General features: G+C 44.6%; 1 pseudogene; it reads left to right on the top strand.

The window, feature by feature from the left end:
* The first annotated feature begins 14,960 nt into the window (after positions 1-14,960).
* On the top strand, positions 14,961-69,209 carry LOC139256387 (probable G-protein coupled receptor 139; annotated as a pseudogene).
* Positions 69,210-72,089: the final 2,880 nt, after the last annotated feature.

The following is a 72,089-nucleotide window of genomic DNA, read 5'->3' as shown; positions in this document are numbered from 1 at the left end:
GTAAGGGCCATATCTAACTCCCTCTTGAATATATCCAATGAACCGGCATCAACAACTCTCTGCGGTAGGGAATTCTACAGGTTAACAACTCTCTGAGTGAAGAGGTTTCTCCTCATCTGATTCCTAAATCGCTTACCCCTTATCCTTAGACTATGTGCCCTGGTACTGGACTTCCCAACATGGGGAACATTCTTCCTGCATCCAACCTATCCAGTCCCGTCAGAATTTTATATATTTATTTGAGATCCCCTCTCATCCTTCTAAACTCCACTGAATACAGGCCCAGTCGATCCAGTCTCTCCTCATGTGTCAGTCCTGCGATTCCGGGAATCAGTCTGGTGAACCTTCGCTGCACTCCCTCAGGAGCAAGAACGTCCTTCCTCAGATTAGGAGATCAAAACTGAACATAGTATTCCAGGTGAGGCCTCACTAAGGCTCTGTACAACTGCAGTAAGACCTCGCTGCTCCTAGACTCAAATCCCCTAGCTATGAAGGCCAACATACCATTTGCCTATTTCACTGCCTGCTGTACCTGCATGCCAACTTTCAATGACTGATGGACCATGACACCCAGGTCTCGTTGCACCTCCCCTTTTCCTAATCTGCCGCCATTGAGATAATATTCTGCCTTCGTGTCTTTGCCACCAAAGCGGATAACCTCACATTTATCTACAATATACTGCACCTGCCATGCGTTTGCCCACTCACATAACCTGTCCAAGGCACCCTGCAGCCTCTTAACGTCCTCCTCACAGCTCACACTGCCACCCGACTTAGTGTCATCTGCAAACTTGGAGATATTACACTCAATTCCTTCTCCAAATCATTAATGTATATTGTAAAGAGCTGGGGTCCCAGCACTGAGCCCTGCGGTATCCCACTTGTCACTGCCTGCCATTCTGAAAAGGACCCGTTTTTCCTGACTCTCTGATTCCTGTCTGCCAACCAGTTCTCTATCCATTTCAGTACATTACCCCCAATACCATGTACTTTAAATTTGCACACCAATCTCTTGTGTGGAAGCTTGTCAAAAGCCTTTTGAAAGTCCAAATACACCACATCCACTGGTTCTCCCTTGTCCACTCTACTAGTTACATCCTCAAAAAATTGCAGAAGATTTGTCAATAATGATTCCCCTTTCATAAATCCATGCTGAATTGGACTGATCCGGTAACTGCTTTCCTAATTCGCTGCTATTTCATCTTTAATAGTTGATTCCAACATTTTCCCCATTACCGATGTCAGGCTAACTGGTCTATAATTACCCGCTTTCTCTCCCCCTCCTTTCTTATAAAGTGGTGTGAGATTAGCTACCCTCCAGCCCATAGGAACTGATCCAGAGTCGATAGACTGTTGGAAAATGATCACCAATGTATCCACTATTTCTAGGGCCACTTCCTTAAGTACTCTGGGATGCAGACTATCAGGCCCCGGGGATTTATCAGCCTTCAATCCCATCAATTTCCCTGACACAACTTCCCACCGAATAAGGATTTCCTTCAGTTCCTTCTTCTCACTAGACCCTCGGTCCCCTAGTATTTCCGGAGGGTTATTTTTGTCCTCCTTCGTGAAGCCAGAACCAAAGTATTTGTTTAACTCGTCTGCCATTTTGTTCTTCCCATTATAAATTCACCTGAATCTGACTGCAAGAGACCTACGTTTGCCTTCACTAATCTTTTTCTCTTCACATGTCTATAGAAGCATTTGCAGTCAGTTTTTATGTTCCCAGCAAACTTGCTTTCATACTCTATTTCCCCCTCCTAATTAAACCCGTTGTGCTCCTCTGTTGAATTATAAAATTCTCCCTGTCTTCAGGTTTGCTGCTTTCTCTGGCCGATTTATATGCCTCTTCCTTAGATTTAACACTATCCTTAATTTCCCTTGTTAGCCACGGTTGAGCCACCTTCCCTGTTTTATTTTGACTCCAGACAGGAATGTACAATTGTTGAAGTTCATCCATGTGATCTTTAAAAGTTTGCCATTGCCCATCCACCTATTGGACTGTTTAGCGCATGTGAGCATTACAGTCTGATAACACTGGCGGGTACAGAGAGCAGATTTTCAGAGAGATTTGGGGGTCTTTCGGTAATCAATTGTAATCCTGCCATTTCAGCAACTGTCCATCCAATTTACCTAGGTCGGTCCCTGAACCATGGAGCTCGTCAGTTCCCAACTAACGTGATCTGGTACAGAACGTCACAATGATCAGTTTACACTCATACACTCTTCTTGAACCATGGTGCAAGTCAGTTCATAACTAACATTAACTGGTGCAGTACGTCATAATGATCAATTTACACTCATTCACTGTTCTTGAACCATGCTGCAAGTCTGTTCATAACTAACATTCACTGGAACCGTACGTCATAATGATCAGTTTACACTCAAGACGGTCGATGATCCATGGTGCAATTCAGATCACAACTAACATTATCTGTTACAGTACAATTTGACGATCATACTATGTTAGCAAATGTTGTGTTTTCAGAAACTGATCTTTGAGTGAATTGAAATATCCTGAATGCCCCTGCTCGATATCTGTACTTAAATAAATTCAGTTATTTAATAAACATGATTGGGAATAATTTCTTATGCTGCTGTGTGCAACCGACTGCCACTAATATGGTGATATAATCTGAAAGACTCACTGGAATTTGCATCACGAACAACAGAAATTATGCTTCTCACAGAAGATGCGGTAAGATTTGGTAGTTATTTGAATATATGACTGACATAATATCAACAATTACACACCATCCAATGTTCATCGTTGCTCTCAAAACACATCCAGTTACATCACTGACATCACTCATACTGTCACTGCCCATCCCGTTACCTCACTGAGCTCACTCAAACTGTCACTACCTATCCAGGTACGTCACTGACCTCACTCATACTGTCACTACCCATTCAGATACATCACTGACCTCATTCATACTGTCATTACCCATGCCGTTACATCACTGAGCTCACTCATACTGTCACTACCCATCCAGGTACATCACTGACTCACTTATATTTTCACTACCCATCCATTTACATCACTGACCTCACTCCTACTCTCACTACCCATCTAGATACATCACTGACATCACTCATACTCTCACTACCCATCCTGATACAACACTGACCTCATTCATACTATCACTACCCATCCAGATACACCACGGGCATCACTTATACTGTCACTACACATCCAGACACATCACTGACCTCAGTCATACTTTCACTACCCACCCACATACATCTCTGACCTCACTAATACTGGCATTACCCATCCTGATACATCACTAACCACACCAATACTATCACTGCACATCAAGGTACATCACTGACCTCACTCATACTGTCACTAGCCATCCAGATACAACACTAATGTCACTCATATTTTCTCTACCCATGCAGGTACATCACTTAGCAAACTCATACTATCACTAGTCATCCAGATACAACACTGTCCGATCTCATAATTTCAATACCCATCTAGATACAACACTGACCTCACTGATACTGTCACTGCCCATCCAGATACATCACTGACCTCACTCATAATGTCACTGCCCATCCAGATACAGCAATGCTCTCACTCATACTGTCATTACACTCAAAGTACATCACTGACTCACCCATGCCTGAAGGCTTTGTGTCTCAATGCAAGAAGTATCCGCAATAAGGTGGATGAATTAACTGTGCAAATGGATGTTAACAAATATGATGTGATTGGGATTACGGAGACGTGGCTCCAGGATGATCAGGGCTGGGAACTCAACATCCAGGGGTATTCAACATTCAGGAAGGATAGAATAAAAGGAAAAGGAGGTGGGGTAGCATTGCTGGTTAAAGAGGAGATTAATGCAATAGTTAGGAAAGACATTAGCTTGGATGGTGTGGAATCTATATGTGTAGAGCTGCAGAACACTAAAGGGCAAAAATCGTTAGTGGGAGTTGTGTACAGACCTCCAAACAGTAGTAGTGATGTTGGGGAGGGCATCAAACAGGAAATTAGGCGTGCATGCAATAAAGATGCAGCAGTTATAATGGGTGACTTTAATATGCACATAGATTGGGCTAGCCAAACTGGAAGCAATGCGGTGCAGGAGGATTTCCTGGAGTGCATAAGGGATGGTTTTCTAGACCAATATTTCGAGGAACCAACTAGGGGGGAGGCCATCTTAGACTGGGTGTTGTGTAATGAGAGAGGATTAATTAGCAATCTCATTGTGCGAGGCCCCTTGGGGAAGAGTGACCATAATATGGTGGAATTCTACATTAGGGTGGAGAATGAAACAGTTAATTCAGAGACCATGGTCCAGAACTTAAAGAAGGGTAACTTTGAAGGTATGAGGCATGAATTGGCTAATGATACTTAAGGGGTTGACTGTGGATGGGCAAAGGCAGACATTTAGAGACCGCATGGATGAATTACAACAATTGTACATTCCTGTCTGGCGTAAAAATAAAAAAGGGAAGGTGGCTCAACCATGGCTATCTAGGGAAATCAGAGATAGTATTAAAGCCAAGGAAATGGCATACAAATTGGCCAAAAATAGCAGCGAACCCGGGGACTGGGAGAAATTTAGAACTCAGCAGAGGAGGACAAAGGGTTTGATTAGGGCAGGGAAAATGGAGTACGAGAAGAAGCTTGCAGGGAACATTAAGGCGGATTGCAAAAGTTTCTATAGGTATGTAAAGAGAAAAAGGTTAGTAAAGACAAATGTAGGTCCCCTGCAGTCAGAATCAGGGGAAGTCATAACGGGGAACAAAGAAATGGCAGACCAATTGAACAAGTACTTTGGTTCAATGTTCACTAAGGAGGACACAAACAACCTTCCGGATATAAAAGTGGTCAGAGGGTCTAGTAAAGAGGAGGAACTGAGGGAAATCTTTATTAGTCGGGAAATTGTGTTGGGGAAATTGATGGGATTGAAGGCCGATAAATCCCCAGGGCCTGATGGACTGGATCCCAGAGTACTTAAGGAGGTGGCCTTGGAAATAGCGGATGCATTGACAGTCATTTTCCAACATTCCATTGACTCTGGATCAGTTCCTATGGAGTGGAGGGTAGCCAATGTAACCCCACTTTTTAAAAAAGGAGGGAGAGAGAAAGCAGGGAATTATAGACCTGTCAGCCTGCCCTCAGTAGTGGGTAAAATGATGGAATCAATTATTAAGGATGTCATAGCAGCGCATTTGGAAAGAGGTGACATGATAGGTCCAAGTCAGCATGGATTTGTGAAAGGGAGATCATGCTTGACAAATCTTCTAGAATTTTATGAGGATGTTTCCAATAAAGTGGACAAAGGAGTACCAGTTGATGTGGTATATTTGGACTTTCAGAAGGCTTTCGACAAGGTGCCACACAGGAGATTAATGTGCAAAGTTAAAGCACATGGGATTGGGAGTAGTGTGCTGACGTGGATTGAGAACTGGTTGTCAGACAGGAAGCAAAGAGTAGGAGTAAATGGGTACTTTTCGGAATGGCAGGCAGTGACTAGTGGGGTACCGCAGGGTTCTGTGCTAGGGCCCCAGCTGTTCACATTGTACATTAATGATTTAGACGAGGGGATTAAATGTAGTATCTCCAAATTTGCGGATGACACTAAGTTGGGTGGCAGTGTGAGCTGCGAGGAGGATGCTATGAGGCTGCAGAGTGACTTGGATAGGTTAGGTGAGTGGGCAAATGCGTGGCAGATGAAGTATAATGTGGATAAATGTGAGGTTATCCACTTTGGTGGTAAAAACAGAGAGACAGACTATTATCTGAATGGTGACAGATTAGGAAAAGGGAAGGTGCAACGAGACCTGGGTGTCATGGTACATCAGTCATTGAAGGTTGGCATGCAGGTACAGCAGGCGGTTAAGAAAGCAAATGGCATGTTGGCCTTCATAGCGAGGGGATTTGAGTACAGGGGCAGGGAGGTGTTGCTACAGTTGTACAGGGCCTTGGTGAGGCCACACCTGGAGTATTGTGTACAGTTTTGGTCTCCTAACTTGAGGAAGGACATTCTTGCTATTGAGGGAGTGCGGCGAAGATTCACCAGACTGATTCCCGGGATGGTGGGACTGACCTATCAAGAAAGACTGGATCAACTGGGCTTGTATTCACTGTAGTTCAGAAGAGTGAGAGGGGACCTCATAGAAACGTTTAAAATTCTGACAGGTTTGGACAGGTTGGATGCAGGAAGAATGTTCCCAATGTTGGGGAAGTCCAGAACCAGGGGTCACAGTCTAAGGATAAGGGGTAAGCCATTTAGGACCGAGATAAGGAGAAACTTCTTCACCCAGAGAGTGGTGAACCTGTGGAATTCTCTACCACAGAAAGTAGTTGAGGCCAATTCACTAAATATATTCAAAAGGGAGTTAGATGAAGTCCTTACTACTCGGGGGATCAAGGGGTATGGCGTGAAAGCAGGAAGGGGGTACTGAAGTTTCATGTTCAGCCATGAACACATTGAATGGCGGTGCAGGCTAGAAGGGCTGAATGGCCTGCTCCTGCACCTATTTTCTATGTTTGTATGTTTCTATGCTGTCACTACCCAGTCAGTTACATCACTGACCTCACTCATACTGTCACTACCCATCCAGATACAACACTGACGTCACTCATAATGTCACTGCCCATCCAGATACACCACTGACCCTACTCACACTCTCAGTGCCAAGCCAGTTACAATACTGACCTCACTCATACTGTCACTACCCATCCAGTTACATCACTGATATCTCTCAGACTGTTATTACCCATTTAGGTACATCACTGAACTCAATAATACTGACACTACCCATCTAGTCATGTCACTGACCACACCAATACTGTCACTGCACATCAAGATACATCACTGAGCTCACTCATACTGTCACTACACATCCGGGAAAATCATTGACCTCACTGATATTTCATTTCCCATCTGCATACATCAAGACCTCACACATACTTTCACTACCCATCTATATACAACACTGATGTCACTCATATTGTCTCTACCTATCCAGGTACATCATTGACCTCACTCATACTATCATTACCCATCCAGGTACATCAATGGCCTCACTCAGACGGTCACTACCCATCCAGATATGGCACTTACCACACTCATACTGTCACTACCTATCCTTACACACCACTGACCTCACTCATACTGTCACTACCCATCCAGATACACCACTGACCTCACTCATACTGTCACTACCCATCCAGATACACCACTGACCTCACTCATACTGTCACTACCCATCCAGATACACCACTGACCTCACTCATACAGTCACTACCCATCCAGATACATCACTGATCTCACTCATACTCTCACTACCCATTTAGATACAGCACTGACCTCACTTATACTCTCTCTACCCATCCAGATACATCACTGACCTCACTCATGCTCTCACTACCCATCCAGTCACATCAGTGACCTCACTCATACTCTCACTACCCATTCAGGTACATCACTGACCTCGCTCATACTGTCACTGCCCATTCAGATAAATCACTGACCTCACTCATACTGTCACTACCCATCCAGATACACCACTGACCTCACTCATACTGTCACTGCCCATTCAGATAAATCACTGACCTCACTCATACTGTCACTACCCATCCAGTCACATCACGACCTCGCACATACTTTCACTACCATTCTAGGTACAAAACTGTCGTGACTCATATTGTCTCCACCCATCAGGTACATCACTTACCTCATTCATACTACCACTACCCATTCCGATACATCACTGACCTCACACTGTTACTACTTATCTAGATACATCACTCACCTTACTAATACTGTCTGTCCCCATCCAGATACAACACTGACCTCACTCATACTGTCACTACCCATCCAGATACATCACTGACCTCACTCATACTCTCATTACACATCTATATACATCATTGACCTCACTCATACTGTCACCACTGATCCAGTTACATCACTGACCTCACTCGTACTGTCACTGTCCATCCAGGTACATCACTGACCTCACTCATACTGTCACTACCCATCCAGACACATCACTGACTTCTCTCATACTGTCATTGTCCATCCAGGTACATCACTGACTTCTCTCATACTGTCACTACCCATCCAGGAACATCATTGACCTCACTGATATTTCATTTCCCATCCGCATACATCACAACCTCACACATACTTTCACTACCCATCTAGATACAATACTGACGTCACTCATATTGTCTCTACCCATCCAGGTACATCATTGACCTCACTCATACTATCATTACCCATCCATGTAGATTAGTTGCCTCACTCAGACGAACACTACCCATCTAGATATGGCACTTACCACACTCATACTATCACTACCCATCCTTACACACCACTGACCTCACTCATACTCTCACCACCCATCCAGATACATCACTGACCTCACTCATACTGTCACTACCCATCCAGATACATCACTGACCTCACTCATACTGTCACTACCCATCCAGATACACCACTGACCTCACTCATACTCTCACTACCCATCCAGATACATCACTTACCACACTCATACTGTCACTATCCATCCTTACACACCACTGACCTCAGTCATACTCTCACTGCCCATCCATTCACTTCAGTGACCTCACTCATACTGTCACTACCTATGCAGATATAACACGAACCTCACTCATACTGTCATTACCCATCTATATACATCATTGACCTCACTCATACTGTCACCACTGATCCAGTTACATCACTGACCTCACTCGTACTGTCACTGCCCATCCAGGTACATCACTGTCCTCACTCATACTGTCACCACTGATCCAGATACATCACTAGCCTCACTCATACTGTCACTACCCATCCAGGTACATCACTGACCTCACTCATACTGTCACCACTGATCCAGGTACATCACTGACCTCACTCGTACTGTCACTACCCATCCAGGTACATCACTGACCTCATTCATATTGTCACCAAACACCCAGGTACCTTACTGACCTCGCTCATACTTTCATTGCCCACCCAGAAACATAATGACCTCACTCGTACTTTCTGTTAGGATTAACTTCAAACCACCACTCGGAGTCCGTTAGCCTAAAAGTAAATGCTGTTTTTATTAATGAATAGATACAAGCCGTCAGAGGAGCTATTCTCTGAAAGAAAGCTCAACGAAGTGGCCGAAGATATCTTCCTTTATACAATTTCAGATTAAGTCATTTTGTAATTATGCAAGTTAGAATTAACACAAGTTGATTCATACATGCTGATTGATTAATATATTGGTACAGCACTTCCTCCTGTCTCCCTTCGGTATGCCTTAAATGGTAAGTCTGGCCTCTTGCTATAGTGTCCATTTCTATTCTACCCTTATCTTGTTATGGTTTCAGTTTCTATGTTTTCTCTTTCTGTGCTTGCCTCCCAAGGCCTTGATCTGTGAACTCGAACATTTGTTTCTTTGTGCAATGTTTCCCACAGTCTGTGGTTTCCATTTTAAAATCTGTTAGCTCAATTTTAAAATGGCATAATTAATTAATGTTCTAAAGAATTGTAATTTACCTCTCCTTTTGGTCCCAGATTATTTCTAAACAATCAGCCGACCACATATATGTTCTGAGCCAACTGCGGGAAAAGGTGATCAAATCCATTTCCTTTGGATCGCTCATAATTCCGTCTCTTAACGGAACCTTTGCATGCTACCACTAACCACTTCCGTGGGTTTAGTGGCAAGCTACTTATATTTGCTTTTGTACCTACAGAGCATAAGCTCAGGGGTGTTAGTTGTTTCCCTCAGGCGCTAAAAAGTCATTAGCCTCCCTATCACACCTATGCTACATATTTAACAAGGCTGTTTGCTGTTTGGCTAGAACCACACGGTTGTATATCCTTCAGATCTGAAACATCAAATATAGTTGGATCACGATACATATCCCTACTACTACCATTATTATCACAATTGGGTGCCACATCAATTTGTGGACTGCATCGGCCTTAGGTGACCAGCCCTTAAAAATGTCCCACCAGTGATGAACAGTGAGGTCACTTAGTTCCTCCTTCACTCGGATCAGTTCTTGTTTTGTGTAACTCATGACGACCTTTTGTCTGAGTAACTGTTCCCTTTCTTCCCCCAGGTACTTGGTCACCTGAATGTGTTTTTACATAAAGGCCCTTAACTTTCTTAAGTCCACTACCGGGGATCATACGGATAGTCCTTTGGTGCTCCTTTGTTGTGCAATGTTTAACCATTGTCCTATTTGGTAGGACTTTCTCGTTTTAACGTCGATGATGACATATATTTCCTTCGAGCATTCATTTACCCGGGGTTCCAATAGATCCGTGTTCAAATATAGCATGTGGATTTTGGTTACACATATGCAGTTTTGTCCGATTTCATGTATTATGGTATCATTTAAGGATTTCAGCTGCCATTGATAAGCCCCTGCTGTGCCTTCCATGCTGCATGGATCCACCAGTGGTGTATGTAGCGGGCATACTTGCCCAAATGGCCACTTTACACAGTCCATCCCTTCATGCATTTTATTCTTCGGGTCTATCCATTTTCCATAAAACTGTGGCTTCCTTAAGTTTTTACCGAATAGCTATGGTAGGGTCACAAACTCACACCATATCTGACTGTTAGTAACATTAGCGAACAACATAGTAATATTACTTCCCTCTTCATCACATCACGTATGCTTCATATCTGGCCGAAGTGTTAGATTTCGGTGTTCAAACTGAAAAACTTCAGCCCATCGTGGGGCATTCCCAGAGAATGCTATCCTTTCTAATTCAGCCCGTTGTCCTTCGTTGATCATGCCCATTATAAGGCAGTGAGACTTAGTGGCGTCCCGCATTAAATTGGCAGATACCTGTTGCTGTTTCCAGTTAGTTTTATTTGCCCACTGCCATATCATTTTGTCTGACAGCCATTCCTGCAGGCTATTGGTGTGTAAGGGATCGTGCCACACATCTGACAGCCTTATGGCATCTTTAGTCAATTGTCCCGATTTCTGTATTTTACTATGCAGCGCTTCAATATCCATAGATTTTAATGCTACTAGTCCCGTTCCTAACCCTCCTAGTACTCTTTCTAGAACGTTTCGCCAATTGCAAGCTTTGGTTATCTTTAGGGCAAGATCCAGGTTCTTACAATACCTGCGTACCATCTTTTGATCATACCGTATATTTATTGTTAAAGTTATTATTGAAGGGGCTATCAGTATGCTCAGACACGTATCGTGCAGCCTTTGTAAGTGTGGCATCTGTTCCTGGTTCGGACGGAGATATTTTACGCTTATCATGACCAGCCATGTACCCCTCTGGCCAATCTGTGAATTATTGGTACACAACACCCAGTTTCCATCTCCCAAGGTTCCCTGTCTCCACTCTGTACTGTTGATATACTCCATTTTGTTAGAACTCCAGGCTTCTTTCCGTATTCTGGTTATATTTTGTGGAGTACTGGCGCAACCTTGCTTACACATCATCCCGGGACCGTCGGCCACCCATGTAAAGTTGAACGTTACATTCTCATTCTTATGGGTGATCAGGAGAAAATTGGCAGAGACTGGTGTCGAATACGTCCACCGTTTACAGTCAAATGTTAAATCAAAAACATGACATTTAATTCCCGCAGCGCATGTATAGTTTCCCTCGGTTGCTTCTCGGTGGGCCTTCCACAAATAATAACGTCTATGCCCTTTTTGCTTCTAAATATAACTCTGGAGGCACTGGGAGGGCTGGACGGCCACAAACCCAGTTGCTACCAGCACTAATCACAGGTCCAACCCGCTGTTTTCTGGCCTGCTTCCTTATTGAACTCTTCCGTGGAGTGCACCGTCACTATGGGTTAAAACAGACGGGGGTTGTTTAGTGTTACATGGTTTTACCTGTGTCCAGTACTTACATCTAATCCCGGTGGGCTCCTGTAGACAAACACAAGTATCGCTCGTCATTAGCACCGAGTATGGTCCCATCCATCGGGGCTCCATTCCCTTTCACATTCCTGTCACCTTTTTCATGACCAGTTCTCCTATTTTAGGTATTTTCGGGTCTCATTCCCTCGCACTAAATTTCTAGGACTCTTATCTGCTGTCTGCTTCTAACTTCTTTATTTTTAGCCTGCACCACTTGGTTAAGCTGGACCAAGTACCGCCTTAGGCTTTCCTGAATTGGTCCTGCCTCACCTGTCCCTCCGATTAATGCCTCTGGTAGTCTCATTGCCCGTCCAGCCATCAGCTAATATGGTGTTAGTCCCGTGGTCCGCCCTGGGCTGGCTCTGAGCCGCTTTAAAATTGCTGCAACCGCCCCCCAGTCCCTCCTTTGTCTCTCTCCTGGATTGTTTTGGACAGGGCCGTTTTTAAGGTCCTTTTCATTCATTCCTCCATTCCAGAACTTTGGGGATGATATGGTGTTTTGGATCGATAATAATAGACCCAGGTTCGCGATCTGGATGAATGCTAAATAAGAGACAAGACAAATGAAGTAAAGATAAAACACCGTTTACTGAGAGAAAATAAATATATTACAGTTTACGAAGAAAAGAGATGTATGTTAAGATGCAACAAACCTCACGACCTTCAGCCCGTCGGGAACTCCGCAACGACGGCTGGTTAGGAGCCTTGGGAGTCGCGGCACCACTCGCAAATCACGGTCCAAGGTGAAGTTCAAAGAGCTACTGGACAGTTCCTTCCTTTATACTATTGAACAAACATGGGTGCATGTGGCTTATGGCCAACTCCTGATCTGTAAGGCCCCAGCTGTTCTTCCACAAATCATGAGATCTTGAGGCGCCGACTGTCCCATAAACAAGATGGTGTGCGCATCAAGGTCTCTCTCTCTCTCTCTGCATCAACAACATTCCACGAGGCATGGAGCAGAAACACACTGTAAATGTCGAAATATCATAATTAACCCTATGTGATTAACCCTATACAATACAATTCACCCTTGATATTTAGACATTCTAGGTAATATAATCGAGTTGAAGGCGTAATGCTTCAGTTACATGTTGAGTATGCGCAAGCAACGCCTGCAATCTACATCAAAGAATACATACAAGCAGCAATATCAGTAATAACGCGACGAGTAAAACAATGATAGGATGTATTAACAGCTTCAAAGCGGTGGATATTTTTGGGGACCATCTGTAAAAGATGTCCCACCAATGGTGTAACATAAGCTCAGTGACCGTTGTCGCAACTCTGACCAAGGCGCCTTCACTGTAGCTCATAGTAACTTGCAGTGTATGAAGAATACGCCCTCGTTTGCTCAATTCGTCAGTGACCTTTTGGTTATCTTTTAGAAATTGAGCTAAACGAGTTAGGTCTACAGTGGGAGGAAGGTTAGTAATGCCTAGGATGATGCGATGGTGTGCAACATTTTTCCATCGTCCCAATCGATATGACCTATTAGAATGAAGGTCATATATCAGTCCATCCACCCTTGAACTCGGGTACCCACAGATTTTGGCCATACAGGTGGGGAAGCACTATTGCCTTGCGTATGATCAGTGTTAGCTAACCGCCACCCTGTACGGCCATCCCATGCTGTGTTTGAGGATGGAAGTAGCACACTCACAGATAACGAGACACAGAGACTGGCGAACATGAGTTGGTAAGTCGCCATTTTGGGGAGAATTACTGTGGGAGGAAGCATAAGTATATTAATTCAGCCCCGTTTAGTTAATTTACCCTTGTCAACACAGAGAGGAATATCTTGACCAGTCAGGAGCACCCAGTAAGTGTTTCCTTCTCCTTTCGCTAAGATTTCCCCTGCTTGTAAGGGTTTCTGGGGGCACTGCACCCACATTTTTCCTCCTTCACAAACTGTGTCCTGAGTCTGATTTTCTTTTTCAATAGTAGGGACACTAACTTTGCCTAACATTTGGCTTATGGGAGATCCCCCCCGCAATGATTGGTGATTCAGATTGCACACCGCTTGTGGTAAAACCTTTAACCACCCTTGCAATGTATTAGTGGGAGTTAATATTTTAATCTGTTGCTTAAGTAGTCCATTCATGTGTTCTATCAATCCTGCAGCCTGCGGATAGTAAGGTATGTGAAACATCCAATAGATCCCTTGTCTACCGCACACTGTTGCACAGTTTGACCTGTGAAGTGCGACCCATTATCGGACTGTATTTCTGCTGGTTCACCATAGTATGTGATTAAATTCTCCAGTCCTTTAATCGTACTTTGTTGATTCGCTTTAGTCACTGGATAAGCTATCAAAAGTCCAGAATAGGTATCAACAGCAGTGAGCAAATATTGGAACCATTGTTGCAATGGTAAAGGTCCTACATAATCAACTTGCCATATTTGTGTTGGCTGAGTCCCTCTCTTTGTATGGGCACCGGGCTGTCGTTGTCGGGGAAAATGCTTCACCTTTTGACAAATTTCATAGGTGTTTATGATCTGTTTAACACCGTCCATAGTCAAATGTAACCCCCTATTTTGTGCCCATTGTATCGTACCCTGACTGCCCAAATGTCCAGATTTGTGGTGAGCCCACTTGCCTGTGCCATATTCTTCCACTTCCACCTCTTTGATAGCCCATACCCGCGTTATATTATCAATGGTGTTATTATGTTCAGAGGTCTTTGAAGTGTTTTTCATGTGAGCGTCCACATGATATACAGTTATTTTCATCTTCTGGGCTTTGAACTCTATCTGTTCCCATAGATGCTTTCCCCACAAGTCTTTCCCAGTTATTTGCCAGTTATGTTCATGCTAGTTTCGCATCCAGCTCGCCATGCCATTGGTTACTGCCCATGAGTCAGTATATATGTGTACTTGTTCCTCTTCTAACGCAAGGAGTACAGCTGCTCGTATCATTAGTTGGCTGGAGCCTCCCACGCCTTCATCATGCACAATTGTCTGGGTTTTTGGATTGAAGGCAGTGGCTCGCCATTTCCGAAATCCATTTCGCCAGACCGCTGAGCCATCTGTGAACCAGGCATGGCTACGTTCTTCAGGTGTTAACTGTTCAAAAGACATGCCCCAGGAGATCGGTGACTCTTTGGTTAAACTGACGGACGAAGTGTAAGTTCACTCTCAGCAGTTTGTGGGTATTCAGCCACATGCTCATGTAGTCGGGTGATTCCTTCCTTTCCTTTACTTGCTCTGTCTGCGATATACCATTTCCAGCGCACTATGGAGCTTTGCTCTGCTCGCTCGACCTTGTGTGTCTCATTGGCCAGGTCGATTATCGCATACCACTCTGCACCTTCTTCAGACAGCCGCTCTGTTATAGTTACTACATCTGGGACAGCGGTTGCCAGGGGAGGGGCAAATTTGTTCAGTTGTTGGTAGTGCACAGTCATCCTCCAACTTTTGTCGGGTTTCTGCACAGGCGAAACAGGGCTATTGTAGGGAGACACCGCATGTCTAATGATACCCACCCCCAAGAGCCCTTGTATGGTTTCCCCTATTTCTTTGTGTCCCCCAGGTATTCGGTACTGTTTCATAGTCACTATACGCGATGGCCGTGGTATTACCACTGGTTCCCACTTTGCTTCCCCTGCAATCACAGTGGCCGCCCGTATCCCGAATGAGAATCGCCCAAATGAGGTATTGTGTGTGGTTCCCTTTAAAACGTCCATCGCAATAATATGTTCCTTTACTGCCAATATTAAGGTCATTACCCAGCGCGGAGTTCCATTTCCCAACGCCATTCTGATAGTTGTTCGGACAGTGGGCGTTTATGCCCCTCCGAACCCATTAATTATCACACGGGTCCCTGTGTGTTTCCTAGGATTTCCATGGATAATAGTAACTTCTGCCCGTCTCTTTGTATGTTCCGCCCCCGCCAATGTATCGTAATCGGTTTGTGTGGCCTCAGATCCCCGGGAGCTTGGATTGACGTGGTTCTAACGGGGAGTACTCCCGGATCCCAGCCACTCCCCTAGTCGAGGGATTACTAGCCTTCCACAGCTCTTCTACGTTGGGGTATAGGCTAGTGGGAGGTGGTTTCTCCGCATCCGCAGACTTATCGCTATCCGACTTGGTCTCCCTTACCTCCCTCCTTTCACCCTTCCCTGTTCCCGGGACGCAGTGTTGCTTCCACATAGAATACATCGCTCCTGTTGGGATTATATTAATTTTTTCCTTGGGAACCGCTGCTTCAGTAAAGCCGTGCACATGTCCCTCCGCATAATTCTTTTTTTTGTCTTTCCTTCACCTGTACCTTTCCCAGAGGTCGAACCTTGTCGCTGGTCCCGATCCCCCTCTACATTAGCCCTTCTTGACTCTCGCACACTATCTTCTACATCCTCTTACTGTCCTAACAATAGGCAAGTGTACCCCACCCGCTGCCCTTGGGCTGGTCCCAATAATGCGAGTAGCGCACCCCTCACCATAGGAGGGCCACTCTTCATCAGCCTGCTCCGCATTCCTGCCGTAAAGAGCTCCTGATCTGGCCCCCGATATGGTTGGTGATATAATCTTCCCTGTGTTGCCATGTTGCACAACTGTATCGCACCCTCCGCCATAGTATTCCCAGGTTTTACCTCCCCTTCCCAATCAATGGCAGAGGGATATTTTTCCCGATCCCCTATAGTAATCATGTCCCATAGCGAACCTGTGCCCTGGACATTCCGTGGCACTGCTGTGATATTGTAGTCCTTAGTCATAGTCCCCATTTTGTTAACTCTTCGGGGTTAAGTATTACGCCTGATGCCCCCTGGTCCCAAATCCGGGTTAGCTATTCTGACAATGATTCCCCGGGTTTTTGGCGAAATCGAGACCCTATTTCTTGTAACTCACTAGTGGTGAAGTCACACACCCCTCTAGTGGTTACCGGCTGTTCCCCATTTTGCTGTTTCGTCTTATTTGTCATAAGGAGTCTAGCTTCCGTGCTCGGAGCGTATAGGGGAGGGTCTTTAGTTTCCTCCCGTTGACCCCCTCTCCATCTGACCATTCATATTCTGAGTCAGAGGAGTACCAGATGTCTCCTTCCCAATGAGCCGGATCCCAAGTGGGTCCAGCTACCAATGCACGTACCTTTGACCGATCTAGCTGTCATTTCCGTTGTCTGGCTTTCTTTTTATTTTGTACTGACGCCAGACGGCATATTAAAGTATCTGATTGTTCATTGACTTTGTCCACTCGTTCTTGTGCAGTGTGGACCGCATCAGTCAAAGTCCAGTTTTGACTTTCCAAAACCTTAACAGCTGTTTTTAACTGTAGGTTTTCTGCCTCACTTTCCTTCAGTTGTTTACACATCGCCCTTAAGGCTGTCAACAAAATCCATCCCATTTGTGGGGAACTACATTTTCTCCTGTGGGAAGCTCGCTTCCTCCAGGAGAGACAGTACCGCGTGGGGTAGTGTTCTATCTTTGCTCTGTTCCAATAACGGTGTATCCCAATGTTACGGGGGTCCAAACTGGGCTAGCACATTGGCAAGAGAGCCAAAACCCTCATCCCTCGTGCTCCACCCTGGTATTCTATACTTCTCTCCCCCAGGAGGACACTGCTTCTTGTCTTTTCTCTTAAACATTTTACCAGATCCTGTTCATGACGCCAAAATGTTTTGGATCGATAATAATAGAACCAGATTCGGGATCTGGATGAATGTTAAATAAGAGACCAAATAAATGAAGTAAAGATAAAACACTGTTTACTGAGAGAAAAGAAACATAATACAGTTTATGAAGAAAAGAGAAGTATGATAAGGTGCAACAAAGCTCACAGCCTTCAGCCTTCAGCCTGTCAGGAACTCCACAACGACAACTGGTCAGGAGCCTTGGGGGTCCCGGCACCGCTCGCGAATCATGGTCCAGGGTGAAGTTCAAAGAACTACTGGAAAGTTCCGTTCCTTTATACTATTGAACAAACGTGGGTGCATATGGCTTATGGCCAACTCCTAATCTGTAAGGCCCCAGCTGTTCTTCCACAAAGCATGGCACCTCGAGGCGCCGATTGTCCCATAAACAAGATGGTGTGTGCTTCAAGGTCTCTCTCTCTCTCTCTGCATCAACAACATTCCACGAGGCATGAAGCAGAAAACACACTGTATATGTCGAAATATCATAATTAACCCGATGTGATTAACCCTATACAATACATATGGTATGTGGTACCTCTGTTTGATTCCCAGCAGGGTACATGTTTCTTTCATTAATTTGGTCGTGTAATGTGTCCCATTGTCTGAATCTATCTGTACGGATACTCCCCACCGAGGTATCACTTCGCTAGCCAAGATCTGCGCTACCGTCCGAGCGGAGCAGTCCCTGTTAACGAAGGCTTCCACCCACCGGATGAACTGCTCTATAATTACCAGGCAATACCTTTATCCCCTATCCTTTGGCACGGGGCCGGTGAAGTCTATCAGTCAATTCTCCCAAGGTACCTGTGGCATTGACTGATGTCCCATTCGTACCTTACATCCCCTGCCTACATTATGTTGGGCACAAATAATGCACCTTTGGCAAAATGTTGCTACATCCTTCCACAATCCTGGCCGCTACCACTACTGCGAGAGCAGGTACAGCATGTTACTTCTCCTGGTATGTTATCCCATGATATAATTTTAATATATGTTGCCCACAACATTGTGGTGCCAGAATTTGCTGCTAGGGATCCCGTACCCATATTTCACCCTTTTGGTGGACTCCATTCATGTCTTTCTTCCTGATCGACACTCTGGTGGACCAGTGCTATATTTATGTCAGTCTGAACACTTTTGTCAATACTCGTTGAATTTCAGCCTGAAATGCTGGATCTTGCTTCCATTTAGCTGCCGCTCGTTTGGCTGCTAGGTCTGCAAACCGATTCCCCAATGTGGGTCGGTCTTGCGGGTGCGTTTGGCCCTTACGAGTTAGTTTTGTGCGTGCTTTTACCTTGATTGCTGCTGCTTCCCATGGTTGCTTTGCTGCTTTCACTAGCCCTGCTACTAACCTTCCATGTTTTACCACTTCGCCAATAAATGTCACTTGCCCTCCTCGTGACCAGGTTGCCACACAGTCATGAACCACCCCGAAAGCATATCGACTGTCTGCATATATGTTCACTCGCTTTCCTTTAGCTGACTCGACAGCCTTTGTAAGGGCCACCAGTTCTGCCACCTGAGCTGACTTGTCTCCTGGGAGCGCTCCAGCCATTATTGTCTCTCCCTCCTGTGTTACCACTGCCCACCTAGCATGGGGTTCTCCATCAATTTATTTCCTGGATCCATCCACATATATAATCTCATCTGGGTTGTCCAATAGCTCTTCCTTTACACCGCTCTCCCTTTCCTCCTCTACTTGTTATCTACAGCTATTTTCCTCCTATTCTGTCAGCACCCAGGTAGCAGGGGTAATTCCATTATGATTTTTTATTGTTACTGACTTGTCTTTGGGCAGCAATACGGCCTCCCACTTAGCTTTGCGACCGCAGCTTTCCAGTATTTAGTAGTTCTACCAGGGTATGTTGTGGGTGCAAAATGGTCTATCCCATCTCCACTACTGGTTTGCTTACTTTAACCGCCCAAGTCGCACAGTTCAGGGCGGCCACACATCGGGGCATCCCACTAAACATTGGGTCTTTCTTCGTTGAGTAGTAGACTAGAGGTGTCTGTTGCCTCCCATGATCCTGCATTATCATGGCGGAATAGCTTCCAACATCCTGATCATAATATAGGTGGAAAGGTTCATTGGGATATGGCAATCCCAGGGCAGGGGCCGACATCAGATCTCTTTTTAGTTCCTCTTATGCATCTTCCTGCTCTGGTCCCCAATCTATCTTCTGTAGGGTTCCCCCGATCCATTTACTTAATTTCTATATGGCTTCCGCTATTGTTGTGCATTGAGGTATAAAATTCCGCCAATAATTCAAAAGTGCTAATAACCTCCTTACTCCCCTGACATTCTGGGGCTTAGGCATGTCCCTAATAGCCATCCATCTTTCCTCTGTCATGGCTTTCTTGCCTTGACTGAGCCAATGTTCAAGGTACCGCACTCGAGCCTGGGCCTCCTGGGCCTTTGTGGGTGATGCCGCCAGCTTCAGAGCTCCTAATTTCTTAACTGAGGTTCTCAAGTGCCCTGACATTGTATTTGAGGCGATAAAAAGATCGTCCACATATTGTAACCCTGTGCTTTTTTCTGCCTGTACATCTATCCTCCCGCTATCCCGGGCCATCACCTGGCGAAATATGGGTAGGCTATTATGGAACCTCTGGGGAGGCGTGTCCAAATGTATTGCTGATTTTCAAAGGTAACTGCAAACGTCCTGCGAGTCCCGGGCCAAAGGGAGGCTCCAGAACCCGTTAGCTATGTCCAGGATGGTAAATATACAATACCCTGGTTCCAGGCCATTGAGAATTGCCGATGGACTGGCCACAATCTGGTGCTGCCGGGGCAAGCACCTATTGAGGGTTGTGCAGTCGATTGTTAATCGATATGAGCCGTCTTGTTTTACCACCAGCCATTGAGAGAGAGAAAGAGGTACACCGAGAGGTAGAGAGGGGCAAAAACAAAGAGAGAGAGAGGTACAGAGAGAGGGAGAGAGTGAGTGAGAGAGAGAGAGAGAGAGAGAGAGAGAGAGAGAGAGAGAGAGAGGGCAAGAGAGAGGTACAGAGACAGAGAGAGACGTATAAGTGCAGAGAGGTACGGAGAGAGAGAGTGAGCTACATATAGAGATAAAGAGAAGTACAGAGAGAGACAGAGAGGTATGGAAAGTGAGGTAGAGAGAGAGAGAGAGAGAGAGAAGTACAGAGATAGAGATGCACAGGTAGAGAGAGCTACGGAGAGAGAGGTAGAGAGAGAAAGAGAGGCACAGAGAGAGAAAGGTACAAAGAGAGAGGGAGAGAGATACAGAGAGAGAGAGTGATACTGAGAGAGAGAGCAAGGTACATAGAGAGAGAGAGAGAGGTACAGAGAGAGAGAGAGAGAGAGAGATGTACAGAGAGAGAGAGAGAGAGGTACAGAGTGACAGAGAGAGGTACAGAGAGAGAGAGAGAGAGAGAGCGAGAGGTGCAGAGAGAGAGAGAGAGAGAGAGAGAGGTACAGAAGAGAGAGAGAGAGAGCGAGAGGTACCGAGAGGTAGAAACATACAGAGAGAGCCGTACAGAGAGAGAGAGAGATAGAAAAATAGATAGAGAGAGGGATAGAGAGAGGGATAGAGAGGGATAGAGAGAGAGAGAGAGAGATGTACCGACAGAGAGGTAAAGAGAGAGTGAGAGAGAGAGGTACAGAGAGAGAGAGAGAGAGAGAGAGGTACAGAGAGGTACAGAGAGAGAGAGAGAGGTACAAAGAGATACAGAGAGAGACAGACAGAGAGAAAGAGAGAGAGAGAGAGCTACAGAGAGGGAGAGATAGAGAGAAATATAGAGGTACACAGAGAGAGAAAGAGGTACAGAGAGAGAGAGCTACAGAGAGATGTAGAGAGGTGCAGAGAGAGAGAGAGAGAGAGAGAGAGACAGGTGCAGAGAGAGGTAGAGAGGTACAGAGAGAAAGAGGTACAGAGAGAGAAAGTGAGAGGTACTGAGAGAGAGAGAGGTACAGAGAGAGGTAGAGAGGTACAGAGATAGGTAGAGAGCGGTACAGAGAGATAGATTTAAAATGCGAGAGAGATGTAGAGAGAGAGAAAGATAGAGACGTACAGAGAGAGAGAATGTGGTACAGAGAGAGACAGGTAAAGAGAGAGAGAGATACAGAGAGAGAGATACAGAGAGAGAGAATGTGGTACAGAGAGAGAGAGGTAGAGAGAGAGGTAGAGAGAGAGAGAGAGAGGTAGAGAGAGAGAGAGAGAGAGTACAGAGAGAGAGAGAGAGGTACAGAGAGAGAGAGATGTACAGAGATAGTGAGACGTAGAGCGAGAGAGAGAGAGAGAGAGAGAGATAGGTACAGAGAGATAGAGGGAGATACAGAGAGAGAGAGAGAGAGGTACAGAGAGAGAGGTACAGAGAGAGTAACAGAAGTACACAGAGAGAGAAAGAGGTACAGAGAGAGGGAGAGAGAGGTACAGAGAGAGAGCGGTACTGAGAGAGGTAGAGAGGTAAATAGATAGAGATGTAGAGAGAGAAGTAGAGAGATACAGAGAGAGAGAGGTACAGTGAGAGAGAGAGGTACCGAGAGAGAGGTACAGAAAGAGAGAGAGAGAGAGAGAGAGAGATACAGAGAGAGGTAGAGATGTACAGACATAGGTAGGTAGTACAGAGAGAGGTAGAGAGGGGTACAGAGAGAAAGAGATACAGAGCGAGAGAGATGTACAGAGAGAGTGATAGAGAGGTACAGAGAGAGAGAGAGTGGTAAAGAGAGAGGGAGCTACAGAGAGAGAGAGGTACAGAGAGAGACAGAGGTACAGAGAGAGGTACAGAGGTACAGAGAGAGAGAGAGAGGTACAGAGAGAGAAAAAGAGGTACAGAGAGAGAGAGAGAGGTACAGAGAGAGAATGTATAGAGAGTGTCGTGTATCTTACATTATTATATATAACTGTATCCTAACATGCTGTGCATAACTGTAATAAGATATGATCTGTAACCACCAGCATACCTTACCACCAGGGGTGCACTTGCAAGAGACAGGTATATAAGGACAGGCCTCAGGCAAGTGCAACATTTCAGAGCTGTGAAATAAAGGTGCAGGTCCAGAGTGACCTTGACTTCACTACATGCCGACAGGACTTTACAGTGGCGACGAGTTACGGGATTACAGAATCCACAGAATAGCGAACAACGGATCAGATGAAAAGTACAATGCGGGAGACAATTGGGAGGACTTTATAGAAAGGCTCCAGCAAAGCTTTGTAACCAAAGACTTTTTCGGCGAGGATAAGGCAGACAAGAGAAGAGCCCATCTCTTGACCAGCTGTGGCTCGAAAACTTACGCTTTAATGAAGGATCTGTTGGCACCCGAGAAACCAGCAAGCAAGTCGTTTGAAGAATTGAGCAGACTGGTAAGAGACCACCTGAAGCCAGCGAGCAGCCTACACATGGCCAGACACAGGTTCTACAACTACAGACGCTGTGTGGGCCAGAGCATACCCGACTTTGTGGCGGAACTTTGGAGGTTGGCTAGTTTATGTGAGTTCTCCAATGAACTGAGGAGTGAAATGCTGAGAGAATTGTTCATTGAAGGAATAGGCCACGCAGGCATATTCTGAAAGCTCATAGAGATCAAGAACCTGACCTTAGAGGCAGCAGCACTGGTTGCGCAGACATTCTTGGTAGGGGAAGAAGAAACGAGGTTGATTTACAATGCAGGTACGACAACTAACGAAATATCGGAACAAGAAGTTCACAGCACTAAACAAGCTGCTACCCCCACACACAGACAAAACCAGGAGAACAGGCTCTCGACAGCAGGCAGAAGCCATCAAGGGCCACAGGAACGGCCGTTCACACCTCATCAACCCACAATACGAGCATTCAACTACAAACTGAGAGAAGCTCAAGAGAGATCAGCCAGACGCAGCTCATTCTTTGGGAACACTTTGAACAATGGTACAGGTCTGAGCTGGAGGTGTGGGGGTGGGCATTCGTCAAAGGGATGTCAATTTCAGCAGGCTGTTTGCAGAAATTGTGACTATACAGGGCATTTGGCCCGCATGTGCAAAAAAACGGCAGCTTGGCTGGTATACGAATCGGATGGGTCGGAAAGTGGACCAGAAGATGGTGGGGACAGTACCCGGGACATTGATGTACAGCGGGTCAACACAATCAATGGCCGCTGGTCCTACAACAGGACATCTCCTATAATGATGATGGTCCTACTCAACGGGATATCTGTCAACATGGAGCTGGATACGGGAGTGAGTCAATCTCTCAAGGGCGCTCAACAATTTGAACAACTGTGGCCGCATAAAAGAGACAGACCAAAACTCACAAGGGTCGACACCAAACCGTGGTCGTGGGTGCACGTAGATTATGTGGGCCCATTCATGGGCAAAATGTTCCTCGTAGTTGTAGATGCATTTTCAAAGTGGATCGAATGCACCATTTTAAACTCGAGCACAACCTCCACCACTGTGGAGAGCCTCGCAACCATGTTTGCAACGCACGGAGTCCCTGACATATTGGTCAGTGACAATGGTCCGTGCTTCACCAGCGCAGAATTCCAAGACTTTATAATTGACCATGGCATAAATCACGTCAAGACGGCACCATTCACGCCGGCCTCCAATGGCCAGGTGGAGAGAGCAGTGCAAATCATTAAACAAGGCATGCTTAAAATCCAAGGTCCCACGCTGCAGGGTTGCCTGTCGTGACTGCTGTTGGCATACAGATCTCGTCCGCACTCATTGACTGGGATCCCCCCCCCCGCGCAACTGTTGATGAAAAGGACTTTAAAAACAAGGCTCGCATTAATCCTCCCAGAAATGCATGAAATCATTGTGGCAAAGCGCCGTAAGCTGACTGAGTACCATGACAGAAATTTGAGGGGGAGATGGAATGAGATAGGGGACAAAGTGTTTGTACTAAACTATGGCATAGGTCCCAAATGGCTTGCAGGGACAGTAACAGGCAAGGAAGGAAACAGGCTACTGGTAGTACAAATGGATAATGGCAAAACCTGCCGGAGGCATGTGGACCAAGTCAAAAGGAGATTTACCAACAACACTGTGGAACCAGAGGAGGCAGACTACAATGTGGAACTTGCACCACACCTGGTGGACAGACAGAGGGAACAACCTGAGGAAAGGGCAATCCCAACAGACAGCCCAGACGAGTCAACAACAATCACACCAATCGAAACAGACAGCCCAGGCGAGATACCAGCAAGCACACCCAAAGAAAAACAGACACCAAGGCAAACAACTGAACCACAACTCAGACGCTCCATGCGAGAGTGTAGACCACCTGAGAGACTGAACCTATAAAGACCCTCCTTGGGGGAGGGTGATGTCATGTATCTTACATTATTATATATAACTGTGTCCTAACATGCTATACATGACTGTAATAAGATATAACCTGTAACCACCAGCATACCTTACCACCAGGGGTGCATTTGCAAGAGACAAGTATATAAGGACAGTTCTCAGGCAAGTGCAGCATCCCAGAGCTGTGAAATAAAGGTGCAGGTCCAGAGTGACCTTGACTTCACTACATGCCTCGTGTAAATCTGTACTGAGGGGACAGGACTTTACAGAGAGAGAGAGGTAAATAGAGAGAGAGAGGTACAGAGAGAGGTACAGAGAGAGAGAGAGAGAGAGGTATAGAGAGAGAGAGAGAGAGAGGTACAGAGAGAGAGAAATGTACAGAGGGAGAGAGACGCATCAAGAGAGAGTGAGAGAGAGAGATACAGAGAGAGAGAGAGAGAGGTACAGAGAGAGGTAGAGAGGTACAGAGAGAGGTAGATAGTACAGAGAGAGGTCGAGAGGTGTGCAGAGGTATAGATACAGAGCAAGAGAGATGTACAGAGAGAGAGAGATAGAGAGGTAGAGAGAAAGAGGTGTAGAGTGAGAGAGAGAGAGGTACAGAGAGAGAGAAATGTACAGAGGGAGAGAGACGTACAGAGAAGAGAGAGTGAGAGAGAGAGAGAGGTACAGAGAGGGAGAGAGAGGTACAGAGAGAGGTAGAGAGATACAGAGAGAGGTAGAGAGGTACAGAGAGAGGTCGAGAGGGGTACAGAGAGATATAGATACAGAGCAAGAGCGATGTCCAGAGAGAGAGAGATAGAGAGGTACAGAGAGAGAGGAAATGTGGTCCAGAGAGTGAGAGCAGTACAGAGAGAGACACAGAGAGAGGTACACAGAGAAATGGGAGAGTGGTACAGAGAGAAGTAGAGAGGTACAGAGCGAGAGAGAGAGGTACAGAGAGAGAGCGAGAGAGATGTAGAGAGAGAGGTAGAGAGGTATATATATAGAGAGAGAGGTACAGAGAGAGAGAGATGTACAGCGAGAGAGACGCGTAGAGAGAGAGAGAGAGAGAGAGAAAGACAGAGCGAGAGAGAGAGAGAGAGTGGTACAGAGAGAGAGAGAGAGAAAGAGGTACAGAGAGATAGCGAGAGATACACAGAGAGAGAGAGAGGTACAGTGAGAGAGAATATGGTACAGAGAGAGAGATACAGAGAGAGACAAGAGGTACAGAGAGAGAGAGATGTACAGAGAGAGAGAGAGAGATAGAGAGAGAGAGAGTGAGAGAGAGAGAGAGATGTACAAAGAGTGGGAGATGTACACAGAGAGAGAGAGAGGTACAGAGAGAGAGAGAGAGGTACAGAGAGAGAGAGAAAGAGAGAGGTACAGAGAGGGAGAGAGAGAGATGTACAGACAGAGAGAGAGATGTACAGAGAGAGAGAGAGACGTACACTGAGAGAGAGAGAGAGAGCGAGAAAGAGAGGGAACAGTACAGAGAGTTAGAGGGAGATGCAGAGAGAGACAGAGGGATACAGAGAGAGAGAGAGGTACAGAGAGAGAGAGAGAGAGAGAAGTGCATGGAGAGAGAAAGAGGTGCAGAGAGCGCGAGTGAGAGAGAGGTACAGAGATAATGAACGGTTCAGAGAGAGGCAGAGTGGTAAGGAGAGAGAAAGAGAGAGATACTGAGAGAGGTAGAGAGGTACAGAGAGAGAGAGGTACAGAGAGAGAGAGAGGTACAGAGAAAGACAGAGGTACAGAGATAGGTATAGAGAGAGGTTCAGAGAGAGAGAGAGAGAGAGAGAGGTACAGAGAGAGAGAGAGTGGTGTACAGAGATAGAGAGAGAGAAAGGTAAAGAGGGAGAGATGTACAGAGAGAGAGATGAGTACAGAGAGAGAGAGAGAGAGAGAGAGAGGTACAGAGAGAGAGAGAGGTACAGAGAGAGAGAGGTACAGAGAGAGAGATATACGGAGAGAGACAGAGGTACAGAGAAAGGTACAGAGAGAGGTACAAAGGGACAGAGAGAGAGAGATACAGAGAAGTAGAGAGGTACAGAGCGAGAGAGAGTGGTACAGAGAGGGAGATGTACAAAGAGAGGTAGAGAGGTACAGAGAGCGAGAGGTACAGAGAGAGAGATACAGAGAGAGAGAGAGGTAGCGAGCGAGGTAGAGAGGTGTACAGAGGGATAGAGATACATAGAGAGAGAGAGGTACAGAGAGAGAGAGAGAGAGAGAGGGGGAGGTACAGAGAGAGAGAGAGAGGTACAGAGAGAGAGATAGATACACAGAGAGAGATAGAGGTACACAGAGAGAGAACGAAGTACAGAGAGAGAGAGACGAGTACAGAGAGAGAGAGAGAGAAAGTGGTACAGAGAATTAGAGAGGTACAGAGAGAGAAGAGGAACAGAGAGAGGTAGGGAGGTGCAGAGAGAGGGAGAGAGAGAGGTACAGAGAGGTAGAGTGGTACAGAGAGAGAAGTACAGAGAGAGAGAGAGAGAGAGACCTACAGAGAGAGAGAGAGAGAGAGGTACAGAGAGAGGTAGAGTGGTACAGAGAGCGAGGTACAGAGAGAGAGAGAGAGGGAGATGTACAAAGAGAGGTAGAGAGGTACAGAGAGAGAGAGGTACAGAGAGAGAGAGAGAGGTACAGAGAGAGAGAGATACAGAGCGAGGTAGAGAGGGGTACAGAGGGATAGGGATACATAGCGAGAGAGAGGTACAGAGAGAGAGAGAGAGAGAGAGGGAGGTACAGAGAGAGAGAGGTACAGAGAGAGAGAGAGAGATACACAGAGAGAGATAGAGGTACACAGAGAGAGAAAGAAGTACAGAGAGAGAGAGACGGGTACAGAGAGAGAGAGAGAAAGAGAGAGAGAATGAGTGGTACAGAGAATTAGAGAGGTACAGAGGGAGAACAGGAACAGGGAGAGGTAGGGAGGTGCAGAGAGAGAGAGAGAGAGAGAGAGAGAGAGAGGTACAGAGACAGGTACAGAGGTACAGAGATAGGTAGAGAGGAGTACAGAGGGATAGGTATAAAGAGCGAGAGAGATGTACAGAGAGAGATAAAAGAGGTACAGCGAGAGAGAGTGTGGTACAGAGAGAGACAGGTACAGAGTGGGAGAGGTACAGAGAGAGACAGAGGTACAGAGAGAGGTACCGAGAGAAAAAAAGAGAGAGAGAGAGAGAGATACAGAGAGAGAGAGGTACAGAGAGAGAGAAGTACAGAGAGAGATACAGAAAGAGAGAGGTACAGAGAGAGAGGTACAGAGAGAGAAAGAGGTACTGAGAGAGTTAGAGAGATAAAGAGAGAGAGAGGTACTTAGAGAGGTGAAGAGAGAGAGAGAGAGAGGGAGATACAGAGAGAGGGAGAGAGAGAGGGAGGTACAGAGAGAGAGAGAGAGAGAGGTGCAGAGAGAGGTAGAGAGGTACAGAGAGAGCGAGAGAGAGAGAGAGAGGTACAGAGAGGGAGAGACGTACAGAGAAAGGTAGAGAGGTTGTATTGTGCAGGGTTAATCACATTGGGTTAATTTCGATATTTAGTCATTCACAGGGTGTCTCTGCTCCCATGCCCTGTAGAACGTTGTTGCTATTTCGAGCGAGAGAGAGGGAAGCGACCTTGGGACACACACCAGCTTGTTATGAGACGGCTCGAGATCTCATGCTTTGTGGACAAGCACCTGGGGCCTTACAGATTAGGAGTTGGCCATAAGCCACAGGCACCCATGTTTTGTTCAATAGTATGTTTATTTGATAGTATAAAGGTACAACACTGTCCCGTAGCTCTTTGAACTTCACCTTGGACCGTGATTCGCGAGCGGTGTCCGGACCCCCAATGCTCCAGACCAGCCGTCGCTTGTGGAGTTCCCGACGGGCGGAAGGCAGTGAGCATTGTTGCATCTTATCATACTTCTCTTTTCTTCGTAAACTGTATTATTAATGTTCCTTTTCTCTCAGTAAACGGTATCTTATTCTTTACTTTATTTGTCTTGTCTCTTCTTTAACATTCAAGCAGATCCCGAACCTGGATCTATTATTATCGATCCAAAACATTTTGGCGTCACGAACAGGATTTGGTAAAATGTTTAAGAGAAAAGACAAGAAGCAGTGTCCTCCTGCGGGAGAGAAGTATAGAATACCAGGGTGGGGCACGAGGGATGAGGGTTTTGGCTCTCTTGCTAGCCCGGTTTGGACCCCCGTAACATGGGGATATGCAGTTATTGGAACAGAACAAAGATAGAGCCGTACCCCACACGGTACGTCTCTTCTGGAGGAAGCAGGCTTCCCACAGGAGAAAAATAGTCCCCCACAAATGGGATGGATTTTGTTGATAGCCTTAAGGGCGATGTGTGAACAACTGAAGGAAAGTGAGGCAGAAAACCTACAGTTAAAAACAGCTGCTAAGATTTTGGAAAGTCAAAACTCGACCCTGACTGAAGCGGTCTGCATTGCACAAGATCGGGCGGACAAGGTCAACGAACAATCAGAAACTTTAATATGCCGTCTGCCGACAGTACAAAATAAAAAGAAAGCTAGACGACAGAAATTACAGCTGGATTTGAAATATATCTTTTGTATTTGCTGTTGCATGTTGTTATGGGCTTGCTCAATCCGATCCCAGTGAGTGTTTAAAAGCCCATGCAAAATCATGTGGGGAATGTATACAAGCTGAAAAAAATGGAGAGGGGGTGAACGGGAGGAAGCTAAAGCCCCTCCCCCATACGCTCCGAGCACGGAAGCTAGACCCCTTATGACAAATAAGACAAAACAGCAAGATGAGGAATAGCTGGTAAGCACAAGAGGGGTGCGTGACTTCACCACTAGTGAGTTACAAGAAATGGTTACTGTCGTGGTCCGTCAAAAATATCCCTCTGCTGTTGATTGGGAAGGGGAGGTAAAACCTTGGAATACTATGGTGGAGGGTGCGATACAGTTGCACAACATGGCAACACAGGGAGGAATATATCACCAACAATATGGGGGGCCAGATCAGGAGCTCGTTACGGCAGGAATGCCTGATGATGAGTGGCCCTCCTATGATGAGGGGTGCGCTACTCGCATTATTGGGCAGCGGGTGGGGCACGCCTGCCTACTGTTAGGACAGTTAGAGGATGTAGAAGATCCCCTCGACTAGGGGTGGCCGGGATCCGGGAGAACTCCCCGTTAGAACCACATCAACCCAAGCTCCCGGGGATCTGAGGCCACACATTCCGATTACTTATCTGGCAGGGGAGTAACCATAATAAGCTTTGTTGAATGAAGAAAGACTTTGTGAATGTCTGTCTGTGAATGAAAGTGCTTGTGTGATTTTTTGACTGCGGAATGAATTTTTCATGTGCCTGAAAGCCTGTTTGGAAAAATAGTGGAACTGTCAGTTTGTTTTAGCTCCACCCACTTTTTCAAAGAGAGTGAAGGTTTTTTTTAACCCTTCATACTGTTGTCCTGTATGTGGGAAGTCTTCAGAAAATGTGAACTTTATAGGGGAAACCATACAAGAGCTCTTGGGGGTGGGTATCATTTGACATGCGGTGTCTCCCTACAATAGTCCTGTTTGGCCTGTGCAGAAACCCGACAAAAGTTGGAGGATAACTGTGGACTATCGACAACTGAATACATTTGCCCCTCCCCTGGCAACCGCTATCCCAGATGTAGTAACTATAACAGACCGGCTGTCTGAAGAAGGTGCGGAGTGGTATGCGGTAATCGACCTGCCAATGAGACACACAAGGTCGGGCGAGCACAGCAAAGCTCCATAGTGCGCTGGAAATGGTATATCGCAGACAGAGCAGGTAAAGCAAAAGAAGGAATCACACGACTACATGAGCATGTGGCTGAATACCCACAAACAGCTGAGAGTGAACTTAAACTTCGTCTGTCAGTTTAACCAAAGAGTCACCGATCTCCTGGGGCATGTCTTTTATACAGTTAACACCTGAAGAACGTAGCCATGCCTGGTTTACAGATGGCTCAGCGGTCTGGCGAAATGACCAGCCGTTGCCTTCAATCTAAAAAGCCAGACAATTGTGCATGATGAGGGCGTGGGAGTCTCCAGCCAGCTAGCAGAACTAGCAGCTGTAGTCCTTTATGTAGAAGAGGAACAGCAACAAGTATACATATATACTGACTCATGGGCATGACGAGCTGGTTGCGAAACTAGCATGAACATAACTGGCAAATAACTGGGAAAGACTTGTGGGGAAAGCACCTATGGGAACAAATATGGCCCAAAGCCCAGAAGATGAAAATAACTGTGTATCATGTGGACGCTCACATGAAAAACACTTCAAAGACCTCTGAACATAATAACACCGTTGATAATATAGCCCGGGTATGGGCTGTCAAAGAGGCAGAAGAGGAAGAATATGGCACAGGCAAATCTGGACATTTGGGCATTCAGGCTACGATACAATGGGCACGAAATAGGGGGTTACATTTGATTACGGACGGTGTTAGACAGATCATAAACACCTGTGAAATTTGTCAAAAGGTGAAGCATTTTCCCCGACAACGACAATCCGGTGCCCATATAAAGAGAGGGACTCAACCAGCACAAATATGGCCAGTTGATTATGTAGGACCTTTACCATTGCAACAATGGTTCCAATATTTGCTCACTGCTGTTGATACCTATTCTGGACTTTTGATAGCTTATCCAGTGACTAAAGTGAATCAACAAAGTACGATGAAAGGACTGGAGAATCTAATCACATATAACGGTGAGCCAGCAGAAGTACAGTCCGATAATGGGTCGCACTTCACAGGTCACACAGTGCAACAGTGGGTGGTAGACAATGGCATCTATTCGATGTTCCACATACCTTACTATCCGCAAGCTGCAGGATTGATAGAACACATGAATGGACTACTGAAGCAACAGATTAAAATATTAACTCCCACTAACACATTGCAAGGGTGGTTAAAGGTTTTACCACAAGCGGTGTGCAATCTGAATCACCAAACATTGCGGGGGGGGGGGGAACTCCCATAAGCCAAATGTTAGGCAAAGTTAGTGTCCCTACTATTGAAAAAGAAAATCAGACTCAGGACACAGTTTGTGAAGGAGGAAAAGTGTGGGTGCATTGCCCTCAGAAACCCTTACAACAGGGGAAATCTTAGCGAAAGGAGAAGGAAACACTTACTGGGTGCAACTGACTGGTCAAGATATTCCTCTCTGTGTTGACAAGGGTAAATTGACTAAACGGGGCTGAATTAAGATAATTATACTTCCTCCCACAGTAATTCTGCCGAAAATGGCGACTTACCAACAACTCATGCTCGCCAGTCTCTGTGTCTCGTTATCTGTGACTGTGCTACTTCCATCCTCAAACACAGCATGGGATAGCAGTATAGGGTGACGGTTAGCGAGCACTGATCATACGCAAGACAATTACTAACCTTCCTCCCACTGTAACCTAACTCACTGAGCTCAATTTCTAAAAGCTAACACTGATCGTTGTTTTACTCGTCGCGTTATTACTGATATTGCTGCTTGTATGTATTCTTAGGTGTAGATTGCCGGCGTTGCTTGCGTATACACAACGTGCAACTGAGGCATTACGCCTTCAACTTGATTATATTACCTAGAATGTCTAAATATCAAGGGGGGATTGTATTGTGTAGGGTTAATCACATCGGGTTAATTATGATATTTTGTCATTCATAAAGTGTCTCTGCTCCCATGCCCCGTAGAATGTTGTTGCTATTTCGAGCGAGAGAGAGGGAAGCGACCTTGAGACGCACACCAGCTTGTTATGACACGGCTCGAGATCTCATGCTTTGTGGCCAAGCACCTGGGGTGTTACAGATTAGGAGTTGGCCATAAGGCACATGCACCCATGTTTTGTTCAATAGTATGTTTATTTGATAGTATAAAGGTACAGCACTGTCCCGTAGCTCTTCAACTTCGCCTTGGACCGTGATTCGCGAGCGGTGCCGGGACCCCCAATGCTCCAGACCAGCCGTCGCTTGTGGAGTTCCCGACGGGCGGAAGAACATAGAACATAAGAACATAAGAATTAGCAACAGGAGTAGGCCATCTAGCCCATCGAGCCTGCTCCGCCATTCAACAAGATCATGGCTGATCTGGCCGTGGACTCAGTTCCACTTACCCACCCGCTCCCCGTAACCCTTAATTCCCTTATTGGTTAAAAATATATCTATCTGTGATTTGAATACATTCAATGAGCTAGCCTCAATTGCTTCCTTGGGCAGAGAATTCCACAGATTCACAACCCTCTGGGAGAAGAAATTCCTTCTCAACTCAGTTTTAAATTGGCTCCCCCGCATTTTGAGGCTGTGCCCCCTAGTTCTAGTCACCCGGCCAGTGGAAACAATCTCTCTGCCTCTATCTTTTCTATCCCTTTCATTATTTTAAATGTTTCTATAAGATTACCACTCATCCTTCTGAATTCCAACGAGTAAAGACCAAGTCTACTCAATCTATCATCATAAAGTAACCCCCTCATCTCCGGAATCAGCCTAGTGAATCATCTCTGTACCCCCTCCAAAGCCAGCATATCCTTCCTTAAATAAGGTGACCAAAACTTCACGCAGTACTCCAGGTGCGGCCTCACCAATACCTTCTACAGTTGCAGCAGGACCTCCCTGCTTTTGTATTCCATCCCTCTCGCAATGAAGGCCAACATTCCATTCGCCTTCCTGATTACCTGCTGCACCTGAAAACTAACCTTTTGGGATTCATGCACAAGGACCCCGAGGTCCCTCTGCATCGCCGCATGTTGTAATTTCTCCCCATTCAAATAATATTCCCTTTTACTGTTTTTTTTTCCAAGGTGGATGACCTCACATTTTCCAACATTGTATTCCATCTGCCAAACCTTAGCCCATTCGCTTAACCTATCTAAATCTCTTTGCAGCCTCTCTGTGTCCTCTACACAACCCGCTTTCCCACTAATCTGAGTGTCATCTGCAAATTTTGTTACACTACACGCTGTCCCCTCTTCCAGGTCATCTATGTATATTGTAAACAGTTGTGGTCCCAGCACCAATCCCTGTGGCACACCACTAACCACCGATTTCCAACCCGAAAAGGACCCATTTATCCCGACTCTCTGCTTTCTGTTAGCCAGCCAACTCTCTATCCATGCTAATACATTTCCTCTGACTCCGCGTACCTTTATCTTCTGCAGTATCCTTTTGTGTGGCACCTTATCGAATGACTTTTGGAAATCTAAATACAGCACATACATCGGTACACCTCTATCCACCATGCTCGTTATATCCTCAAAGAATTCCAGTAAATTAGTTAAACATGATTTCCCCTTCATGAATCCATGTTGCGTCTGCTTGATTGCACTATTCCTATCTAGATGTCCCTCTATTTCTTCCTTAATGATAGCTTCAAGCATTTTCCCCACTACAGATGTTAAACTAACCGGCCTTTCGTTACCTCTCTTTTGTCTGCCCCCTTTTTTAAACAGAGGCGTTACATTAGCTGCTTTCCAATCCGCTGGTACCTCCCCAGAGTCTAGAGAATTTTGGTAAATTATAACGAATGCACCTGCTATAACTTCCGCCATCTCTTTTAATACTCTGGGATGCATTTCATCAGGACCAGGGGACTTGTCTACCTTGAGTCCCATTAGCCTGTCCAGCACTACCCCCTTAGTGATAGTGATTATCTCAAGGTCCTCCATTCCCACATTCCCGTGACCAGCAACTTTTGGCTTGGTTTTTGTGTCTTTCACTGTGAAGACCGAAGCAAAATAATTGTTTAAGGTCTCAGCCATTTCCACATTTCCCATTATTAAATCCCCCTTCTCATCTTCTAAGGGACCAACATTTACTTTAGTCACACTTTTCCGTTTTATATATCTGTAAAAGCTTTTACTATCTGTTTTTATGTTTTTCGCAAGTTTACTTTTGTAATCTATCTTTCCTTTCTTTATTGCTTTCTTAGTCATTCTTTGCTGTCGTTTAAAATTTTCCCAATCCTCTAGTTTCCCACTAACCTTGGCCATCTTATATGCATGGTTTTTAATTTGATACTCTCCTTTATTTCCTTGGTTATCCAAGGCTGGTTATCCCTTCTCTTACCACCCTTCTGTTTCACTGGAATATATTTTTGTTGAGCACTATGAAAGAGCTCCTTAAAAGTCCTCCACTTTCCTCAATTGTGCCACCGTTTAGTCTGTATTTCCAGTCTACTTTAGCCAACTCTGTTCTCATCCCACTGTAGTCCCCTTTGTTTAAGCATAGTACGTTCGTTTGAGACACTACTTCCTCACCCTCAATCTGTATTACAAATTCAACCATACTGTGATCATTCCGAGAGGATCTTTTACTCGTTTATTATTCCTGCCTCATTACACAGGACCAGATCTAAGATGGCTTGCTCCCTTGTCGGTTCTGTAACATACTGTTCTAAGAAACAATCCCGTATGCATTCTATGAATTCCTCCTCAAGGCTACCCCGTGTGATTTAATTTGACCAATCGATATGTAGGTTAAAATCCCCCATAAATACTGCCGTTCCTTTTTCACATGCCTCCATTATTCCCTTGATTATTTCCCACCCCACCGTGAAGTTATTATTTGGGGGCCTATAAACTACGCCCACCAGTGACCTTTCCCCTTACTATCTCTAATCTGCACCCACAATGATTCAACATTTTGTTCATTAGAGCCAATATCGTTTCTCACAACTGCCCTGATATCATCCTTTATTAACAGAGCTACCTCACCTCCTTTCCCTTCTTGTATATCTTTCCGAATCGTCAGATACCTCTGTATGTTTAATTCCCAGTCTTGGCCACGCTGCAACCACGTTTCTGTAATGGCCACCAAATCATACCCATTTGCAATGATTAGTGCGATCAACTCATTTACTTTATTTCGAATGCTGTGTGCGTTTAGGTAGAGTGTTTTAAAACTAGTTTTTAAACCATGATTTTTAGTTTTGACCCCTCCTGCAGCCCCTTTATGTTCATACATATTGTCCCTTCCTATCACCTTGTGGTTTACACTTATCCCAGTGCTACTCTGCTCTGTTGCCTCCTGCCTTTTGCATTCTTTCTTGGGGTCCTGTTGATCTGAGCTCTCACCCACTCTAATTAGCTCAGAGCCCTCTCCTGGGTTCCGAATACTCCTCGCATTGAGGCACTGAACTTACAGGCTTGCCTTTTTATTACACTTTGACCCTTTAGAATTTTGCTGTACAGTGGCCCTTTTTGTTTTTTGCCTTGGGTTTCTCTGCCCTCCGCTTTTACTCATCTCCTTTCTGTCTTTTGCTTCTGTCTCCATTTTGTTTCCCTCTTTCTCCCTGCATTGGTTCCCATCCCCCTGCCATATTAGTTTCACTCCTCCGTGAGCGTTGATGCATCTTATCATACTTCACTTTTCTTTGTAAACTGTATTATTAATGTTTCTTTTCTCTCAGTAAACGGTATCTTATTCTTTTCTTTATTTTGTCTTGTCTCTTATTTAACATTCATCCAGATCCCGAACTTGGGTCTATTATTATCGATCCAAAACAGAGGTACAGAGAGAGGTAGATAGGTACAGAGAGAGGTATAGAGGGGTACAGAGAGATAGAGATACAGAGTGAGAGAGATGTACAGAGAGAAAGAGAGAGATAGAGGTACAGAGAGAGAGGTGCAGAGAGAGAGAGAGAGAGATACAGAAAGAGAGGGAGAGAGATACACACAGAGAGAGGGAGAGAGGTACAGAGAGAAGTAGAGAGGTACAGAGAGAGAGAGCTACAGAGAGAGAGAGATGTACAGAAAGAGAGAGAGAGAGGTACAGAGCGAGGTAGAGAGGGGTAAAGAGGGATAGAGATACATAGCGAGAGAGAGGTACAGAGAGAGAGAGAGTGAGAGAGAAAGAGAGAGAGAGAGCGAGAGAGAGAGAGAGAGAGAGAGAGAGAGAGAGAGAGAGAAAGAGAGAGGTACAGAGAGAGAAAGAGAGAGAGCGGTACAGAGAGATAGATTGAGATACAGAGAGAGAGCGGTACAGAGAGAGAGGTACAGAGAGAGGTACAATGGTAGTGAGATAGGTAGAGAGGGAGACAGAGAGATAAATATAAAGAGCGAGAGAGATGTACAGAGAGAGAGAGAGGGAGGTACAGAGAGAGAGAGAGAGTGTGTGGTACAGAGAGAGACAGCTACAGAGAGGGAGAGGTACAGAGAGAGACAGAGGTAGAGAGAGAGACAGAGGTACAGAGAGAGAGAGGTACAGAGAGAGAAAGAGAGAGAGAGAGAGAGAGAGAGAGAGAAAGGTACATAGAGAGAGAGAGAGAGACGAGCAGAGAGAGAGAGAGAGAGCGAGAGAAAGATACAGAGAGAGAGAGACGTGCAGAGAGAGAGAGATATATACTGAGAGAGAGGTAAAGAGCGCGAGAGATACAGTGAGAGAGAGGGGTACAGAGAGAGAGAGAGAGAGAGAGGTACAGAAAGAGAGAGAATGAAAGAGAGAGGTACAGAGTGAGTGAGAGAGCGATCTACAGAGAAAGAGAGCAAAGTATAGAGGGATAGAGAGAGAAAGTGAGACAGAGAGAGAGAGAGAGGGACAGAGAGAGAGAGAGAGAAAGAGAGAGAAAGAGAGAGAGGGACCGAGTGATATATATATATATATATATAGAGAGAGAGAGAAAGAGAGAGAGTGAGAGAGAGAGAGAGAGAGAGAGAGAGAGAGAGGTACACAGAGAGGGAGAGATACACAGAGAGAGATAGAGGTACACAGAGAGAGAAAGAGGTGCAGAGAGAGAGAGAGAAGGGGACAGAGAGAGAGAGAGAGAGAGAGGTACAGAGAGGTAGAGAGGTACAGAGAGTGAGAGAGGTACAGAATGAGGTAGAAAGGGACATAGAAATATAGAAACATAAAAAATAGGTGCAGGAGTAGACCATTCGGCACTTCTAGCCTGCACCGCCATTCAATGAGTTCATAGCTGGACATGCAACTTCAGTACCCCATTCCTGCTTTCTCACCATACCCCTTGATCCCTCCAGTAGTAAGGACTACATCTAACTCCTTTTTGAATATATTTAGTGAATTGGCCTCAACAACTTCCTGTGGTAGAGAATTCCACAGGTTCACCACTCCCTGTGAAGAAGTTTCTCCTCATCTCGATCCTAAATGGCTTACCCCTTATCCTTAGACTGTGACCCCTGGTTCTGGACTTCCCCAACATTGGGAACATTCTTCCTGCATCTAACCTGTTTAAACCCATCTGAATTTTAAACGTTTCTATGAGATCCCCTCTCATTCTTCTGAACTCCAGTGAATACAAGCCCAGTTGATCCAGTCTTTCTTCATATGTCAGTCCCGCCATCTCGGGAATCAGTCTGGTTAACCTTCGTGCACTCCCTCAATAGCAAGAATGTCCTTCCTCAAGTTAGGAGACCAAAACTGAACACAATACTCCAGGTGTGGCCTCACCAAGGCCCTGTACAACTGTAATAACACTTCCCTGCCCCTGTACTCAAATCCCCTCGCTATGAAGGCCAAAATGCCATTTGCTTTCTTAACCGCCTGCTGTACCTGCATGCCAACCTTCAATGACTAATGTACCATGACACCCAGGTCTCGTTGCACCTCCCCTTTTCCTAATCTGTCACCATTCAGATAATAGTCTGTCACTCTGTTTTTACCACCAAAGTGGATTGCCTCACATTTATCCACATTATACTTCATCTGCCATGCATTTGCCCACTCACCTAACCTATCCAAGTCACTCTGCAGCCTCATAGCATCCTCCTCGCAGCTCACACTGCCACCCAACTTAGTGTCATCCGCAAATTTGGAGATACTACATTTAATCCCCTCGTCTAAATCATTAATGTACAATGTAAACAGCTGGGGCCCCAGCACAGAACCTTGCGGTACCAATAGTCACTGCCTGCCATTCTGAAAAGTACCCATTTACTCCTACTATTTGCTACCTGTCTGCCATCCAGTTCTCAATCCACGTCAGCACACTACCCCCAATCCCATGTGCTTTAACTTTGCACATTAATCTCTTGTGTGGGACCTTGTCGAAAGCCTTCTGAAAGTCCAAATACACCACATTCACTGGTTCTGCCTTGTCCACTCTACTGGAAACATCCTCAAAAAATTCCAGAAGATTTGTCAAGCATGATTTCCCTTCACAAATCCATGCTGCCTTGGACCTATCATGTCACCTCTTTCCAAATGCGCTGCTATGACATCCTTAATAATTGATTCCATCATTTTACCCACTACCGATGTCAGGCTGACCGGTCGAAAATCCCCTGTTTTCTCTCTCCCTCCTTTTTTAAAAAGTGGGGTTACATTGGCTACCCTCCACTCCATAGGAACTGATCCAGAGTCTATTGAATGTTGGAAAATGACTGTCAATGCATCCGCTATTTCCAATGCCACCTCCTTAATTACTCTGGGATGCAGACCATCCATTCCTGGGGATTTATCGGCCTTCAATCCCATCAATTTCCCCAACACAATTACCCGACTAATAAGGATTTCCCTCAGTTCCTCCTTCTTACTAGACCCTCTGACCTCTTTTATATCCAGAAGGTTGTTTGTATCCTCCTTAGTGAATACCGAACCAAAGAACTTGTTCAATTGGCCTGCCATTTCTTTGTTCCCAGTTATGACTTCTCCTGATTCTGACTGCAGGGGACCTATGTTTGTCTTTACTAACCTTTTTCTCTTTGCATATCTATAGAAACGTTTGCAGTCCGTTTTAATGTTCCCTGCAAGCTTACTCTCGTTCTTTATTTTCCCTGCCCTAATCAAACCCTTTGTCCTCCTCTGCTGCATTCTAAATTTCTCCCATTCCCCGGTTTCGTTGCTATTTCTGGCCAATTTGTATGCCACTTCCTTGGCTTTAATACTATCTCTGATTTCCCTTGATAGCCATGGTTGAGCCACCTTCCCTTTTTTATTTTTTACGCCAGACAGGAATGTACAATTGTTGTAGTTCATCCATGCGGTCTCTAACTGTCTGCCATTGCCCATCCTCTGTCAACCCATTCGCCAATCTATCCTAGCCAATTCACGCCTCATACCTTCAAAGTTACCCTTCTTTAAGTTCTGGACCATGGTCTCTGAATTAACTGCTTCATTCTCCATCCTAATGTAGAATTCCACCATATTATGGTCACTCTTCCCCAAGGGGCCTCGCACAACGAGATTGCTAATGAATTTTCTCTCATTACACAATACCCTGTCTAAGATGGCCTCCCCCCGTTGGTTCCTCGACATATTGGTCTAGAACACCATCCCTTATGCACTCCAGGAAATCCTTCTCCAGCGTATTGCTTCCAGTTTGGTTAACCCAATCTATATGCATATTAAAGTCACGCATGATAATTGCTGCACTTTTATTGCATGCACCCCTAATTTCCTGTTTGATGCCCTCCCCAACATCACTACTACTGTTTGGAGGTCTGTACACAACTCCCACTAACGTTTTTACCCTTTGGTGTTCTGCAGCTCGACCCATATAGATTCCACATCATCCAAGCTAATGTCCTTCCTAACTCGTGCATTAATCTCCTCTTTAACCAGCAACACTACCCCACCCCCTTTCCCTTTTATTCTATCCTTCCTGAATGTTGAATACCCATGGATGCTGAGTTCCCAGCCCTGATCATCCTGGAGCCACGTCTCTGTAATCCCAATCACATCATATCTGTTAACACCTATTTGCACAGTTAATTCATCCACCTTATTACGGATACTCCTTGCATTAAGACACAAAGCCTTCAGGCTTGTTTTTTTAACACCCTTTGTCCTTTTAGAATTGTGCTATAGTGTGGCCCTTTTTGTTTCTTGCCTTTGTTTACTCGGCCTTCCACTATTGATTTTTACCTTTCTACCATCTGTTTCTGACTCCATATTACCTCGCCCTATCTCGCTGCATAGGTTCCCATCCCTCTGCTATATTAGTTTAAACACTCCCGAACTGCATTAGCAAATGTTACCCCCAGGACATCACTTCCAGTCCTGCCCAAGTGCAGACCATCCCTTTTGTGCAGGTCCCACTTCCCCCAGAACTGGTTCCAATGTCCCAGGAATTTGAATCCCTCCCTCTTGCACCACTGCTCAAGCCACGTATTTATTCTAACTATCCTGCTCCCTCTACTCTGATTAGCACGTGGCACTGGTAGCGATCCAGAGATTCCTACCTTTGAGGCCCTACTTTTTAATTTAACTCCTAGCTCCCTAAATTCAGTTTGTAGTACCTCCTCCCGCTTCTTACCAATATCGTTGGGACCTACATGTACCACGACAACTGGCTGTTCACTCTCCCTCTCCAGAATGCTCTGCAGCCGCCCCGAGACATCCTTGACCCTTGCACCAGGGAGGCAATATACCATCCTGGAGTCTCGGTTGCGACCACAGAAACTCCTATCTATTCCACTTACAATAGAGTCCCCTAGCACTATAGCTCTCCCACTCTTTTTCCCGCCCTTCTGTGCGGCAGACCCACCCATGGTGCCATGAACCTGGCTGCTGGTGCCTTCCCCTGGTAAGTCATCTCCCCCAACAGTATCCAAAACGGTATATCTGTTTTGGAGGGAGATAACCGCAGGGGACTCCTGCACTACCTTCGTGCTCTTGCCTTGTCTCTTGGTCACCCATTCACTATCTGTCCTAACCCTTACCTGCGGTGTGACCAACTCATTAAATGTGCTATCCACAACATTCTCAGCATCGCGCATGCTCCAGAGTGATTCCATCTGCAGCTCCAGTGCCATCATGTGGTCTGTCAGGAGCTGCAGTTGGACACACTTCCTGCACACATAGTAGTCAGGGACACTGGAAGTGTCCCTGACTTCCCACATAGCACAGAAGGAGCATGACATGGGTCCAAGCTCTCCTGCCATGAGTTAACCATTAAATTAATTTACTTACTAAAATTTACTTAAACACCAAACAGCTACTTAGTAGTTCGCTGCCAATTAAACCAATCTAAAAGTCAGTCTAAATCTCAGTCCTAAATGGCCTACCCATTATCCTAAGACTATGTCCCCTGGGTCTGGACTTCCCCAACATCGGGAACATTTTTCCATCATCTAACTTGTCCAGTCCCATCAGAATCTTAAACGTTTCTATGAGATCCCCTCTCATCCTTCTAAACTCTAGAGAATAAAGGCCCAGTTGATCCAGTCTCTCCCCATACGTCAGTCCAGCAATCCCTGGAATCAGTCTGGTGAACCTTCGCTGCACTCCTTCAATAGCAAGAACGTCGTTGCACAGATTGGGAGAACAAAATTCAACACAATATTCCAGGTGAGGCCTCACCAAGGCCCTGTACAACTGCAGTAATATCTCCCTGCTCCTATACTCAAATCCCATAGCTACGAAGGCCAACATACCATTTGCCTTCTTCACCGCCTGCTGTACCTGCATGCCAAATTTCAATGACTGATGAACCATGACACCCAGGTCTCGTTGCACCTCCCCTTTTCCTAATCTACCGCCATTCAGATAATATTCTGCCTTTGTGGTTTTGCCCCCAAAATGGATAACCTCACATTTATCCATATTATACTGCATCTGCCATGCATTTGACCGGTTAGCCTGACATCAGTAGTGGGGAAAATGTGAGAATAAATTATTAAGGATGAAATATCAGCCCATTTTGAAAGCAGTGACAGGATCGGTCCAAGTCAGCATGGATTTATGAAAGGGAAATCACGCTTGACAAATCTTCTGGAATTTTCTGAGGATGTAACTAGTAGAGTGGACAAGAGAGAACCAGTGGATGTGGAGTATTTGGACTTTCAAAAAGCTTTTGACAAGGTCCCACACAAGAGATTGATGTGCAAAATCAAAAAACATGGTATTGGGAGTAATATACTGACGTGAATAGAGAACTGGTTGGCAGACAGGAAGCAGAGAGTCGTCGGGATAAACGGATCCTTTTCAGAATGGCAGGCAATGGTTATTGGAGTGCTGCAGGGCTCAGTGCTGGGAGCCCAGCTCTTTATAGTATACATCAATGATTTGGATGAAGGAATTGAGTGTAATATCTCCAAGTTTGCAGATGATACTAAACTGGGTGGCGGTGTGAGCTGTGAGGGGGATGCTAGGGGGTTGCAGGGTGAATTGGACAGGTTAGCTGAGTGGGCAAATGCATGGCAGATGCAGTATAATGTTGATAAATGTGAGGTTATTCACTTTGGGGGCAAAAACGCGAAGACAGAATATTATCTAAGTGGCGGCAGATTAGGAAAAGGGGAGGTGCAACGAGACATGGGTGTCATCATTCATCAGTCATTGAAAGTTGGCATACAGGTACAGCAGGCGGTGAAGAAGGCAAATGGTATGTTGGCCTTCATAGCTAGTGGATGTGAGTATAGGAGCAGGGAGGTCTTATTGCAGTTGTACAGGGCCTTGGTGAGGCCTCACGTGGAATATTGTGTTCAGTTTTGGTCTCCTACTGTGAAGAAGGACGTTCTTGCTATTGAGGGAGTGCAGCGAAGGTTCACCAGACTGATTCCCGGGAAGGCAGGACTGACATATGAGGAGAGAGTGGGTCAACTGCGTCCTTAGCGATTGGAGTTCAGAAGGATGAGAGGGTATCTCATAGAAACTTATAAGATTCTGACGGGGACTGGACAGGTTAGATGCGGGTAGAATGTTCCCAATGTTGCGGGAAGTTCAGAACCACGGGACACAGACTTAGGATAAGGGGTAGGCCAGTTAGGACTGAGATGAGGTTAAACTACTTCACTCAGAGAGTTGTTAACCTGTGGAATTCCCTGCAGCAGAGAGTTGTTGATGCCAGTTCATTGGATATATGCAAGACGGAATTAGATATGGCTCTTACGGCTAAGGGGATCAGGGGGTATGGAGAGAAAGCTGGAAAAGGGTACTAAGGGAATGATCAGCCATGATCTTACTGAATGGTGGTGCAGGCTCAAAGGGCCGAATGGGCTTCTCCTGCACCTATTTTCTATGTTTCTGTGTTTCTATATTAAGGAAATGGTAACCGCATTAAACGCTAGGCCACTTAAAAGTGCAGATGATCAAAGTGTCCTTGGAATTCTTGACAACAGATCCCTTAAGGTAGAAGGCCAGGTGGATAAGTTGGTTAAGAAGGCATACGGAATTTTGCCTTTATTTGCTGAGGCCTAGAATACAAGAACAGGAGTGTTACTCTAAAATTGTATAATAGTCTGGTTAGGCCACAGCTGGAATACTGCATGCATTTCTGGTCGCCGTATTATAGGAAGAACGTGATTGCACTGGAGAGGGTGCAGACGAGATTTACCAGGATGCTGCGTGGACTGGAGAATCTTCAGTATGAGGACAGATTGCATCGACTGGGTTTGTTCTCATTGGAAAAGAGGAGGTTGAGAGCAGACCTCATTGAGGTGTATAACATTTTGAGGGGCCTGGATATATTGGATAGCAACGGCCTAGTTCTCTTAGTGGATGGGTCAGTTACGAGGTGGCATAGTTTTAAGGTGGTTGGTAGAAGGTTTAGATGGAATTTGTGTGGAGGCTTTTTCAAGCAGAGTGTTGTGGCGGTCCAGCACTCACTGCTTGGAAGGGTGATGGATGGAGAAACCCACAACACATTTCAAAGGTACTTGGATGGGCACTTGAAGTTCTGTAACCAGTATGGTTACATATCTAGAGCTGGTAAGTGGGACTAGGCTGGATAACCTCTTGTTGGCTGGCACAGATACGATGGTAAGTACTTCAGCGAATCTAATACGGCCAGGGTGATCTCCTGGATTAGTTTCGATCACCTGAATGTGTCGGAGAGGATATTTCCCATATTTATTTCCCCAATTGTCCTGGTTTATTTGGTTTTTACCTCTCCCAAGAGACCACATGGCTCCGGATGGTGTGGAGTGTAGAATGTATTCATGTACGGGTTGTCGCAGTTGTGTGGGGCAGACTGGTTGGGCTGAGTGCTCTTTACCTTTCCGGCATTATTCATTGTTCGTAGGTTTATATGTAACCTTCAGGGCTGCTGTCCAAGGGCCATGTGGCTCTTTGTTGGCCGGCATGGACACGTTGGGTAGAAATAGCCGCCTTCTGCGCTACAGATTTCTGTATTTCTATGTTTCCCTCCTTTTGACTACCAGAAGCCGTCCCACACCTTTGAGTATCAGCACCTATTTTCCCGAGTCTATTAGCCTCTTCCCCTCAGGTAGCAGCACCATTTATCCTTGTATGTATCAGCTGTCCCTTGGGTATCAGCGGTCTCCCGGTGCAGTTAAAATATAGATCCTCTCCACATGTAACACTAATATACCCTCTCTCCATATAGAGTTGCTATGATACCCGAGCAGAAGGCCTACTCTTTGGGATCCAATTTGCACTTGTTCTCTCTGCAACATTTGCCTGTGTCACACGGGGATAAGAAACCCAGTTACATTTGCATTGAAGCTGTTACATCCACAAGACTCTTATACTGAGACAGTGTTACACTAGGGGCAACCTTACTCGAGTACGGGATGTATCTCAAGGAGATGCGTTGAAACACATTTTTCGAACCTCAGATAGATCTCCACTAATGGCACATTTACAACATTGAGACCAGTTCTGCCCATCGTAGTTTCCACTGATGCAATGGACAGGGCTGAGAAGAAAACCAACGGTAATTCCACGGTTTGGGGATTCGTGTTGTGATGATCAGGAACAGAACATCTTAACTGATTCTCATTGAAAAGTGAAGAATACCGAAAAGATTGCTAGACATATACTGGAGTAATTCGTTGAAAAACATCTGGAAACATTCTGGTGAAGTGCGGACTTATTTCAGGAGAGACGGCTGTCTCTGGGCTGCAGACGGGTCGCAAAACATCACCTGTAGTCACCAGGACCAGCACCGGTCACCAATAATGTTTTGTTTATAATCAGTAGAGTCAAGGAGAATAAAGACTCCCCCAAATGGACAGGGACCCAGCCAAGTTCTCCTGGTATAATGACCCTCGCCAATGAGTCATCACAAACAGTATAGCACAGGAAGAACAGGATGTCCCAGTGCAACAAGATTACAGCAGGATACCAAGTGAAGGGAACTCATCGTTCCAAGGATACCTCCTGTCCCCGCACACCAGCTGACGTATGTTGTCACAATTGCACAATAGTCGGACATAATGTGAGGATCTTGAAATCTGAAAATGATTGTCTAGTTAAAGCAGGAGGCAGTGCCCAGTGTGAGCTATGGGTGAGAATTCGTTGACAGTCTGAAGTCTCATGCCAACTGAACTGGAGAGGATTCAGCATCACTGAGCAGCACTGTGAAATTGCCGAGTAAATTTCCGAGCTACATGTTTAAATATGTAGGCAGCAGAAGCCCATACTCCTCTCACCGTTCTGATTTCTTCTTGGAGCAGCGACACTGCTTCTGAAAACTCAGGTTTGCTTGTTTATTTGTAATGAAGCAGTACTTTTTCTGTGGTCACTATCTCTGAAATCTCCAGTAGCCCTATAACAATCCGACATTTCTGTGTTCCTCCGATTCTGGCCTCTTATGAACCGTCGATTTTATTTGCTGGAACATCAGCAGGAGCCCCGTCAGGTGCCTGGGCCATAAGCGCTGGAAATTCCTCCCTAAACATCTCCAACTCCCTACCACTCCTCCCTCATTTAATACGCTGCTTAAAATCTAATTCGTCAACTAAAGGTTTGGAGCCTTTATCTCCTTACGTGGCTCGCTGTTAAACTTTGTTTGATAATGCTCCTGTGATGCTCCTTGGGATGTTTTACTACATTAAAGATGTTGTATCAATGCCTGATTTATGTTTATATAAATACCAACGTTTATAATAAGGATTTGAAAGCCCCATTCATTCCTACTTTTGCTAAATTATTGTTCAATTGCAGAATTTGAGCTGTTGCATGGTAGAAATTACAAATTTGAATGAGAACCCCGTGCTCAGAGACGGTCCAGCTCCAATGCTGTAAACTCGCTGAAGATGAACGGCTCATTTGCTCGTATATATATATATATATGACTTCCACTGCACATTTAAAAAAAACATTTGATTATATAACGCATTTCACGACCAGCGGACAGCACTTTACAGCTAATGGAATACTTTTTGGAAAGTAGTCACTGTTGTAATGTGGGAAACGCTGCAGCCAGTTTGCGCACAAGCAAGGCCCACAAACTGCAATGTGATAATGACCAGATAGACTGTTTTGCAACGTGGATTTTGGGATACATATTGGCCAAGCCACCGGGGATAATAACTCCCCTGCTCTTCTCCGAAATAGTGTTATAGGAACTTTTAGGTCCATTTGAGCGGGCATCCGGTAACGCGGTTTAATGTCTTACCCGAAAGACTGGATTTCCAACTGTGCAGCGCTCCCTCAGGATTGCTCTGGAGTATCAGCCTCGATTGCTGTGCTCAACCTTCTTGAGTGGGACTTTAACCCACAATCTTCTGACTGAGAGGCGGGAAGCTACCCACAGAGCCACAGCTGACACATGGTTAAGTTATGGCGGTGGAGTGGGATTAGCGACCAAGAAACTGTAGGTTCGCTCATGTTCATTCTCTATTTATGCCTGCAAGACTTTGGTTCAGCTCCGCTATTCTCCCTATAAACAGTAGCTCTTGTTTCTGCTCACATTCTCTCACTCCCGTTTTACCTTTTCTTGCTCATCTCATTTTCTCTCTCCCACCTTTCTCCTCCAGGTTAATTATTCTTTCTCTCTCCTTTAACCACCTCGGCCTCCTCTCCTATTCTCATTCTCTCCTATTTATATGTATCGCACCCCTCTCCCATTTCCTCTCTCCCCCCATTATCCTCCTGCAAATTCTCTCCCACTATCTACGCTTTATCAATCCCTTTCTCTTCATCCCTTGCCTCTCCCGTCGTATTCTCGCTCTTTCCGACTCTATCCTCTTGTGTCCTATATCTACTACCCTCTCCTTTATTACTCTCCCTGGCCTATCTCTCCCTCTCTCTGTTTCTTTCTGACTTCAGTCTGTGCATTGTAACTTCTCAATCCAGGATTCCCTGTTTTGCTGACTTCCTTGATAATCACGAATCTCGTTAACGCAGAAATGCGGGGACCATCGACAGACTCCATGAGCACAAGATGCAGTGCAGATACTGCATCTTCTCGGTGATGCTTTGTTGGAAAGCGATTTTCATACTCTCCATACGGTGCAATGAGGATGCAGTTTCGTGGTTGGTGTTGGAAAATTACTCCATTTCTAGGTTCAATCTTTTTTTAATGATATTTTTCGGGCGTAAAACAAAGGCTTTAGATTCTTTGTGCTGCCCGTAATTTTAAATGTTGATCACATTAGCACAGGGCCTGCGCGGGGCCCTGACATTATCGAGTGAAACGAATAGCTGATTATTCAGAGCATGCCGCTGCCGCTGCCTAGTGAAAGTGACGCTGTGGCTAGGATCCGGACTGATCGCCCCTGATTCATTGTAAACCGACTCAGATCTGAATTCAATAAACAAACAGTAGAGGAAAGCGCTCAGAGTTCGAGGACTCCTGCACATTCCCACCTGCACTGACCAGCACGAAGCGACGCTGATCAACTGCAAATTGGGAAAATGGAACTACGGTGGGGTGCAGCTGGTGATACACATGAAGAAGATGAAACAGGTAAAGAGTGGGCGGAAAAGAGCCTGCAGCCCCGCCTGTCCCAGTCTCGTTCAAGACCATCGTTTCTTGCAAATGCTCTTCTGCTGGGACTGTTAAACGAGTAGCCTTGCATCGAATCAGGTCAACATACAATGGAGACAGTCGCAGTGCAAGGGAAAAGCATCCCCTGCCTTAACATTTTTTTAAAATCAAGTTTCGCAATGAAGTCCCTTCAAAAACTCTTAAATGTAATTTCAATGTGTCATTAGCAAAATTGCTGCGAAGAGAATGGAAACTAATTTAATGAAGTGTATCATAGTTCCAAATCAGAATCGGTATTGTTTCATCCACTGTAGGTCACGCGGATTGCACATACATAAATCTGAAACTGAGACAGGCTCATATCGGGGTACCTACAGTGAACCTACTGGAGATTGGAGCGCGTTAACCAGGATAAGAGTTAGGTCGTGAGCTCAGAGCGGATAATGCAAGCCCAGCAGGAGAATGTACATTCCACCAGCTCCGAACCCAAGGACGAAAGCAAAAAACGAGAAAGTCGCTATCAGTTTTGTGGGCACGATTTGATTTGAGCAAAAATATTGGGGTATCAGCAATTATCTGGGAATGTGCAAGTCCAATGCTTGGATCATTTATATATGAAATGCAAATACAGAGCCTTTTCCGATTGTTTTATTCATGCATGCGATGTGGCCGTCGCTAGCAAAGCCAACAGTTATTGCCCATCCATAATTGACCCTTGAGAAGTTGCTGATGTGACACCTACTTGACAACTGAATGGCTTGGTAGGCCATTTCAGAGTGGAATTTAATAGTCAATCACATTGCTGTGGGTCTGGAGTCACATATAGGCATGACCGTGTAAGAACAGCAGATTTCCTTCGCTAAAGGATAGTAGTGAACCAGATGGGGTTTTATGACAATCGGATAGCTTCATGATCAGCTACTTCTTTATGGCCCCACATATTGCGCGTATATCTTCCCTGATACGATGTTCTAATGGTCACCCTTACTGATACTAGATTTTTACGTGAGATGCATTCTATTACAAACATCCCAGCCACCACCCACACCCCGGCCCCCGCTCCCCCCCCCCCGCCCGCAGCCAAGTTGAGGAAGCTCTATTTGAAGCATAGGTTTTGCACATGAATGCACATCAGAACATAGGAATTGTTAGAAAAATAAAGACCTAGTCCAACCTTTCCTCCTTCTGCAATGCAAGTAGTCACGTGATTCTGTGATACATGTGTTGTTGCCGATTCACCGCCATCAATGTCTAACAATTAGGTTACAACTAATCAGGAGATGAGGCGAGGAACGTCCCATTGGTGGCAGATGTGTTGGCCAATGGTGCACATTCAAATTTTCCTCCAAAGCATGCTTTCTTACCACATGCCTGGTCTCAAAGTATTGATATACTGTGTTACAAGATGTTATTTTTTGAAATAACACGATTTAATTTCAATTTGAATGAATTAATTTTTGCTGTTTCCAGCTTCTCCCGAGGAAGCTGTTCCTTAGCCCATTTGATCGCTGACATTTCTATTCTATGACCCCTTGATGGAGTGAGTTTAGTCTGTCGCCAAACTATCTCATATGGGTAATTCTCCCATTGCAATTTTACTTTTCCAATTGACAAACTTTGTTTCCAATCGACCGCAGCCACGTCTCTTTTCCACTCACTGAAAGTAAATGCCTTCAAGTTGAGAATCTTCATGTTTTATTGTACCTTATCCCTTCCAGAAACGGTCTAAATCTAATTTATACAATCCATTGCACTATGTGCTCTGCGCATCCAACAAAAAGAACAATTTGCATTGATATCGCGCCTTTAAAGTAGCAAAACATCCCAAGGCGCTTCAGAGGAACGTTAGAAAAAAACATTTGACAACGTGAAAGATGACCTAAGGCTCGCTAAGAGATATAGGTTTTAAGGACGGTCTTCAAGTGGGAAAGACAGGTAGAATGGCAGAGGGGTTTAGTGAGGGAATTCCAGAGCTTAAGGCTCTAGGCAACTGAAGACACGACCGCCAATACTGGAAGGACTAAAATCATGGATGCTCAGGAGGCCAGTGTTATAGAAACCTCCCTGGTACGATGTACTCTTTGGTGAAACCTTCTTGGCATCAAATATTGTGTCTCCACCGAATCACTTTGGCACCATGCGCTAGATAACTAGCCTCCATAGCACCATTACTGGTTTTAGAAACATAGAAAATAGGTGCAGGAGTAGGCCATTCGGCCTTTCGAACCTGCACCACCATTCAATAAGATTATGGCTGATCATTCCCTCAGCACCCCTTTCCTGCTTTCTCTCCATACCCCTTGATTCCCTTAGCCATAAGAGCCATATCCAACTCCCTCTTAAATGTATACAATGAACTGGCATCAACAACTCTCTGCGTCAGGGAATTCCACAGGTTAACAACTCTCTGATTGAAGACGTTTCTCCTCATCACACTCCTAAATGGCCTACCCCTTATCCTAAGACGATGTCCACTGGTTCTGGACTTCCCCAACATCGGGAACATTCTTCCCAAATCTAACCTGTCCAGTCCCGTCAGAATCTTATACATTTCTATGAGATCCCCTCTCATCCTTCTAAACTCCAGTGAATTAAGACCCAGTTGATCCAGTCTCTCCTCATATGACAGTCCAGCCAGCCCTGGAATTAGTCTCGTGAACCTTCGCTGCACTCCCTCAATAGCAAGAACGTCCTTCCTCAGATTAGGAGACCAAAACTGAACACAATATTCCAGGTCAGGCCTCACTAATGCCCTGCACAACTGCAGTAAGACTTCCCTGCTCCTATACTCAAATCCCCTAGCTATGAAGGCCAACATACCATTTGCCTTCTTCACTGCCTGCTGTACCTGCATGCCAACATTCAGTATAACCGATGAACCATGCCACCCAGGTCTCGTAGCACCTCCACTTTTCATAATCTGTCGCCATTCAGATAATATTCTGCCTTCGTCTTTCTGCCCTCAAAATGGATAAACTCATATTTATCCACATTATACTGAATCTGCCATGCATTTGCCCACTCGCCTAACCTGTCCAATTCATCCTACAGCCCCCTAGCATCCCACTTACAGCTCACACCGCTGCCCAGTTTAGCATCATCTGCAAACTTGGAGATATTGCACTCAATTCCTTCATCCAAATCGTTAATGTATACTGTAAAGAGCTGGGGTCCCAGCACTGAGCCCTGTGGCACTCAACTAGTAACTGCCTACCATTCTGAAAAGGACCCGTTTATCCCGACTCTCTGCTTCCTGTATGCCAACCAGTTCTCTATCCACATCAGTACATTACCCCCAATACCATGTGCCTTGATTTTGCACACCAACCTCTTGTGCGGGACTTTGTCAAAATCCTTTTGAAAGTCCAAATAGACCACATCCACTGGTTCTCTCTTGTCCACTCTGCTAGTTACATCCTCAAAAAATTCCAGAAGATTCGTCAAGCATGATTTCCCTTTCATAAATCCATGCCGATCCTGTCACTGCTTTCCAAATGCACTGCTATTTCATCCTTAATGATTGATTCCAACATTTTCAGCACTACTGATGTCAGGCTAACCCATCTATAATTACCCGTTTTCTCTCTCCCTCCTTTTTTATGAAGTGGTGTTAAATTAGCTACACTCCAGTCCATAGGAACTGATGCAGAGTCGATAGACTGTTGGAAAATGATTACCAATGCATCCACTATTTCGACGGCCACTTCCGTAAGTACTCTGGGATGCAGACTATCAGGCCCCGGGGATTTATCAGCCTTCAATCCCATCAATTTCCCTGACACAATTTCCCACCTAATAAGGATATCCTTCAGTTCCTCCTTGTCACTCGACCCACTGTCCCCGAGTACATTCGGAAGGTTATTTGTGTCTTCCTTCGTGAAGACAGGATGGAAGTATTTGTTCAATTCGTCTGCCATTTCTTTGTTCTCTATTATAAATTCACCTGAATCCGATGCAAGGGACCTACATTTGTCTTCGCTAATCTTTTTCTCTTCACATAATTATCGAAGCTTTTGCAGTGAGTTTTTATGTTCCCTGCAAGCTTCCTCTCTTGCTCTATTTCCCCCCTCTTAAATAAACCCTTAGTCTTCCTCTGTTGAATTCTAAATGTCTCCCAGTCCTCAGCTTTATTACTTTCTCTAGCTAATTTATATGACTCTTCCTTGGTTTTAACACAATTTTTAATTTCCCTTGTTAGCCACGGTTGAGCCACCTTCCCCGTTTTATTTTTACTCCAGACAGGGATGTAAAATTGCTGAAGTTCATCCATGTGATCTTTAAATGTTTGCCATTGCTTATCCACCGTGAACCCTTTAAGTGTCCTTTGCCAGTCTATTCTAGCCAATTCATGCCTCATACCGTAAAGTTACCTTTCCTTAAGTTCAGGACCCTAGTTTCCAAATTACCTGTGTCACTCTCCATCTTAATAAAAAATTCTACCATATTGTGGTCACTCTTCCCCAAGGGGCCTCGCACAACAAGACTGCTAATTATTCCCTTCTCATTACACATCACCCAGTCTAGGATGGTCAGCTCCATAGTTAGTTCCTCGACATACTGGTCGAGAAAACCATCCCTAATACACTCCAGGAAATCCTCCTCCACCGCATTGCTACCAGTTTCATTAGCACAATCAATATGTAGATTAAAGTCGCCCATGATAACTGCTGTACCTTTATTGCACACGTCCCTTATATCTTGTTTTATGCTGTCCCCAATCTCACTGCTATTGTTTGATGGTCTGTACACAACTCCCACTAGCTTTTTCTGCCCTTTGGTTTACCACATCTCCACCCATACCGATTCCACATCATCCAAGCTAATGTCCTTCCTTACTATTGCATTAATTTCCACTTGAACCAGTAACGCCACCCCACCTCCGTTTTCTCTCTGCCTATCCTTCCTAAATGTTGAATACCCCTGGATGTTGAGTTCCCAGCCTTGGTCACCCTGGAGCCATGTCTCCGTGATGCCAATTACATCCTATCCGTTAACTGCTGTCTGCACAGTTAATTCATCCATCTTATTCAGAATACTCCTTGCATTGAGGCATAGAGCCTTCAGGCTTGTCTTTTTAACACACTTCGCCGCTTTAGAATTTTGGTGTAATGTGGCCCTTTTTGTTTTTTGCCTTAGGTTTCTCTGCCCTCCATTTTATTATTTTCCTTTCTATCTTTTGCTTCTGCATCCATTTTATTTCCCTCTGTCTCCCTGCATAGGTTCCCATCCCCCTGGCATGTTAGTTTAACTCCTCCCCAACAGGACTAGCAAACACTACCCCCCAGACACTGGTTCTGGTCGTGCCCAGGTGCAGACCATCCGGTTTGTACTGGTCCCATCTGCCCCAAAACCAGTTCCCTCTTTAGCACCATGTGCAGTGTATTAACCATGCCGCGCACGATATATTGCGATTATCTGCTCACTGATACAAGGTTCTAATTTTTGTATCCTACTTGGAGCCTAATATTGGATCTATATTCGCCAAGGAACTATTTGCTGCATTTGCACCATCCTTTGCTTGTACTTGGTTTCAGATACGTTGTATAATATTGTAGTTGAACGAATTGTAATGTTAATGCAACATATTGTTCCAGGGCCTCGTTCTCTGCCGGTACTTTGAGAAAGAAGGTGATTTCTGGGAAGAAGATGATTGAATTAGGGTCGGGGACTGGGATCGTGGGAATTCTTGCCATCCTGCTGGGTGAGTGAAATATTCCAAGCTATAGCAGTTTGTATATGTCAGGTAAAGCAGCGGAATATAACGTTGCAGCTTCGCTAAACATTGCGGATTGCCATGAAAGGGATGGACCATTGGCTAGATTACACCTCCCGGTTATATGCATTACTGTTCAATGCTTCAGTCTGCTCTTCTTGTGAAATCCTCACCATTGACAGTTCTTCACCGCTAGTTTTGATCACATTAGTATAAACATACAGAGCGAAGTTAACAATCTATCACTGTGCAGTGGGACTCGAATCACATATAGGAAAGGCTAGTTACAGACGGCGGGTTTCATTCGCTAAAGCGCATTAGTTAACACTGGGGATTTTTCTGACAAACCGAGAGCGTCATGGTCACTTTAGGTTAAATGTAGACTTTGTGTTGGAGCTCTTAACGTTAACAGCGAGTCGACATATAGAAATAATAAAGGGAAGATATATTAAATGGACGAAAGCCTCGCAATGAGCGATTACACATTGTCGCCATGACTCAGGATCTACCCTCACCTCATACCAGCTTTTTATTTCGAAATTGTTGTGTTAGGGAAATTGATGGGATTGAAGGCCGACAAATCCCTGGGGCCTGATAGTCTGCATTCCAGAGTACTTAAGGAAGTGGCCGTCGAAATAGTAGATGCCTTGGTGTTCATTTTTTAACAGTCTATCGATTCTGGATCAGTTCCTATGGACTGGAGGGTAGCTAATGTAACACTACTGTTTAAAAATGAGGGAGAAAGAAAATGGGTAACTATAGACCGGTTAGCTTGACGGCAGTAGTGGGGAAAATGTTGGAATCAATTACTAAAAATGAAATAGCAGTGCATTTGGAAAGCAGTGACAGGATCGGTCCAAGTCAGCATGGATTTATGAAAGAGAAATCATGCTTGACAAATCTGGAATTTTTTGAGGATGTAACTATTAGAGTGGACAAGGGAGAACCACTGAATGTGATGTATTTGGACTCTCAAAAGGCTTTTGCCAAGGTCCCACCCAAGAGATTGGTGTGCAAAATCAAAGCACATGGTATTGGGGGTAATTTGCTCATGTGGATAGAGAACTTGTTGGTAGACAGGAAGCAGAGAGTCGTGATAAACGGGTCCTTTTCAGAATGGTAGGCAGTGATTGTGGAGTGCTGCAGGGCTCAGTGCTGGAACCGCTGCTCTAACAATATACATTAATGATTTAGATGATGGAATTGAGTGTAATATCTCCAAGTTTGCAGATTACCCTAAACTGGGTGGCGGTGTCAGCTGTGAGGAGGACACTAAAATGCTGCAGGATGATTTAGACAGGTTAGGTAAGTGGGCAAATGCATGGCAGATGCAGAATAATGTTATTAAATGTGAGGTTATCCACTTTGGGGGCAAAAACACAAGGCCAAATATTATCTGAATGGTGGCAGATTAGGAAAAGGGGAGGTGTTTTTTATATATTCTTTGGTCAGTTGTCTATTTATTGGTATTACAATCCTCTTGATTTAGCAAACTGAGGTTGTAGAGCAATGGAATAATTCTCTGTCTAGAATTATTCCATTTGCAATCGAGAACCTCAAAGCCGCTGTGAGATGTTCTGATTTTAGAGCATTTGATTTAGGTGGAAGAGAGATCTGGAGTACAACCCTCAGTAGGACAGGACTAGCGGATCCAATACACTCTCCAGAGGGACTGCGAGTCCAAACTTCACAGCAGCAACCAGAACATCAATAACAGTTTGCCACTTCTTGCCTTTCTGATAAACGTGGGTCTCGCTAAGTATGTTCTTGTAGAAATTCCACGAGGATTCCTCAAATCAATGGGGCAGAAATCCCTGCCTCCCCGGGTCCGTACTGAGTGTGTACGTTCTCGGGAATGCTTCGCAAAAGCCGATTTTCGTCGCATAATAAGCATGCGCTGATAATTGGCTTTTCCAATCTGTCAAGCTCTGGTCTGACAAATCCTCCATATCCCCACCGCCAGGACATTCGCTTGCGCAAGATTGCGGTATTGTCCCATCTCTTGCCCCGTGAATGTCCTGAAAACGCTTGCACCTAGTAAAAGCAGGCGCATCCCCTACTTTTAACAACATAAGAGTTTTAAAACATATAAAAAATTGACAAATAACATTAAAAAAGACACATTTCTTTTTAAAATCCTGCCCACTAATGTAAGTTAATTTTAAACCATAATTAAGAAACTATTTTTAAAAATCGGAAAAATATTTTTCTTTTCTAAGACAGTTAATGGCCTGAAATTGCAGCTGCACTGGTTCCATACGATGTGTGTACGGACCCGGCGAGACCCGCAAAAGCCAGCTGTTCCAATCTGTTAAGTTCTGGCTTGACACAACCTCCGCTTCTCAGCAGTAAGGCTATTTGCATAGGCTATTTGCCATCTCTTGCCCAGTAAATGTCCTTAAAACTAATTCGCATGGTATAAGCAGGCACATAGCATACTTTTACCAGTTTAAGAGTTTTAAAATATATAAAGTAAATGTTGGTCCCGTAGAGGTTGATACTGGCGAATTAATAATGGGGAACAGGTAAATGGCAGAGACATTGAACAAATATTTTGTATCGGTCTTCACAGTAAAGGACCGATACAACATTCCATTCGGGGATAATCAAGAGGCTATAGTGAAGGAGAAACAATACATTCACTATCACTAAAGAAGTAGTACTAGGTAAAATATTTGGACTAAAAACGGAAAAGTACCCTGGACCCGATGACTTGCATCCGTTTCTCCGAAAAGAAGTCACGGCGGAGATAGTGAATGCATTGCTTGTAATCTATCGAAACGTCCCTGGATTCTGGGGAGATCTCAGCGGATTGGAAAATCGCAAATGTAAGGTCTCTATTTAAAAAAGCAGGCTGACAGAAAGCAGGAAAATTCAGATCGGATGACAAGAACCTGTCTTTCGCTGTTACAAATCAATAGAGGAGAAAGCTTCTTGTTGCCTAATCCTGTGTTTGTCTCCAGAACAGAATGGCGAATTTTTCTTTGTAATCTGCTTTCAGCAGACAGACTGCAGAAATCCAAGCAGATATTAATAGAAGAAGCAAATTAGCGAAACTGTGGCAAATTGATTTCAATGCAGGCAAATATGAGACATTCCTCCATGGACCTAAAAAGCACATAAGATGATACTTTATCAATGGTGAATAGCTAGAGCCAGAGGCCGCCCAATGATATGTGGAGGGTTGCATAAATAGATCATTAAAACGTCATGAACAGGTACATAAATTACCAAAAATACGAATGGAATGCTAGCCTTTATAACTCGTGGACTCGAATGCAATGGACTACAAGTTATGCTATAGCTCTGCAGAGCCCTGGTTACAACACCTGAAGTACAGTCAGCTGTTCTGGGCAGCACACCGTGGAAAATATATTTTAAGTTGTAAGTTTACCAACATATATCCTGGACTCCGAGGTTCAATTTAAAAGGAGAGATTATAAAACTAAGGCTGTATTACTTTAAATTTACAAGGTTAAGACGATGTGAGCAAAGTGTTCAATATATTAAGGGGAACTAATAGAGTAGATAGAAATAAACTATTTATGGTACAGGTGGAGTCCAGGCCTAGGGGGCATGGTTTAAAGATTTGAGGGAAGATAATCTCAATTGTTAATTTTAAATCTGAGATGCATAGATTGATAAACATAGTAGAATAGAGCAGGTTAATATATGGCTGGAGAGATGGTGCAGGAGGGAGAACTTCAAATTCTGGAGCATTGGGATCAGTTCTGGGGAAGGAGGTAATTGGTTGCGCCTGAACAGGGTCAGAACCAATACTTTCGGGTGGATGTATTGCTAGTGCTACTGAATAGGATTTTACCTCATTTGCAGGGTGTAACATTAGATTGGGGAAATAAAGTGCTCAAAGTATCCGCAGAGACAGCGAGCACTAAAGTAAGAAATATTGAGGTATTAGGTGGGGTCAAATAAGAGATAATACAGGATGGTCCAAGATCGTTTTAAATCTTTCAAACCAATATTCAATTCTGCGTACAGGGTGATGGCGCTTCTGGGGAGTGTAGCCACAGCCAATTCCAAAGCACCATGTGTGGCTCAGCTTCACGGCGGGAGCGGGGGGGGGGGGGCGAAGGATAAAAGAGCTCTCGTTATTTGTGATTCTATAGTTAGGGGAACAGAGATGCATTTCTGCGGCCGCAGACCTAACTCCAGAATGTTATGGTGCCTCCCTGGTGCCTGGGTCAAGGATGTCACAGAGCAGACGCTGGGAATTCTGGGGGGAAAAGGGTAACAGCTAGATGTCATTGTCTATATCTGGACCAATGACATAGGCAGAAGGAGGGATGAGGTCTACAGGCAGAATTGAGAGAGCTAAGAAGAAAATCAAAGGGTAGGTCCTCAAAGTTAGAAATCTCCGGGTTAATACTGGTGCCACGTGTTAATGCGTATAAGAGTGGAAGGATAGAGAGGATGAACGCTTGGCTGGAGAGTTGGTGTAGGAGGGAAGGCTTTACATTCTTAAGGCTTTGGACCCGCTTCTGCGGAAGAAGGGACCTGTACAAACCAGAAGGGTTACATCTTAACAGCGCTGGAACCATTATCCTCGCGGGGAGTTTTGCTTGTGCAGTTGCGGAGAGTTTAAACTAGTTTGGCAGGGGGGTGGGAACTTGAAAATAGATTCAGTAGTGAAGGAAATAAAGCAGAAATTGGAGAGCCAGAATTTTGAAAGCGAATCTGTAAGTCAAAGGAAACAAGGGTTAAGAAGTAGTAATCAAGGAGGTCTTCCTGTGCTAAATGATATACACCTTAATGCAAGGAATAAAGCGAATAAGGCTGGTGAGGCAAGAGCACTGGTAGATACTTGGGAGTATGACATTATAGTCATCAGAGATACATGGCTGAAAGCGGAGCAAGTTTGGCAGATCAATAGTCCTGTTTACAGAATTTTTAGTCAAGATAGAGAGGGTGTGGGTTGGCGATAAAATGTGAGGGGTTGCGGTATTGATGAATCTGAGAGATTATACCGTGGTGAGAAGGGATGATAGGTTAGAAGGATTATCAAATGTGGCCACACGGGTCGAATTGAAAAATAAAGTGGGGCGATCACTCTGCTGGGCTTGTATTGCAGACCCCCCAAAGAGTAGGAGGGAGAAATAGAGGCAAATATGTAGGCAAATTGCTGTGAAGTCCAAAAACCACAGGGTTGTAAAAAGAGGGGATTGTACTATCCAAATATTGATTGGGACAAATATAGCGTGAAGGGTATAGAGGGTGCAGAATTGTTAGAATGCATTCAAGAGAACTTTTTTAGTAAGTATGTAACAAGCCCAACATGAGAGGAGATGTTTTTGGATTTAGTTTTGGGAAATGAAGCTGGGTAGGTTGAAGGGGTATTAGTGAGAGAGTGCTTGGATACCAGTGACCATAATTAAGTCAGATTCAATTAGTTATAGATAAGGAAAGTTAGGCCGGGAATAAAATTCCCAAATGGTGGAAAAGATAATTTTGCTAGGTTGAGGATTGATTTGGCCATAGTGGACTGGAAACAGCAAATTTTGGGCAAATCAATGCAGGAAAAGTGGGAGGCATTCAAGGAGGAGATGAGGAACGTTCAGGCCAAACACGTGCCATTAAAGAAAAAGGGTGGGATTAGTAATTATAGAGCACCCTGGATGTCTAACAGGATAAAGAAAAAAGGGAAGCAAATGTTAGATGACGACGGCTAAATACTATAGAATATTTGGAGGAATATAAAAGTTAAGACGTAAAATTGAATAGGATATGAGGAATACTAAGAGAGAGCATGAAACATTCTTGGCTAATAAAATTGAAGAAAACCCTAAGATGTTCCAGAAATATATTAAGATTAAGAGGGTAATTAAAGAAAGGTTAGGGCCTTTTAGAGATCATGAGGGTAATCTTTGTGAGGAGGCAGAAGATTTTGGTATGGTTATTAATGAACACTTTGCATCGGTTTTCACAGATGAAAGGGGAAATGCAGATACTGCCATCGAGGAGGAGTGTGACATTCTGTTTTAAAGAAACATAGTGAGAGAGGAGGTATTCACTGGTTCAGCAGCTTTTAAAGTAGATGTCCCCAGTCCCCAGGAAATGCATCTCAGGCTATTGAGCAAAGTAAAAAAGGAAATAGCCGAGGCATTGACCATTGTTTTGCAGTCCTCTTTGGATTTGGCCATGGTGCTGGAGAACTGGTGGAATTCTAATGCGGTACCCTTCTTTAAGAAGGGAGAAAACGATAGGCTGAGTAATTACAGGCCTGTGAGCGTGAACTCGGTGGTGAGAAAATTATTTGATAAAATACTGAAAGACAGGATACACCTACATTTAGAAAGGCAAGGATTAATTAGGGAGAATCAGCAAGGACAAAAAACGTTAGTGGGAGTTGTGTACAGACCTCCAAACAATAGTAGTGATGTTGGGGAGGGCATCAAACAGGAAATTAGTGGTACATGCAATAAAGGTGCAGCAGTTATAATGGGTGACTTTAATCTTCATATAGATTGGGCTAACCAAACTGGAAGCAATACGGTGGAGGAGGATTTCCTGGAGTGCATAAGGGATGCTTTTTTAGACCAATATGTCGAGGAACCAACTAGGGGGGAGGCCATCTTAGACTGGGTGTTGTGTAATGAGAGAGGATTAATTAGCAATCTCGTTGTGCAAGGCCCCTTGGGGAAGAGTGACCATAATATGGTGGAATTCTGCATGAGGATGGAGAATGAAACAGTTAATTCAGAGACCATGGTCCAGAACTTAAAGAAGGGTAACTTTGAAGGTATGAGGCGTGAATTGGCTAGGATAGATTGGCGAATGATACTTAAGGGGTTGACTGTGGATGGGCAATGCCAGACATTTAGAGACTGCATAGATGAACTACAACAATTGTACATTCCTGTCTGGCGTAAAAATAAAAAAGGGAAGGTGGCTCAACCGTGGCTATCAAGGAAAATCAGAGATAGTATTAAAGCCAAGGAAGTGGCATACAAATTGGCCAGAAGTAGCAGTGAACCTGAGGACTGGGAGAAATTTAGAACTCAGCAGAGGAGGACAAAGGGTTTGATTAGAGCAGGGAAAATGGAGTACGAGAAGAAGCTTGTAGGTAACATTAAGACGGACTGCAAAAGTTTCTATAGATATGTAAAGAGAAAAAGGTTAGTAAAGACAAACGGAGTTTCCCTGCAGTCAGAATTAGGGGAAGTCAGAACGGGGAACAAAGAAAAGGCAGACCAATTGAACAAATACTTTTGTTTCGGTATTCACTAAGGAGGACACAAACAACCTTCCGGATATAAAAGGGGTCAGAGAGTCTAGTAAGAAGGAGGAACTGAGGGAAATTCTTATTAGTCAGGAAATTGTGTTGGGGAAATTGATGGGATTGAAGGCCGATAAATTCCCAGGGCCTGATGGACTGCATCCCAGAGTACTTAAGGAGGTGGCCTTGAAAATAGCGGATGCATTGACAGTCATTTTCCAACATTCCATAGATTCTGGATCAGTTCCTATGGAGTGGAGGGTAGCCAATGTAACCTCACTTTTTAAAAAAAGAGGGAGAGAGAAAACAGGGAATTACAGACCTGTCAGCCTGACCTTAGTAGTGGGTAAAATGATGGAATCAATTATTAAGGATGTCATAGCAGTGCATTTGGAAAGAGGTGACATTATAGGTCCACGTCAGCATGGATTTGTGAAAGGGAAATCATGCTTGACAAACCTTCTGGAATTTTTTGAGGATGTTTCCAGTAGAGTGGACAAGGGAGAACCAGTTGATGTGGTATATTTGGACTTTCAGAAGGCTTTCGATAAGGTCCCACACAAGAGATTAATGTGCAAAGTTAAAGCACATGGGATTGGGGGTAGTGTGCTGACATGGATTGAGAACTGGTTGTCAGACAGGAAGCAAAGAGTAGGAGTAAATGGGTACTTTTCAGAATGGCAGGCAGTGACTAATGGGGTACAGCAAGGTTCTGTGCTGGGGCCCCAGCTGTTTACATTGTACATTAATGATTTAGACGAGGGGATTAAATGTAGTATCTCCAAATTTGCGGAGGACACTAAGTTGAATGGCAGTATGAGCTGCGAGGAGGATGCTATGAGGCTGCGGAATGACTTGGATAGGTTAGGTGAGTGGGCAAATGCATGGAGATGAAGTATAATGTGGATAAATGTGAGGTTATCCACTTTAGTGGTAAAAACAGAGAGACAGACTATTATCTGAATGGTGACAGATTAGGAAAAGGGGAGATGCAACGAGACCTGGGTGTCATGGTACATCAGTCATTGAAGGTTGGCATGCAGGTACAGCAGGCGGTTAAGAAAGCAAATGGCATGTTGGCCTTCATAGTGAAGGGATTTGAGTACAGGGGCAGTGAGGTCTTACTACAGTTGTACAGGGCCTTGGTGAGGCCACACCTGGAGTATTGTGTACAGTTTTGGTCTCCTAACTTGAGGAAGGACATTCTTGCTATTGAGGGAGTGCAGCGAAGATTCACCAGACTGATTCCCGGGACGGCGGCACTGACATATCAAGAAAGACTGGATCAACTGGGCTTGTATTCACTGGAGTTCAGAAGAATGAGAGGGGATCTCATAGGAACATTTAAAATTCTGACGAGTTTAGGCAAGTTAGATGCAGGAAGAATGTTCCCAATGTTGGGAAAGTCCAGAACCAGGGGTCACAGTCTAAGGATAAGGGGTAAGCCATTTAGGACCGAGATAAGAAAAAACTTCTTCACCCAGAGAGTCGTGAACCTGTGGAATTCTCTACCACAGAAAGTTGTTGAGGCCAATTCACTAAATATATTCAAAAAGGAGTTAGATGTATTCCTTACTACTAGGGGGATCAAATGGTATGGCAAGAAAGCAGGAAGTGGGTACTGAAGTTGCATGTTCAGCCATGAACTCATTGAATGGCGGTGCAGACTGGAAGGGCCGAATGGCCTAATCCTGCACCTATTTTCTATGTTTCTATGTTTCTATGATTATTGCCGTTGCTTTTTTAAAAGCCTCCATTATTTCTTGGTTTATATTTCGTCGAACAGTGTAGTTACTGTTCGGGAGCCTAAAGACTATACCCACCAGCGTCTTTTTAACCATTATTGTTCCTTATCTCCAACTAAACTGATTCAACATCTTGATCCTGTAAGGCAATATCTTTTCTCACTAACGTACTGATCTCATTCTTTATTAACAATGCTACCACACCCACGTTTTCGTTCTGTCTGCCCTTCCGAATTGTTAAATAATCCTGCATTTTTAGTTCCCAGTCCGGGTCACCTTGCAACCACGTCTCTCTAATGGCTATCAAATCATAAACATTTGTATCTGTTTGTACCATCAACTTGTCTATATTGTTACGAATGCCACGTGAATTCAGATAAAGAGCTTTTAAATTTTTTTAATGTTTTTGGTACGACTTCACAGTAACACAGGCTCGAAGATGGCTGATAACTTCAGGAAGTCAGTCAGGTGACTCCCGCTTTATTGTTGTAAACAGCAATGGCTGCAATGCGACAGTCATTATCATAGGCAGTCCCTCGAATCGAGGATGACTTGCTTCCACATCAAAAAGTACACAGATGTTTAAATGAAGGACCTAAAATTCCAGGTCCAGAACCAAATCTTGAATGGCGGAAAATGCCTGTGCGTGGATTTTTTTTAACGTGTGGTAGCCGTTGCATACCAGCCACTATACGGGCTTTTCAGAGCTATGTCTTGGTCCAGTGGCAAGGGTTAACCAAGACGACAGGAGACCAGCTCTGCTCGTCTACTGGTGGAGCTATATATATTACACTTCTTACTCCTTAATTAAGAAGTAATTATATAACAAACAATTGTCATACCTAACTTGCATGGTTTTACATAACAAATTATATGGACTTATTTTGCCATAATTACAAATCAAGGTTAACAAATTGTCCTCCGAATCGAAGAGGATATCTTCACTCTTGAACAGATCATTACACATATGTTGCCGAAAGTAGACTCAATTCAGCTTCAGTGATCCCAACCAATTTCTTCCTAGTAATGTAGGCTTGACACCTGCTACTGCTCAGAGAAGCAAGCTCTGAAATTGACCTTGTATTTCACCGGTACGATCATAGGACCTACCACAGGAATGTTCTCTTCCAAGTAGCCTAGCAGCTCTATCTTGGATGTTTCCAATGGGAAATCACGGAATTTATCAAGATATAGCGAATTCCGGTAGTATACTCATGGATGCTCGTGTTGATTTTCAAGCATATCTTGGATCCTGCAACATCTACGTGGATGATGATAGTTTTAGAATCTCTGTTAGATATGATCGTGCTCCTGATGATGTTTTGATCTAACAACTCCTCACCCTGTTGTTTTTCTTCCAAGCTATGTAGTCTCTGGTAATTTCTACTTAATGCTTTGAAAGTTGGTTTAATTTTCATTCGGCATGCCTTCACAATATTGCCAGTTTTCCTGCAAAATAAACACTCCACCTTCACATATGGAAACTTTGAGCAATGTGTTTTCCCAAACACCGATATCATAACATCAATGCGTTGTTACCATTGCCAGTTGCTGAGACATTGGGGCCCAACTGCCTTTTACTTTTAACCTGCAGGCGGTTCAGCTCAGTTGTCTGACGACTGGAAATGGTCTGAAATTCTTGGGAATATTAGTCGGCTATATGCATTGACATAGCTGTCTGACAAGCAAAATCAAAATTCAAGTTAGGTGTTAACAATAATTTTCTTCTGATTTCATCATTGTTTATCCCACAAACAAAGTGGTCATGCAATGTTTGGTCCTGAAAGTTTCCGAAATTGCAGTGATTAGATAGCTTTCTTACTGCTACAATGTACTTACTGATAATTCCGTCAGTTAACTGAACTTGTCTTCTGAACCGATAACTTTCAGCAATTTCCAGGGACTCAGGACTATAGTGGTGTTTTTACCTTAGTTAGAATCTGGTGAAGTGATGTGTCCTTTGGCTTGACAGGCACAAGCAAATTTTACAGGGTTTCATACACCTTGGTCCTTGCTTCAGTTAAGAAAATAGCATGTTTTCTTTCCATCACCACCCGGTTATGGCTTTCATCGGGGACTTTGATGATACTATTTGTGGTGAAAAACATTTCTGGCCGCTCCACATGTGCTCTGAAAGGTTCAGAGTTGCGTTGAAACTCCCCCAAGCGCCCAATTATTCCCATAGCTGTGGCCATTTGGACTCTAGCAGTTCAGTCAACTGTGCCTATAATTTGCTTTAGATTTTTATTGGTTAATCAAATTAGAGAATCTCTCAAAATATCTCAGTCAGATGGATGAATCATCCACCAACAAAAATTTCAGCCAGGTTATCCCATTATCCCATCCTCGTCGCTAATGTTATATTTTCGGTACGAACTCACGGACACAGGTGGCTGATAGTTTCAGGAAGCCAGTCAGATGACTCCCTCTTTATTGTTTGAAACAGCAATAGCTGCAATACCACAGTAGTCCACTAAGTGGAGCTATAAATGTTACCATTTTGTTCCTAATTTGACTCCACTTTCTGATTCATCATTCTATTTATAGATTCTCTCCTTTCCTGGCACGCTCTGGTTTTCCTTTCCCCCCAGTGCTACCCTGATCTAGTACCTTCTCCTTATTTTTTGACGTCTTGATGTTCACCCACCTGAAATCCCCCCACCCCCACTAATTAGTTTATGGCCTGACATCGTTATTGTGAAAGGAAAAATAGTGTGCATTGTCTTCTCGTCAATTGTCCTATGACTGAACCCAACACCCTATAACTCTATCATTTCATGGTATTGATCATCAATCTTCCGCGATCAGTTATATATCAGTTGTTGATTGTAGTGATCATGAGGAGGACTTTCCAGTAATAAGGTTTTGAAAGTTCCCTCCAGAGTACCTTGTCTCCACATACATTACTTTTCACACACAGTGTGCTATAATCTCCCAGAAAGTAACTTACAGCAAAGAAGACAATGGCAGATCACTTTAAACAGCGTGTTCTTTAAAACAAATGTCGGGATGTGGGTATTTCTGACAATACTGAAATTTACTGTCTATGTACAGTTGCCCTTGCGACGTTGGTGGAGAGTCTTCTCCTAAAGATTTACACAAGTGAGTATATGTTTAGGTCATTTCAGAGGGAAGATAAGAGTCAACCATGCTGGTCTGGGACTGGAGTCTTATCTAGGCTTAAACGGGGTAAGGACAGCAGGTTTCTTACACTAAAGTACATTAGTGAGCCAAGTGAACTATACAAAAATACAACCGCTTCATGGTCACTATTACTAATACCAGAATTATCTTCCAGGTTGCTTGAATCCAGCCACATAATTCCATTACAACCAAGGCGCCCAGGCACCTGAATCAATTGGGGATGAATCACTGGTTGAAATGGCGTCCAGGCCTCAATGAATCCAAATTCTCCTTATTTAATTAATTAATATCCAGCCTGCTGATGGGATTTTTCAAGGCTCATCTTGCAGTCCAGTGCAAATCTGGGCCCGGGCAGGAATGGGAGAGCGGCAGGAAGAATCTCTTCTCAGAAAATTTCCACAACTCGCAATTTGCGTCTTTTTGGCGGATTTTAAAGGAGACCAAATCCGATCGCTAAAGTTCAAAACTCAAGTCATGAATGAGTGCTCCAGGCAATATATTGGGTTTGTAATTAATTATAGCCCATGAATGGGCGGCAAAATGACAAAAGCTGGAGCATCACTGCCAGGCGCACACAAAATTCAATCTCACTGCTCAAATAAATGATTGTGGTGCTAAATAAAGTCTTAAAGGCCTAGCTGATTGGCGTGACATTCAAAGGGTCGACCAATATGGGGTGCAATCAATTCATCATTGCCACATAAGTTATCCCAAAACTTAAAGGGGAAGTTTATTGATATGACCACATTCTCAGCATTGCCGCCTGTGGAGCTGCATCAACAAGGAGAAGAATAACACGGAGAAGGAGCCGGAGGACTGAAACAGGTGTGCTCATGGCAGTTCCTCCTCAGTCGGGTGTTCAGGGTGCATGAATGCTTCAACAAATGTAACTTAACAACATATGTACCACGAGCTTCACACACTGCCCAAAGCATCAGACCCACAGCACTCACCCACTGTCAATCTCCACTGAACAGAATTCACACACACATCTTAACCTTTCCACACAATGGCAACTGTCCAACGATGGCAGGCACAGAGGTCATTCATTATTGGTTTGAATATGATATGTGTAATATGTTTATTTATATATTTATTAATGGAGCTTGCTATATTTTTTAGTCTCTCTCATTCACCGTTGCGCCCAGGAGGAGGCTGTGATATGCCGAGACACATGGATGGTATGATGACGATCTGGTGAAGAAAATGTATCTGGGGTTTAAATTATACTGGTATATGGCTGGAGGTCTCTTTGGAGGGGGTGGCAGAATTCTGTGCTCACTAACTTGTTGATTCGAAGCGTTTAATACACTACTCCTGGCTTCATTGAAGGTATGAGAAGTGTTCTGGCAATATGCTCAGATGGAAACCCGTGCTGATGAGAGCTCTGATGTTCCTCCTCAAACCTCCGCACAAATGTTCCCATATTTCTGACTGCCGTCGCTCCCGCTCCCATAGATACTGAAGGGCGAGGTGCCAGGGCAGTGCAACACACATTAATGTTCTTATCTGCAGCAGTTTCAATATTTGAACAATAAATGTAGCCACTTTTCATTTGCCAGAAGACTGCTGTTAAAAAAGAACCATATTATTAATCATATAAGTTGATCCACTGGCTGAAAAGAAACCACTGGAACTAGTTTGCTCTGACAGCTGCAAATGGTTAATGTGGAACCCATTAAATAATATTCCTGGAGTCAGTATTCTGCAGCTGTGCACCTCTTTTCCCTATCGCTGTCTGTTCGAGGTGCTATAGTAGTGGCTGGAAAGAATTGTGTAAATTGAGCTCCCAGTGACAATTGCACATTCGCTCACGTCACGATCTGCTTGATGTTGAAGCCCCCGGCAATACTTCGTACCGGTCGCGCAATGGGGAGTCTAAATTTGCCTTGCACCACCGGAGTCACCTCGCCCTGGCGCAACTGGATCAGTGCCACATTGCCGCCCTCTGCAGGCGCTAACAGGGGGGAGCTAACAAACTGCATTTTACCCCATTGTCCTTAAAGTAATCCGAGAAAACAGCTGCATTTGTCTGATTGGATGGAGTGAAATGAGTGATATGTAAGGGGAGTGTGTAAGAGGCTTTCTAAGAAGCAAAGGATCACTTGCCAGGCGAATGTGTAAAGGAGATTATTGTGATGGCAAGTTTGTTGACTGTCTTTTTTTCTTTCTTACAGTGAACATGGAGGCGTTTTTTTATTCTATCCCAGAGGAAGTGTGGGCTCTCCAGATGGATCACTCTCTACTCGGTGGCCATGGCAGCGGCGGATCTGATGGTGGTTTTTACAGAAGTTATATTGAATCGCATTATTTACTATTACATCCCAAACTCATCCCTGCACATCACCCCTGTGTGCAGTTGTATCATTTTCCTGGTCTGTGTAGCGAGGGACAATTCTGTCTCGTTAACCGTCGCCTTCACATTTGATCGGCTCATACCCATTTGTTACCAGAAACTTAAAGCAGTGTATTGCATTCCGAAAATGGCATCTTCTGTGATTGCAACAGTTTGTCTACAGTTGTGCTTGAAGAACATTCCTTGGTGTTTTTCGTTTGAACTTGTATATGTCATTGACATTTGTACCATGGTTCTGCCAATCAAAGCCTGAGTTTTACACGTTACCTGCCTACATTGGATATGATTGGCTCCACCGAATCCTCACCCCATTATTGCCCTTTTCCTTTATTTTGCTCTTTAATGCTCTGACAGTCAGACACATTTTTGTGGCCAACTGATTTCGAAGGGTATTGCTGTCCAATCAAGGCGGGGCTCAGGTCGATCCAGAAAAGGAGAACTGAAGAAAATCCATGATTTTACTCTTCCTCATATCGGGCAGCTTCATCGTGCTATGGACGCCCTATGTCTTTAACTTCTTGTATTATAGAATCTCAAATACATATTATTACACAGGTCCATCTGATTCCGGATATATCTTACAACTGGTGGTGTACATGTGTCAGCTTTCCAGCTCATGTACCAACACCTGCATCTATGTGGTAACTCAGGCTAAATTCAGAGAGGAGTTGAAAATTATGTTCGGAACTCCGTTTACATTAGTTGTTAAGTTACTCAAATAAACACAACTGAATTCACTTAAGCTCTAACATGCTGGACTTACTAATTGCATTCGTCCCCCAGCAATGTCATGGCACAGACTCTGAAAGTGAGACGCATTCTGTAATTGCATAGGCCTGCTTTGGGCAGTCGGCCGAGCAACTACACATTGTGCTGCCGGCATCCGAGCGGAATATGAACTTACCTGATGGAGAACCACCTTCGTGAACATACTCTTTGATACTATGTACTAGAGGGCAATGTAAGGGCAATGTAAAGGCCATCAGATCTCAGAGGTGTACCAGATTTGGGCCTCGTGCTCCAATCAGGAAACAGAAATTCTCTCCTTCATTCACAGTCTCCGGAAAGGGAAAAGTAACATTACTAAAGCTTTCCGGGATAGACAACCTCGGACCGAAATTGCCCATCTTCTTAAGGCTTCTTACCACCGTATTGTGGTTCCGGGAGGAGCTCCTCGGTCACTGGGAGAAGATGATTGAGGAGAACTCTAGCGATAACTTCCCAGTGGCTGATAACAAAGAAATTCCCCTATAGCTGCCACAGTTGGACTTGTCCCCTTTATAAAAAATGGTCACAATCACTGCATGTCTGAGATCTACCGGCATGCTCTCCTCCCTCCAGATGAGAGAGCTCAGGTCATGTATCTGCGCCATCAGCGCCCCTGCACCATACTTTAGGGCCTCAGCAGGGATTCCATTCGCACCAGTAGACTTGTTATTCTTGAACTGTTTTATGGCTTTGCCTACCTCGTGCAACGTTGGAGTTTCGACCCTGCGGGGCACAACAGACATAATCTTTGCAGCGCGACAATTGCAGGAAAAATGCAGGGAACAGCTCCAGCCCTTATACGTGGCCTTTTTCGATCTTACAAATGCCTTTGACGCTGTCAACCGTGAGGGTCTATGGAGCGTCCTCTTCCATTTCGGATGCCCCAAAAGTTTGTCAACATACTTTTTATGCTTCATGATGACATTCAGGCCGTGATCCTAACCAACGGATCCATTACAGACACAATACACGTCCGGACTGGGGTCAAACAAGGCTGTGTCTTTGATCCAACCCTCTTTTCACTCTTCCTCACCACCATGCTCCACCTCACAATCAACAAGCTCCCTGCTGGAGTGGAACTAAACTACAAAACCAGTGGAAAGCTGTTTAACCTATGCTGCCTCCAAGCCAGATCCAAGATCAACCTAACCTCTGTCGTTGAGCTGCAGTATGCGGACAATGCCTGCGTCTGTGCACATTCAGAGGCTGAGCTCCAGGATTTAGTCAATGTATTCACTGAGGCAGAAGAAAGCATGGGCCTTAAGCTTACCATCCGTAAGTCAAGGATCCTCCACTAGCCTGTCACCACCACTCAGCACTACCCTCCAATCATCAAGATCCACGGCGTGGCCCTGGACGACGTGGACCATTTCCCATATCTCCGGAGCCTCTTATCAACAAAGGCAGACATTGATGTGGAGATTCAACATCACCTCCAGTGCACCAGTGCAGCCTTCGGCCGTCTGAGGACAAGCGTGTTTGAAGATCAGGCCCTCACATCTACCACTAAGCTCATGGTCTACAGGGATGTGGTAATACCCGCCCTCCTGCATGGACCTGAGCCATGGACGATGTATCGAAGGCACCTCAAGTCACTGGAGATATATCAACATCGATGTCTCCGCAAGACCTTGCAAATCCCCTGTGAGTACAGGAGCACCAACATCAGTGTCCTCGACCAGGCTAACATCCCCAGTATTGAAGCACTGACCACATTCGATCAGCTTCGCTGAGCAGGCCACATAATTCGCATGGCAGATACGAGATCCTCGTAGCAAATGCATTATGTAGAGCTCCTTCATGGTAAACTAGGCAAAGGAAGACAGCGGAAAGATTACAAAGACATCCTCAAAGCCTCCCTGGTAAAGTGCAACATCACCAGTGATATGGATTTATTTTCCCATAATTACAAATCAATCTTAGCAAATTGTCCTCTGTTTCGAAGAGGCTACCTTCGGTCTTGAACAGATCATTACAAACATGTTGTCGAAGGTAGACTCATTCCAGGCTGATCCTGAGGAAAGATTTCCTCGAAGAGATACCCTTGAGTTACACTTTAACTCTCTACAAATTCAGACTGTGTGTCTGCCTGTCTCGGACTCAGACTTGAATTCTGACTTTCTCTTGGACTTGTTGCCAGTACATATGATGCAGGATATGCTACTGCTACTTTACCTGTATCAAAACTATCTAATAGGTCAGAAATAATCGAACCAGTCCAACATTCATATCCTTCCGCGTCTGAAGAAAACGTATGATCAATGTGAAAAAACCGAAGCTGTCCATAATCAAACATCTTGACCAAATATGTGTGAGGTTCACATATCTTCACCAGTCTTCCTGGTAACCACTTTAGCCATTTATCGTGATGGTTCATCACGCCTTGGAAAATGGCAGGGGCAAAAGACACTCAAAATGGTAGCCTATTAAATTGCAATAGGCCTAGAAGAATATTCATAGTCAAACATGACTTGGACTCCTTATCTACTTCAAGTTGTAAACAGGCATTCATAAGCTCCAACATTGAGAAGGTCTGATCACATGTCTGTGTTATGAACAAATCTCCTACATTTGGCAATTTATTGTGGTGATTACCCTCTCGAAGCTTGTTTATGGTTACTTTATAATCACTACACAGCCTTACCTTATCATTGGACTTAGGTAAGACAAAAATGGGTGTAGCCCAATTACATAGATCCATCTTAGAGATAATGTTCTCAGCCTCTATTGTTTTGAGTTCTTGCTCAACTTTCTCCTTGAGTGCATATGGTACGGGATGTGGCTTGCATTAAACTGGTCTAGCGTCATTTGGTACCCTGACAATCGCCTTGAAG

The sequence above is a fragment of the Pristiophorus japonicus genome, chromosome 3, assembly GCF_044704955.1.
Source record: "Pristiophorus japonicus isolate sPriJap1 chromosome 3, sPriJap1.hap1, whole genome shotgun sequence".
Lineage (NCBI taxonomy): Eukaryota > Metazoa > Chordata > Chondrichthyes > Pristiophoridae > Pristiophorus > Pristiophorus japonicus.
Note: the sequence above shows the minus strand (reverse complement) of the source record. Positions and strands in the feature narration are given on the sequence as shown.